At 40.1% G+C, this 70,756-nt stretch overlaps 7 protein-coding genes across 7 annotated transcripts in view; 3 read left to right on the plus strand and 4 right to left on the minus strand.

The window, feature by feature from the left end:
- Positions 1–547: 547 nt before the first annotated feature.
- LOC109398005 (E3 ubiquitin-protein ligase listerin) lies at positions 548–34,187 on the plus strand. The gene is made up of 13 exons (XM_062852504.1): positions 548–803; positions 1,189–1,781; positions 1,977–3,351; positions 20,596–21,690; positions 21,871–22,140; positions 26,284–26,510; positions 26,580–26,763; positions 26,827–27,010; positions 27,082–27,164; positions 27,339–27,797; positions 27,863–27,977; positions 31,514–31,917; positions 33,768–34,187. Exons 1-13 carry the CDS (start codon positions 771–773, stop codon positions 33,993–33,995), a joined length of 5,250 nt encoding a protein of 1,749 aa, XP_062708488.1. The 5' UTR covers positions 548–770; the 3' UTR covers positions 33,996–34,187.
- On the minus strand, positions 28,028–31,504 carry LOC115267593 (uncharacterized). The gene is made up of 2 exons (XM_029874686.2): positions 31,110–31,504; positions 28,028–28,983 (listed from the first exon to the last, which is right to left on the minus strand). Exons 1-2 carry the CDS (start codon positions 31,449–31,451, stop codon positions 28,045–28,047), a joined length of 1,281 nt encoding a protein of 426 aa, XP_029730546.2. The 5' UTR covers positions 31,452–31,504; the 3' UTR covers positions 28,028–28,044.
- Positions 34,188–38,198: 4,011 nt separating the features above from the next.
- Positions 38,199–42,931, plus strand: LOC134286705 (uncharacterized protein K02A2.6-like). The gene is made up of 2 exons (XM_062848361.1): positions 38,199–39,506; positions 41,225–42,931. Exons 1-2 carry the CDS (start codon positions 38,199–38,201, stop codon positions 42,053–42,055), a joined length of 2,139 nt encoding a protein of 712 aa, XP_062704345.1. The 3' UTR covers positions 42,056–42,931.
- A 1,666-nt stretch (positions 42,932–44,597) lies between these two features.
- Positions 44,598–45,959, minus strand: LOC109397955 (chymotrypsin-1-like). The gene is made up of 4 exons (XM_062852518.1): positions 45,644–45,959; positions 45,400–45,574; positions 44,917–45,138; positions 44,598–44,855 (listed from the first exon to the last, which is right to left on the minus strand). The coding sequence occupies exons 1-4, from the start codon at positions 45,868–45,870 to the stop codon at positions 44,703–44,705; spliced, it is 777 nt and encodes a 258-aa protein (XP_062708502.1). The 5' UTR covers positions 45,871–45,959; the 3' UTR covers positions 44,598–44,702.
- Positions 45,960–53,129: 7,170 nt separating this feature from the next.
- On the plus strand, positions 53,130–54,214 carry LOC109398113 (chymotrypsin-2). Its single transcript, XM_019670474.3, has 3 exons — positions 53,130–53,285; positions 53,348–53,919; positions 53,984–54,214. The coding sequence occupies exons 1-3, from the start codon at positions 53,240–53,242 to the stop codon at positions 54,131–54,133; spliced, it is 768 nt and encodes a 255-aa protein (XP_019526019.2). The 5' UTR covers positions 53,130–53,239; the 3' UTR covers positions 54,134–54,214.
- Positions 54,215–60,753: 6,539 nt separating this feature from the next.
- On the minus strand, positions 60,754–67,793 carry LOC115267594 (transmembrane protein 177). The gene is made up of 3 exons (XM_029874687.2): positions 67,548–67,793; positions 61,194–61,650; positions 60,754–61,131 (listed from the first exon to the last, which is right to left on the minus strand). The coding sequence occupies exons 1-3, from the start codon at positions 67,703–67,705 to the stop codon at positions 60,805–60,807; spliced, it is 942 nt and encodes a 313-aa protein (XP_029730547.2). The 5' UTR covers positions 67,706–67,793; the 3' UTR covers positions 60,754–60,804.
- An 18-nt stretch (positions 67,794–67,811) lies between these two features.
- LOC109397940 (putative gustatory receptor 28b) overlaps positions 67,812–70,756 on the minus strand; it is a 6,405-nt gene continuing 3,460 nt past the window's right edge. Inside the window, exons 1-4 of the mRNA XM_019670281.3 lie at positions 70,093–70,756; positions 69,972–70,037; positions 69,817–69,906; positions 67,812–69,754 (exon numbers count right to left, since the gene is read on the minus strand). The exon at positions 70,093–70,756 is cut by the window's right edge and continues 3,460 nt beyond it. Coding sequence (XP_019525826.3) covers positions 69,683–69,754; positions 69,817–69,906; positions 69,972–70,037; positions 70,093–70,756 — 892 coding nt within the window. The 3' untranslated portion in view covers positions 67,812–69,682. The remainder of the gene's footprint in view (positions 69,755–69,816; positions 69,907–69,971; positions 70,038–70,092) is intronic.

Here is a 70,756-nt window from a genome sequence, read left to right on the forward strand (position 1 = left end):
TTCCTTTGCATCAAAAAAGTCACAAACATCAACAAAACAAAGCACGGAAAAAATCTTAAACTGAATAAATCTGGTGTTCGATTTGAATAGGTCAAATCTGCATAGGAATCACAGCAAACATACGATCTATTCAAATCGAACACCAGAAATAATTAAAAATTCACGGAAAAATAATGTTTCGGAAAAGTGAATGGTTCAAATGTAAGAAAAACAGTATAATATATTGTTACATAAAAATCCAATGTAAATGTATAGTATAGCGAACCATTTCATTACAATACACTTTATTGTAGCTGGTACACTGTATGGTGCAGGAATGGTTTTCACCATACACCCTATGGTTAGTTTTTATCCGGGCAGCTCACACAGAGTGCACGGTGCACTACTTTCAATCTAGTACTTCACTGATTGCGTCCTATTGATCCATATTGGAAAAGTTTTGCGACTTTCCCGGGAACGCACCCCGTTTGTTCTCCATTTTGCCCATTTTGCCCGCCTCTGTTTTTCTCGTTTTTAGCTTCTGCTTCAGCTTCTTTTCATCACACGCACTCTCCGTCAGTCTCGCAGTCAGTTGCATTTTGACGTTTTTTACGGGCAGGTGGCCAAATCGCGAAAAAGGTGCTCCCGCGTTCGTCGCGTTTTGCGTGTGCATTTTGAAAATCAAGTTATTTCACAATAAAATTGCGTGATTTGTCCTTATTCACTGGTTTGCTTCGAATATATCTTCGCTACATCAGATACCGACCCGTTCGAAACAAAACTACGGAACTATGGGCGGAAAACGGACTAAAAATAATACCAAGGTAAGAACGATGGAAACAAAGCTTTTTGCATATATTTCGCTAATCTTTCGATTATCTAAACTGCTTTTGATGTGAAATCGATAATTGTTCACTGGTGTGTCCATATTTATGGTAAAATTGGAACGAAACATGGTTTTAATGCCATCATTTCATGTTGTAGTTTTTGCGGACTGCTCGTAAAAGTTGTTGACGTATGTTATTTTGTTGCCACCCTCTGCCGCAATGGCGTTATCGATTTCACAATAGGCATCACCTATGAGGAAATTTGCCCATCAGGACAAAAATCAATTCGATGTGTCCTCAATCTAGTTTTGATTGTTGGATCATTACCCAGTCCTTGGAATTCTCTCACAGCATGTTCTTCTCTTATGCTTTTATATTGCAGCCATCCAGCAGTGGACGCAGTGCGGAAATGCTGGGTAGTACCATGCCAACGCTGTTCGGATTCACCACTCTGGATAGCAGTAAGATGCCGGTGGTGCCGAGTTTTGTGCAGATCGAATCCCACGGCGAGGATATCGATCCCAACCTGGACGACACGTTTCAGATAGTGTTGAAGAAGATGCTCAAAAAAGATCCCATCACGAAAACAAAAGCCCTCCAGGAGTTTACTGAGCTCGTTGGCAAGTCCGACCTGGAAGTCGTCAAATCCGTGCTTCCGTTCTGGCCACGTCTTTATAGTAACCTATCTACGGATGTGGAGCATCGTGTGCGTGAAACGGCCCAGCAAGCACAAGCCGCCGTGGTGACTAAAGCTGGGAAGAATGTTGCCCCCTATCTGAAACAGCTGGCTCCGGCATGGATTTCCGCTCAGTACGATACCTATGCGCCGGCTGCCAGTCTGGCGGGGCAATCATTTAGCAGTGCGTTTCCCTCTAGCAAGCTGCGTGAAGTGTTTGTGTTTTGTGAAAGTGAAATTCTCGATTACTACACGAAGAATTTAACGGTGCACACGGCGATCACACTGAGTAATCCCAAGTAAGTAAAAATTTGAATTAAGGGTTTGTTTTTATTCCTTCAACTTTTGTTTTACCAATTGGTTTATTTAATGGCTCCTTCGTATTCCTTCAACTAACAGACCTGGTAGAAAGTTACTATGACATTCACAAGACAGGGTCAAAACATTGTCGTACCACAACTTTACATATGTTTATTTTCCACTTTCCCTAACAGATCTCACACCCCGGAGGAATGCGAGAACAAGTACCAGCGCGTCTTGATTGCAAGTCTCCGAGGATACGCCTTGTACCTTAGCAAAATGCCGGAGGACCAGCTGCAGAAATCGGCCGACAAGAATGGCCTTCTCCTGGACAATCCTAAGTTTTGGTCCTATCACAAGCACAAAACACCAGCCATTCGGTCCGCTTGGTTCGAGGTGATTTCCGCTCTGCTTCAGTATGGAACATTCCTGGCGGAAAAACATCAGCAGCACATCACCACCAATGTTTTCCAGTTCATGGACGAAACGGATCCCACGGTTGTCACGCACATTTGGAGCTCAATCGTTCTCGTACAGGCCAAAATTCCTAATTGGCATACGTACCTGAACTTCGATAAGGCAGTGTTTCCCAAGTTGTCAAAAGTGTTGCGTACCGGAGCCACAGGGAATGCGGCCTGCGTGTTTCCGCATATGTTACCACTGGTTTCGAAGTTTACTCGGGAAGTTCTGGGAGATAAAATGACCAAGTTCCAAACTTTGTTCTTCGATGGAATTAACGAGGGGCTCAAGTCGGTCCATTCAAGTCGAACGGACATTACAGCTATCTCGCAGGCTTACTATGAAGTGTTCCAGTACGTGGTGATCCAAACGGTGAAAGACGATCAATTGAAAGCTGAAGAAATTGAAAATTTCTGTGAAACAATGCTTGAAGATCATCTTGTGAACGTTATTGAATGGTGCATTACGACGGAATCTTCCAGTGGGCGATATATTTTCGGTAACATAGCATCGCTGCTGGATTACTGGTGTCAACACAGTGCTAACGTTAAAATCTACCAGCAACTTTTGGCCAAATTCTGGAATCGGCTGTTTGAAGTGGTTGAACAGAGCGTGCGAAACAACAGAGTGGAACATGTCGAACAAGTGTCGCAGTCGCACGTAGAGTTGGTCCAAAATCTGAAGAGAACCTCCCACAAACGGGTCAAGTTCAACAGCGGTTCGGCCGAACGGCAAACGACCTCTTCCGAACAGGAAACCGTCCGTCAGGCCGAAGAACATGCCCATCGTTTCGAAGATCAACTGAAAACTTTGGTGTACAAAATTTGCCGGCTGTATATTGATCGAATCTCCGCTACGCGAAGCCAAGCCCTTGTCCTGCAGTTGGAAAACCTCGTCCGACAGTTCCAGTGCCCTCAGCTGTTTCAATTTATGGCTGGCGGCGGTCTTGGTGAGGAGGAAATCAAACTGGACGGCTTGTTCGAAACGTTTGCGGGCAATTGGTTGGCTGACGAACGGCTCCAGTCAGAGTACATTGTCGAATTGGTATTGATTTTGTATAAATACCTACCGGAGCAGGAACGAGTGCCAATGTTAAACAAATGGATAAAGGTAAGTCAAATTTGGACACTGTGTTAAAATGTTAGTTTTATTTTAGTTAAGGTATATGCTAGGATGGGGCTAGTAGGTACATAAAGCATTACAAAGTTCTCTCTCTCTAGGGTGAGAATAGTTGGTAAGAAGTCTATCCAGAGGCGTCGCGTGCCTTCTTCAGCCTCCTTAATGTGTACTTGTAGATTTTTCATGAAACAAGTATACTTATAGTATAAGTATTATATCTATTATACTCTCCATAGACCAGACTTTGGGTATCTCAAACCACCCTCCCATAAAAAAATGAATATACAGGAAGATTTCTAAATGAATGCTGTTTATTGAGGTATTTTTCATGTTAAGGAAAATAAACATAGGATGGGGCGGGGCAAGATGGGTCGCGGGGCAAGATGGGTCAGTGCCATTTTTGGGCGCATTACTCATGTTTTGATTATGTTGATAATTTTGTTAGATGACCAGCACAAATATACAAAAGTTTGGGGCATTGATTGAAAAATTATTCACTCTCATTGGAAATAAAAAATAAAATGGTTTTTAGCCATTTTCCTTATGCGATACATTCCATATAATCTCCATATAAACGGCCGAGGGGCAAGATGGGTCACCTTCAATTTTGAACGTATTTTTGGAGCAATTAAAAGTTATTTATTTTTTATTACAAGACTATCTCATAAATGACTTCAATCATGCGAAATGTACGCTCAAAATTATAACATAAAATTATGATATTTTTTTAGTGAAAACATCGATTTTCAAGTCGCCGCAGGACCACTCAAATCGTGAAGTTTTTTTATATTCCAAATAAATTTATAAAATGTTTACTAGTAGCTCTTGTTTACTCAGTATGGATATGGAGCATATATGAATGCGGAACAAATCTTATATTTTGACGTTTTTCGTTGAGAAAATGTGAATTACTTAAAAGGTGACCCATCTTGCCCCGCACTTTTTTCACGGCGTAAAATCGATCACTTTTCAAAACTGCTTGTTTAACATCATATTTTGTATTTATTGAACTTTTTATTGACTTTTATTTTTTATTTATTTTAAACAATTATTTCATACATTAAATACAGAGTAGAGATACACAGAATTGATTTACAGCTACGAAATGAACAACAACTTTAAAGTAACATAAACACAGTTTTTTTAGACTAAAGACGTATTCTTGGAAAAAGCGAGAAAAAACCAAGTAAGTAAAGTAATTATAATATCACAGTAGTTTGTTTAGGTGGCTAAAATGCCTTCGATCAACGGATTGACGGACAGTTGGCAGCTAAGCAGGAACTTCCCACCAATGCGGTTGACGAACTCATCAAAGGTTTCCATGTTTGCAATGTCGTGAAGCTCGTCAGTGGGATACCAAGGGTTAAGGTTAAGCATCATTTTAAGCAATTTATTTTGCTTTATCTGCAAACGCCTCCTATGTGACATCGCACAATTCATCCAAGCTGGGCAGCCATAAGTGAGAACAGCTCGGAAGACACCTTTGTACAACAAAAGCTTATTGTGAAGTTGTAGGGACGATCGACGTTTCACTAGAGGATAAAGTGAGCGGGTAAGTCTGTTGCATTTCACGAGAGACTGATTGATATGCTTATCGAACTTCAGTTTAGAATCTAAAGTCAGCCCTAGGTATTTTGCCTCGGAGGACCAAGGTACTCGATGCCCGTTCGCTCTGATCTCGGTGGCTGGAAGCAACCGAGGAGAGCGATTACGTGTGAAGTACACTGCCTGCGTCTTTGTTGCATTAATCTTTATTCTCCATTTACGGTGAAACCTTTCGATGTTGTCTTGTGCTTCTTGCAGCTTTTGCGTGATGACATGCGGGTCCCGGTGAGTCACAAAATATCCTGTATCATCCGCAAAGAATGCATACTTGACCCCGTCAACCATAATTACGTCCGCGGTGAATAGGTTATACAGTGTGGGGCTCAGAACCGACCCCTGTGGAACTCCGAATGGTATTGGATGGGGCCTAGAAAGCTCTCCGCTCACTGACACTTGAAAGCTTCTGTTTTTCAGGAAGGAGAGCACCAACCTTGCTAGATAGTTTGGGAAAATATTGACTTTTAGCATAGCTAACTAGTGTATTAAAGAGTAGCGGGCGAATACAAACCAATACGATTTGTATTTATGAAGTTATGGTGATCCATCCTTAGGTGACCCATCTTGCCCCACCCCACCCTATACTAGCTGACCCCGGCAAACATTGTCTGCCGTACGCATATTGCATGAAAAAAAAAAGATTTATTAAAACTCTTAATTTCTTCATGTTTTGCCTCATAAACCTTCCTTGGGTGAAAACTAACAGAACAAAACCATAGGGAAAAAAATTGTCTTCTCCGGACGTTAATTACACAAGTTTACAAAATAAAATGAAAGTCGTGAACTTCTGTCAACGACCAAAATTTTTGAAGCACAATTTAGTGCTGATTTCGAAACCGACTTTCAAAAAATTTAAAGTAGAACAGTTTTTGAGTTTTAGCTCAATATCGAGTTTTACAACTTTTCGAAATATGTAATTTACTAAAATTCAAATATATTGCGTTTTGTTCAACCAATTTTAAATCTTTTTCCATAAATTGAAAGCTGAATACAATACCATTCGATCATCTGAATACAGGTTTTGCGTCAGATTGATGAAATTCAAGATATTGACGATTTTTAGGGACGATCTTCTTAAATTTTAGCAAAATTCCCAAAAATTTTTGAAGAAATGTATTTTTTTTTAATAAGAAAAAACCAACTTAAAAATTCTTTCTCGACGTTTATTTGACACATCATATGTAGGCAAGTTACAGTAAAAATTTCAGCTCAATCGGAGCATTGGTTACGGAGAATGATATGTTTGAAGTGAGCGACTTTGCTTAAAAATAGAACAAAAATCGATTTCAAATCATCAACCTTGTATGGAAAGTCGAAAAAATTTCCGCTCTACTGTATTTTTTTTCTTTCGCGTTTTCGAACTCAGGGCATGATTCTACACCAAAAATGATCATCAGTTTACCGAGTTCAAAAATGCTGTAAACTAGTGTTACAGCATCACCTTTGACACAATTCAAAGCCACACCGACATCAAACAATTTCACTCCAAGTACCTAGTATTTTACAATTTTTAAACAATTATAAGTACACAAACTGACACACGAACACTTTTAAAGCCATCAGATGCACTAAAAACTACACATTTTTTTTCTCTGGAAAGCATAGCACTGCCAGCGAAATCAAATTTTCTCCAGCCAAAGTGAGAAAAAAAATCACGGGCCGTTTAATTTTATAAACTATCCACCAGAATCAGTTCTTCAAGTAATAATTTGCTTCTCTAGGCCAAATGACGTATCGCATTAAACTTTTTTTGTTCACCGTTTGAATCGATGATAAATGCGGAAACGAACATGTGACGGATGATGGGAAATGCAGCCTTTCCCGCCACACTTTTCAAAAGAAGGCCACCAAAATTTGAACAGTTAGCAACACGACGAACAGAGAAATATTGCATGAAAACTGACTGCGTCGTCCTCTCATGAAGCTCTGCACTACTTTTCCCAGTTTTATTCACACGCGAAATTAATAACAGTTGTTCAAAAATTCTCTTTTTTCTTCTATTCACAAAATTCTTATCGCTTTGCAAGCGCTTCCGGATCTCTTTAAATTTGAGCTAAATTTCCAAAAAATAATGAAGAATATTTTTATGTAAAACTAGCTGTACCGGCAAACTTTGTCTTGCCAAGCTGTGGTGGTTTGACAACTGTTGCGGTCATAACAACAATCAATACGAAGCTGGCGAATTTTTTGTGACGCCAGTCGTTCCCCCAGTAAAATCGCCCAATTCTGGTGTTTCTGACGCCACGCTTTTAATGTCAGTTTGCTTCGCCCTTTTTCATCGAAGCAAGACTGAGTCCGCCAATTAAGTTACCATGACCGTTCGCAATGCTGTTTTATTTTGTATGGCGAGTTTTAAAATTTTTAAAACTCGCCATACAAAATAAAACAGCATTGCGAACGGCCTAACAACGAGAAAAAAACGATTGTTTATTTGCATATGGATTACTGCACGAATTTATACTGGCCTGCTTACTCTCACACGAAATTTGACGTTTGAGCGGTGTCCGGCACTGCTCAAACGTCAAATTTGCTGTGAGAGTAAGCAGGCCGGCATAAATTCGTGCAGTGGACCATTACGACGAAAAAAATCCATCGTTCATCTTTTTTCGAGTTTTAGGAAATTGACTGCCGCGGGCTTCGATTTTTTTAGTGGGCGTAACGTCTATGGTCATATACGTCACCGCACTCTAGATTGGTTTCATTTTCATTTCATTTCATATTTTTTTTCATTTCATTTTTATTTATTCAATATTAATTCTGTTTAGTGTACAATTTGTTTCCATAAGCTGAGATGGCTTTCCTTTCAACAGCTATATAATTCTAGTAAGGCAATCTATACAAATTAGAGAACTAGTTCATTCAGTTAATTTAAAGATAAAGGAAAAAGCGCAAAAAAACCTTTGAAATAGCATAAAGGGTTGTTGGGATAGTTAGAGGAAAAGTTAACTTAAACCTAATATCACAGTCTCTGCGGTAAACGTTGCAGCAGCGGATTTGCTGATGTGGCGCATCCCATCCAAAACTTTGGAAGCACACGTTTGAACCACTCGTTGATTTGCTCCATCCTAGCAGTGAAATGGACATCTTCAGTGGGGTGGAATGGATCTAAATTCATTATCATTTTCAGAATCCGATTTTGCTTCACCTGAAGCTTTTTCCTGTGGGTAGCTGCACAGTGAAACCACGCGGGAAAACCGTATGTCATCACTGGTTTGAATACGGTCTTGTACAGCAAAAGTTTCGAATTTGTGTCCAAGTGCGACCGTCGATTGATCAGCGGATACAGCATTCTCGTAAGCTTGTCGCACTTACTTAAAGTGTTTTTAATGTGGACAGCAAATGTTAACTTCCGGTCCAAGGTTAAGCCCAGATATCCTACGTCGTCCGACCATGGTAGTTGGCGTCCCCAAACAGAGATCTCACTTTGCGGTAGTTTTTGTGGACTTCGTTTCCGAGCGAAGAAAATCGCCTGGGATTTGTCCGCATTAGTCTTTAGCTTCCATTTTCTTTGGTACCTCTCGATGGCGTTTTGGGCAGCTTGTAGCTTAGTTACCACAATAACCGGATCAGAGTCTGATGCAATAAAGCCAGTATCGTCAGCGAAGAAATAGTACTGGACATCATCTAGCATCACCAGGTCAGCGGTGAAGATGTTGTAGAGCGTGGGGCTCAGCACAGCACCTTAAGGGACACCGTAGGGTACTTCGTGGCGATCAGATGAATGCCCATTGACAGACACTTGGTAGGAGCGGTTTAACAAAAAGGAGCGGATAATCTTCAATATGTACATTGGAAAATTTCCAAGTAGCATCTTGTGCAGAATTGCCTCCTGCCAAACAGAATCGTATGCCTTCTCGACATCTAGAAGTACCATCCCAGAGGACTTACCTCGTGTGAAGCTGGTTTTTACGTCCCTGACTAGCCGAGCCAGCTGGTGATTGGTGGAATGGCCTCTTTTGAACCCGAACTGCTCATCGGGAACAATCCGTGTACCTTCCAAATGTTGTTCAACACGATTTAGGATCACACGCTCCAGTAGCTTACTGAACGAGGACAGCAAACTGATTGGCCTATAGTTCGACGGAATCGAGGAGTACTTATTCGGTTTCGGGATGGCGATGACCACGGCGTGCTTCCAGCTGGTCGGGAAGTATCCTAAACTGTTGGGAGGACCACCCTATCCCACTACGAACGCAGCCGAAACATCCTTCGGGGCTCTTCCGCTGACAGCCGTCAGCTTGTGACAGATGTCATCGAGTTTCGGTGTGCATCGTTCTTCGTTGACCGTCATCATATAATTGCGATCGCCGGCTCGCGTGCATACACGTTTTAATAGTACATGTTTGTTTTATTTAATAAAGTAATGTTTTAATTCGTACCCGTGAGTCGCGTCCATAACTATATCACGTATCGCAACAGTGGCGACGAGGCGGTAGTAAATTCGTGCTAAAAATCGCGCGTTCATCCCGAGAAAAGGCGTTCTTCGTGGATCGGTAGTAGGAGAAAATTGTGCGATGGCGACGAACAATGGCGGCAGTGCACCAGGTTCGGGAGGTCAACAACAGTCGGGCAATATCACCGACACCATTGTGCAGATCCTCCGTAATCAGCAAGCACTCATGGGGCAAATGTCGCAGCAACTGGCAGCCACCCAATCCGCCATCAAAAGTTTGTCCCGCGATGAAGTGGTACTCGATTCGCTTTCCAGTAACATGGTGGAATTCGTGTATAACAAAGAAAGCGGTAATACCTTCGATGCCTGGTTCTCCCGCTACAGTGATCTGTTTGACCGTGACGCTTCGAAGCTGGATGATGCCGCGAAAGTGCGTCTACTCCTGCGCAAGCTCAGCCCGCCGGATCACGAGCGTTATAATAGCTTTATTCTGCCCAAAACTGCTCGGGAATTCACCTTCGCCGAGACTGTGGAAAAGCTGAAGGCGCTCTTTGGTGCAACCATCTCCATCTTTCGGCGGCGCTATAACTGTCTCCAAACAACCAAGGAGGACAGTGAGGACTACCTCGCGTATTCCTGCAAGGTGAACAAGTCGTGCGTTGATTTTAAGCTGTCTGAGCTGACCGAAGAACAGTTTAAGTGTTTGACGTTTGTGTGTGGGCTTAAGTCGAAGCAAGACGCGGAGATCAGAATGCGCCTCATCAACAAGCTCAATGAAGCTGAAGATCTGACACTCCAACAAGTGGTTGAACAGTGCAACAGCCTAGTGAACCTCAAACAGGACACCGTGCTTGTGGAGAACCCGTCATCAGTGAATTTCGTGGCACACAACAAGCGGAACAAACCTTATCGGTCGAACAGCAACAGTCCTTCTCGAGATCAACCAAGAACACCCTGCTGGTCCTGCGGCGGGATGCATTTCAACAAGGATTGCCGGTTTCGCGACCACAAGTGCCGTGATTGCGGGAAGCAGGGTCACAAAGAGGGGTACTGCTCCTGTTTCTCTTCGAAGTCATCGTCTGGCGCGTCAAGTTCAAAGAAGCCAGCACCGAAGAACAAGAAGAAGAAGCGAAACCAGTCAACGAAAACAGTGACAGTGCAGAACATCAGTCAAGGCCGGAAGTTCATCGACGTCAAGCTCAATGGTGTTCCTCTCCGGCTGCAACTGGACACGGGATCGGATGTGTCGATCATTTCGCACCGTTCGTGGATCAAGCTCGGTCGACCAAAAGTGCAAACAGCATCATGTCAAGCAAGAACAGCGTCTGGAGAGCCTCTGGATCTGGTCTCGGAGTTGCACTGTAGCATTACCCTGAACAACGTCACGAAGGAGGGTAAGTGTTACGTCGCCGCTCCTAACGTCCATCTAGACATTTTAGGGATTGATCTCATGGATATGTTTGGATTGTGGAACCAGTCCATCACATCGTTCTGCAATCAAGTGACCACCGAGGAAACCCAAGAAGTCGCTGACCTCCGTGCCCAATTTCCGAACGTTTTCACCACGAAGTTGGGCTTATACAACAAAACTCCAGTTCAGTTGGTGCTGAAGAACAATCCAAAACCGGTGTTTCGACCCAAACGACCGGTAGCTTACAGCATGGAGAGCGCTGTGGAGGAAGAACTTCGACGGTTGGAGAGCCTCGATATCCTGAAGAAGGTCAACTTTTCCGATTGGGCGGCCCCGATCGTTGCCGTCCGAAAGCCGAACGGGACGGTTCGAATATGTGCGGATTTCTCAACAGGCCTGAATTCCGCGTTAGAACCGAACTGTTATCCTCTGCCGTTGCCCGAGGATATCTTTACGAAGATGGCAAATTGTCGATATTTCAGCCACATTGATTTATCGGACGCATACCTCCAGGTTCCTGTCGACGAAGCAAGCCAGCAGCTCCTCACCATTAACACCCACAAAGGCCTATACCAGTTCACCAGGTTATCGCCCGGCGTAAAATCTGCTCCGGGGGCCTTCCAGCAGATAATGGACACCATGCTCGCTGGTCTCACGTTCACCGTTGGTTATTTGGATGACGTTCTGGTCGGAGGACGTACGAAGGCCGAGCATCAACGAAATTTGCAGAAAGTTCTCGCTCGCTTGCAGGAATTCGGCTTCACGGTGCGCATCGAAAAATGTAGCCTTCAGCATGCGTCAAGTGAAGTACCTGGGCCAAATACTGGACGGAGACGGTATTAGACCAGACCCGGATAAGGTGGCGGCCATTGTCAACATGCCACCCCCACACGACGTACCCACTCTTCGGTCGTATCTGGGTGCCATAAATTACTATGGGAAGTATGTGAAGGAGATGCGCACTCTTCGGCAGCCGATGGACGAGCTGCTAAAGGCGGAAAACAAGTTCAACTGGTCATCCGCCTGCCAGAAGTCATTCGATCGTTTTCGAGAAATTCTTCAATCACCGCTGCTGCTCACACACTATAACCCATCAATGGACATCGTTGTGTCAGCGGATGCGTCATCGGTCGGGCTGGGAGCCCGCATTGCACATAAGTTCCCCGACGGATCGGTGAAAGCCATCTACCACGTGTCTCGAAGCTTGACTGCAGCGGAAACAAATTACAGCCAAGTGGAAAAAGAAGGCCTGGCCCTTGTGTTTGCCGTGACTCGGTTCCACCGGATGTTGTTCGGTAGAAAATTCACCCTAGAAACCGATCACAAACCGTTGTTGCAGATTTTTGGCTCTAAAAAGGGCATTCCCACCTACACTGCAAACAGGCTTCAAAGGTGGGCCCTGACACTTCTACTCTACGACTTCGAAATCTGCTACATCTCCACCGACAGCTTCGGGCATGCGGACGTATTATCAAGGCTAATCAACAGTCACGTGCGTCCCGAAGAAGAATATGTCATCGCCTCCCTAGAGCTGGAACACAGCATACGAACAACCATCAACGACTCGTTACAAGCTTTCCCGCTCTCGTTCAAGGTCATCCAGGGGGCAACTAAAAGTGACGACTGCTTACTGCGAACCATCCGTTTCGTCAATGAAGGTTGGCCGTCGAACAAAGGAACTATCAGCGACCCCGCAATCCAACAGTTCTATCTTCGTCGTGAACATCTCTCCATCGTTGCTGGATGCCTCATGTATGGTGAAAGGTTGGTCATTCCGTCAACCTGTCGGAAGAAAGTGCTGCAGCAGCTGCACAAGGGGCACCCTGGTGTGGAGCGTATGCGCTCCATAGCTCGTCAGTATGTTTATTGGCCAAATATCGACGATGATGTGTCCCGACTAGTCCGTTCCTGCAACGAGTGCGCCAGTGTAGCCAAGACAGACCGGAAAACGAATCTGGAGTCCTGGCCCAAACCAGCGAAGTAGTTCGGACGAACAACATCACTACAGCGACAACCTTGCGAATACTCCGTGGCATCTTCGCAAGATACGGACAACCGGAAACATTGGTCACCGACAACGGAACTCAACTAACCAGTGACAAGTTCGAAGCATACTGCTCAGCAAACGGGATCGTCCACCTGAAAACTGCTCCATATCATCCGCAGTCCAACGGACTTGCGGAGCGGTTCGTGGATACATTCAAGCGAACCCTCAAGAAAATCACCGCAGGGGGGGAAACCCTCGACGAAGCCATCGATAGTTTTCTGCTGTGCTATAGATCAACACCGTGTCGAAGCGCTCCAGATGGAAAGTCGCCTGGGGAGCTAATGTACGGAAGGCCGATTCGGACATCCCTGGAACTCCTTCGGCCACCCACACCGTACAATGAACCATCCAAGGACCAAGCGAAGCAGTTCAACCGGAAACACGGAACAAAAGCTCGAGAATACCATCCCCAAGATCTCGTTTGGACCAAAGTCTACTCTGCAAACACTTGGACCTGGACACCTGGAAAAGTGATCGAACGTATCGGTAGTGTGATGTATAACATTTGGCTACCATCGAAGCAAAACCTGGTTCGGTCCCACTGTAACCAAATGCGGAAACGTTACGAGTCCGAAGACAACACCCAACTTAGCAGTACACCGATGCACGCTCAAGTTCCGCTAGCGATTCTCCTGGACAGCTGGGGCCTACGCAACACCATACCTGAACCGGAAGTAGAAAGTAGTCAGCCAGTATCTCCTTTGCCAGCTGCGCTACTCGAGGACCTGCAGCCGGTTCCACAACGTCGTCAACGAACTCCCCAAACCAATCTACAGCAACAATCGATTCCTACTCGCCAGTCTTCAAGAGTCCGAAGGCTGCCTGTGAGGTACGAGCCGTACAGCCTTTATTAACAGGGGGAGGTGTTGGGAGGACCACCCTATCCCACTACGAACGCAGCCGAAACATCCTTCGGGGCTCTTCCGCTGACAGCCGTCAGCTTGTGACAGATGTCATCGAGTTTCGGTGTGCATCGTTCTTCGTTGACCGTCATCATATAATTGCGATCGCCGGCTCGCGTGCATACACGTTTTAATAGTACATGTTTGTTTTATTTAATAAAGTAATGTTTTAATTCGTACCCGTGAGTCGCGTCCATAACTATATCACGTATCGCAACATAAACGAATGCAGGCAGAGAAGATTTTGGCGAGAAAAATGTGGGCCTTTCTCGGAAGTTTTTTGATCACACAGTTCCGTATTTTATCTCCCCCAGGAGACCTTTTGGATTTGAGCCTTCTAATGCACATAATTACTTCCTTTGGACGAATCAGCCACGGGTGATCTCCAGTTAGATGCGTCTGATCGATGAGGACAATCGACTCGTTCACCGCTGCAGCAGTGTCTGGATCGTCTGGCATCTGGTTCATATGTGCACGAGCAAAGCTTCTTGCCAGTAGTTGAGCCTTTTCTAGAGGAGAAGCGATCATTTTGTCATCGTGACGCAACGGGGGGCTACACTTTGACGATTTTCGTAACGCCTTATGTCGTTTTCGTTTTTGATTCAGTTCCAACCTGGGTTGGAACTGGATCAGATCACAGTTTCAACCCCAACCCGACTTCGGTTTCGCTTGTACTAAACTTTGTTTGACGTTGTTTGTTTACACATTTTCCGCCGATCCAGTTCCAACCCAGGTTCAAAAACGAATTCGACATTAGTGATCTTCCACAATTTTTCGCGATCGCCGTTTAATGTTCGAAGCGTTTCCTTAAATCTGCTGAAATTTGCTTCGTCGCATTCCTCTCGGATCCTGCGGTTCAGCGATAGTACTATATCACGGTAGATTGGATCTCTTCTTCTGTACCATTGCCGGCGGCGTTTATTCCGCAGCGCGATCAATCTTCGAGTACTCTCCGGGATTTCAGCAACTTGATAGGTTCGTTTCCGAACTTCGGGGACCGAGACAGCTTCAGCTTCCATTACAATCGTTGTCAGGAGTTCTATGGCAGCATCAATTTCAGCTTCGTTGTTGAGGGTTGTGACCAAGGTTGTGACAGCCGGATCCAACAGGTCTAATTTGGAATTTACTACACGTTGGAAGCGAGGCCAGTCTGCCCGCGAATAGCACCGGACCTTTGGTATTATGTTTGCGATTGGGGCAGAGAGACTGACGTCGAACATTACTGGGAGATGGTCTGATGACAGTTCGTTGAGCGTGACCGGTTTGGTCATGTCCAGCAAGTGGATGGGCGGCCACGACCTGACGGTAGGAACGTAAAGGAATCTGGGAAGTGGACGAAGAAATTGCGGCTAGCTGCCTCTTGATACAGCAACGTGCCTGCTTTGTTAGCCTTAGAACAGTTCCAGTGGCGATGCCGTGCATTCAGGTCTCCGGCTATGAAGAATGGGTCAGCTCGTCTTGTGAGCTCGGCGATGTCTCGACGGAATTGAGTCCAAACAGAACGTCTCCTCGCACCCGGAAAGTAGGCGGCAATCACTAGTAGATTTCCGTTTGACGTTGTGATCGAAATTCCCACACTTTCGATGACCTTCGTCGAAATGTTGAGCTCGATAAACCTAATGCCTTTACGGATCACAATCATCACGCCTCCTCCTCTTTCTGCGTCGTTGGAATTGCGGTCGAAACGGATACACGAAAATCTCGGATGAAAAAAAGCATGCTTTTGCTGCAACCAGGTTTCGGAAACGATTCCCACGTCCACGTTGTGTCTCTCCAAGAAGTCGAAAAGTTCCATTTTCTTACCGTGAACGGAACGACCGTTCCAGTTAGCCAGACGCAAGTAGTTTAGATTAGGCATCGTAAACATACTTGGTCGTAAGCTCGAAAAGAGCTAAAAGTTGCTGCTGTTTTGTTTGACATTTCGCCAGCCGGTCAAACATTTCTCTCGCCAGAGCAAGAAATTCGGACATCGTGAAAAGATCCTTATTGGTTCCTTGGGTTTTCAGCACTTCGGCGTACGAATTTGTTGGGCCACTTGGACGGCCTTGCGAAGAGCGCGGGGGTGGAGGTGGAGGGGCTGGATTCCGCCGCTCAGCTCTCATTTTCGCCAACCTCTCGAGATAGTTTTTGCGGGTGGGACACCCACGAAAATTTGCAGTATGCTGGCCACTGCAATTTGCACATTTGATGGATCCACGAGTTTCGTTCCCATCACTGTGCTCCAGGTCCGCCTTCTTGGGGAGTTTACACACGGCAGAAAAATGTTTTTCGCCACACTTTACACACAGAGGAACAAGGTTACAGTTCCGCATTCCATGTCCGAATTGTTGGCAACGGTGACACTGGACAGCATCTGTCGATTTCCGTTCAAAGTAGCGCCATTGCACTATGGTGCTGAAGAGTGCCTTCACTTTCTGCAATTCCGAGAGCTTCGCAGATCCCTTAACCCTTATGTGGCCGGCAGGGTACCTGGGTACCCAGCACTCATTTAAAATACACGGTGTGGAAAAAAGCAAAAAGTTTGCCGGCCACATAACGGTTAATAAAGTGCAGTAGGTACAGTGCACTTTCCTCCAGGCCAACAACCTTCTTGGAAAACAGTTTAATCTCTGTTGGTACGACGCCAACAGAAGCAAGCTCTACCTCAAGCTCGGAGATGTCATAAACCGATAATCCCGAAAGAACTATTTTCACTGGTTTTTCGGCAGCTGGGGTGAAGGTGTGGAACTGGATGTTCGATGTTTTCAGTGCACTCATTGCACTACGAAAGCTTTTCTCTCCCATACACAGCAGCTTAACACCCGCCTTGGTCGCCTTCATATGATATTCGGTTTGCGCAATATCATTTTTAGACATCACATCCCGCAGGTGTTTGGTGGTTAGGTTCACTACCGTAATAGGGGGAAGGCGAACATTTTTCACTTTAGGTGGTGGAGCTGTTGCAGTCACGACGGGAGTTAGCATCGGCATTTCTTCGTGATCGTCATCACACTCTTCGTTTGGCAGTATTTCATATGCAGTGCTTACCGCAATGTTTACTTCTTGCTGCAGGGAGCTGCTACCGCTGCTACAACTGGGAGGTTGGCCGACCAGTTCTTGAGAAGAGGACCACGATTTGGTACCGACAATCGACGACCCCGAGGATAGTTCGTTCATGTACGGGCTCTTCGCGCGCGGAGGATGCATATTGTGTTCATTGGTGTTTTGATCCACCTCTAGGCCTCGCTTGTTTCGGGAGTAACTTTGGCTCCGGAGTAATCTGTGCGGCGTATTCACGGCCGCATTGTGCCCGGGAGGGTCCGGGGGAACCTTATGCGACTTCAGGATGCCGATTCGCGGATATTACTTCGACTAGAACGGAAAAAATACTCGAAAAAACGGAGCGCGAAAAAACGTTTGTTTACGTGGCACACAGGGCTGGTACCGAATGATTGGTTTCATTTCAATCGTGTTGATTTCCTTCCCAGCTCACGAAAATCAGTACTTTATCAATTTTCTTACTTTTCTAGTTGATTTTCGTAACTTTTTGTGCATATAAACACAGCCAACACGAATACGAACCGAACCGTGCAAGAGTCAAGCTGATCGGTTCATCCGTTCTTGAATTTTGTTGCCTCAAAGGGACTTCAAACTCATTTTTATATACAGGGGATGGCCAAATTGTTTGGTATAGGCAACTTTTTTTCTCTCAAAAAAAAAGTTCAACATGCTATAACTTTTCATAGAGTGCATCAAAAACATCCCAAATTTTGACTGTTTGTCAACCTATTATATGTGCATCATTGGTACAAATTTGGGCTCGATTGATTAATCTTTCGCAAAGTTAGAACCGTACGGGTAAAACACAATTTTTTAGACAACTCATTTTTGAGCTGTCATATCTCGGAAACCAGAGAACCGAATTGAATGAAATTTTGAACGTACACTAACAATATACAAATGCTTCACAAACTATTAAAACATATATATCTATAGATACTTTTTGAACGTTGAAAAAAGTTATCATAGATTGACACTTTTTGGATTTTTCTCGAAAAAACGTGATTTTTTTACGTCATTGTCAATAAATTTTAGTGTGGATGTCTAAAGATTTTCCACTTCTGTTCTCAAGTTATCTTTAATCAGATATATTAGAGCCTATTTAGTTCAAAGGAAGAACACATTTTGTAATTTTTGTGTGGTATTGTAAATTTGGCTTATTTTCCTCTATACGGCTAAAAATTTCAACCTGGTATGACTTAATTCGCCGTAAGAAAATATTACATTTTATAATTTTGTATCAAGTATCAATATATTGTTGATAAACGTTAAAAAATTCATTCAATTCGGTTCACTGATTTCCGAGATATGACAGCTCAAAAATGAGTTGTCTAAAAAATAGTGTTTTACCCGAACGGTTCTAACTTCGCGAAAAATTATTCAATCGAGCCCAAATTTGTACCAATGATGCACATATAACAGGTTGATAAACAGTCAAAATTTGAGATTTTTTTGATGCACTCTATGAAAAATTATAGCATGTTGAATTTTTTTGTGGGTGAAAAAAAGTTGCCTATCCCAAACATTTTGGCCACCCCCTGTATATAGATCTGCCACAATTGGTATAAGAACCTTCACAAATTCTTCAAATACATTCACACAATTGATTTACATGAAAAGTTCTTCCATTAAAACATATTTTTTGCATACTCAGCGGTTGAAGGACGTGGATCCCATAGTGATAAACTTCACCTCGCTGATCAACTACCCCCCCGATTATGAGACCTGATATTCACGGCATTTCTGGAGGATTTTCAATACGGTGAAGATCTGGTCCGGTTGGGGTCTCCAGTTAGCCTAGTGGTTAAGGCTATGGATCGCCAATCCGGAGACGGCGGGTTCGAGTCCCGTTCCAGTCGGGAAAATTTTTTCGACTGCCTGGGCATAGAGTATCATTGTACTTGCCTCACAATATACCAATTCATGCAATGGCAGGCAAAGAAAGCCTTTCAATTAATAACTGTGAAAGTGCTCAAAGAACACTAGGTTGAAGCGAGGTAGGCCAAGCCCCAGTGCGGAGGTAGAGCCATACAGAAGAAGAAGATCTGGTCCGTTATCGACCGGCCGTTCATGAAGCTGGCTTGATAACGTTCCACGAACTCATTTGTTTTAAGCGAAAGACGACGGAAGATGAACTGGATAGTACTTTTTAGGCGGCGTACAAAATGATGATTGATCAGAAGTCGCCTTTCTTGTGAATTAGGCAGTCTACCCCTTCCTTTAACTCTTCCGGTAGTTGATCGGTTTCCTATAGATCCCAACCATCAACCGGTGCAACCTGGTAGTCAACTTAGTTCTGCTCATCTTGATGAGTTGTATTTCAGCTTGCGATTAGACCATTTGCATCCTCTATGGTGCACTGACGTAAAACATAATTCTTTTGGGTTTGTTGTAGGGTAAGAAATCAAACTTTGAACTAGTTAAATTGTAATCTTAATTTGAACCATTTCGAAATTCATTAAAACGACGTACTTTTTAGGCAAATATTGTCCTGAAAAAGATGTCAAACAGCTTTCCGTAATGTAACCTGATAACATGGCCTTTAAAAGCATTGAAAAAAGCGTTTTTGTCATGGAAAACAGGCAATTGAAAAATCACTGTTTTATCACCCATTTCCCCCCACAGAAAGCACATTTTCGGTGCGCTCGTACAGCTCATGCATTGTATCACACGCAATATGTGAACACGCCAAATGAAATCTTATATATCGTAGAATCGACCAACCGAATAATATTCCGCATTATTTGACATAAAATTATCAAATTTAAGTAATTCTTACTTGGAGAATGTTATCTTAAGTTGAACCATTTGTAATCTAAATTTGAACTAGTAAACGGGGGCGAGCTTCCAGTATTGTCCTGCAGAATGCGCTAGTGGTTGTTTTGTTTACTCTTGGGGGATGAAAAATTCCAAATTTAGTTTCCAAGTTCCTGAAAAGTTTAGAACATTCTTAGTTGAAATTCCACTGCCTAATGAAAAATAGTTATGGGAAATAGAAGATCCATGTGTTTTTCTATTGTTCAGCACGAAATTGGCTGCTGTGGGAGATGCTCGAGCTGCTGCCGTCAGTAGTTCAAATTAAGATTAAAATTGGTTCAAATTATGATTAAAATCATTATTGACGAATATTCGAATGTTTCAATGAGATTCGGTGCAAGTACAAACTTTTTACCACTTAACAGAAAGCTTATACCCGTGGCTTTCACGTACATAAAATTTTGCCGTAGTAAATTATTTCCATGTGGGAGAAAAAATCACTCAAAATTTGCGCTACTTCGGAAAGCCGCAATTTGGTTCAACTTTTGATTACCTACCCTAATACATCTGCAATCTGCAACATCTGTAATACAATCTGTAATATGTTAAATATTGAGTTTTTTTCTATTGCAAAATCACATAAGTTCCGCATAATCTACATATGTGATTGTTATCTTGTGCACCACACCGAGTTGATTAGAATAAACTCTTTGTTATGTCGTTTTCGTTTTTGATTCAGTTCCAACCTGGGTTGGAACTGGATCAGATCACAGTTTCAACCCCAACCCGACTTCGGATTCGCTTGTACTAAAGTTTGTTTGACGTTGTTTGTTTACACATTTTCCGCCGATCCAGTTCCAACCCAGGTTCAAAAACGAATTCGACATTAGTACGGTGCAATGGTGCAATTATAGAATTATTTATTATGGCCGTTGCTAATGGTTACGCTCAGCCCTTTGTTGGATATTCGTACTGCAATTATCGAGCAGGTGGTAATGCACTTTTTCTTTGCTGCCCAGAATCAATGTTGATATCGTTTTAAAAGTTTATTCACCTTTTATCCCTCTTCACTTACATTCCACAGCTTGCCAACAAAACCGTTCAACAGTGGTTGATACTGCGCGCTCTGAGCCACCCTCTCTGCCAGGATAGGAACATAACAGAATTTCTCACCCAGTCGGAGGTGAGCCAGAACCTGATCCGCTGTGCCCGGGCAGTGACGCAAGGCGACACCAAGGAAAACATGATTTTGCTGCACAAGTGTTTCCTCATATCGGACAGCGGCGAGGTGCTGATCGATCCGGCCACCTGTGCCAAAATTGTCGAAACGATTGCCACTCCGCTGAAGAACGACGGGGAAATCGAATTGAAAGACACGTGTGCCAGCTTTTTGGCGCAAATTATGCCGGTGGTTTGTGGCGATGGTCGACAGGCGGAGTTGCAGCGACGAATGTTCACAATGCTGTTCGATTTCAGCGCGGAAAACAGCGTCAGCGATTATTTGTCCGAGGACACGCTGTGGGAAGTGACGACGGCATGGCAAGATGCTCTGTCCAGCGAGGATTTGACGCTCGATCAGGAACTGATCGAACAGTGCGCTGGAATTGTGAACAAGGAATTGAAAATATTTACTGACACGGAAAGCTTCCATTTAGAGCGATTTGAGAAGTTGGCGGAAATTTGTACAAAGTTGATGATGTGTTCGACGGAATCGACTAAAAGAGATGAAGCGGAGCGTTGCAAGCAGATTGATGTGATATTTGACAGTATGCTGAAGAGCGGGTCCAACGAACAATCGCTATCGAAGGATCTGCTGGAAAAGTTAGCAATATATGTGGAGTTGCTAAATGGGGGTTTGATGGCCAAAACGGGCGAATATCGCTCGGACCTATCCACGGAGGCATTCACCAATAACATGCGCTATTTGTTGATACGGGAATTGTTTTGCGTCAATGTCGTGTTCAAGTTGAGCTGCAATCCCAAGCGAAGGCACACTGGTAACAGCGAAAGTCGAATGGATCACGACGGGGAGCTAGATAACGATTATGATGAAGATGATGCTCACATGGACGATGAGGAAAATTTGATCCACCGCTGGTCGGAATTGATGTACGAAAAGGTTCTATCTGTGATATACTCTGTCGCGATCGGCGATACGCTTTTGTACAGCACCAACGATGTAAGTATGCAATTACGCTTAATTCAGCAGGAAAAAAAATCAGAGCTTTGCGCAAAAATGGACTCTATTTTTTCCCGGCAAACACTAAGATACCAATGTCCATTATACTTCATCTGTTTCAAGATATGACTGATTTGCGATTCATGGTAGTGTATTTTCTAACGTGGATTTTTATCACAGCTTGACAGCACGGTTGAAACGCTTATCATAAGTCTGCAGGAACGTCTGGCGTTGATGATGAAAAATGTACCATCCGATACGGTGGAGACACTCAAACAACGGTTGTTCCGTTTGGCCAACGACTCCGGATTACTTTGGGCCAAATCGGTCGCATCCCTATTGGAAACGAATCAGTACTCCGACGGCGAAAGCGGAGCAGTCCTTTTGTACGAAGATGCTTCAACGGTTGCACACAGTGATGATTTAATCACTTATATTAACATTCTACAGGTAAGATATGGCGCGGGATTATATCAAAAGGTTGGAACATAAAATGTTGTACTGTTACGTCTGCTCGAGTTTTTTACGAAACCTTTTTATTTTATAACAATATGATGTTCATTTTAATCAACCTGTTCAACTTATTTTACATCGAAATCTTAAAGCTCCTACGCTACAGATCAACTGGACATGTTCAGCTTTTGGTGATTTCTGCCTTAGGGGAGGAAGGGGTAACCCCGTCACCTTAAGCATTTGGATTTTTCAAAATAAATGTAGGGCGAAAATTGATATTTTCAGTACGCAGATTATTTGATTCATTAGTTTTCTATAAGACTTGTGCATTGGAATTGTCAAATTATGTTAATTCTGGCGAACAATGCACATAACACAACCATAATAAATATTCATGTTTTTAATTCAGTGCGGGTAAGACCGTCACCCCTATGGGGTAAGTCCGTCATATATATTTTTATATTAATACTTTTGAAGATTTCAATTTTAAAATATTTTCAATACATTTTTGAAGTGCAGTGATGGTTTACCAATCATTCTACAATCGATACTCTTGTAAAATCACTGGTCGGGGGGCGCAATTGGAATTCGCCTAATAGGAGACTAAGCTTATGGGATTTGGGCTTATGGGGGTGTGGCCAATTATCCCGGGTGTGTTAACAGAGAGCGCAATACTTTCTTCGGCAAAGTTTTAGAGTTTGAAAAGATCTACCATTTCCCTGCCCTTCGATTCAGAAAGGGGTATGGGCGCGTTCTGCCAACTTGGTCGAGGCAGATTTCTTGTGTGAACAAGTTCCATACGGACATTCAAAAGTGCCTGAACGAAATATGTCGCTTGTTAGGATCACTTGAAGATCGGATGGAAGATCATTCTCTTTTTTAGAATATTCGCGTTCGTTCATTTGTTGTTTTTCTTTCGCGTTCGTGTATTTCAAGTTTATCTACCACTGAGTTTGATGATCGCTGTTAAGACAGCAGGAATGATCTTCTCATCTGCATCCGTTGAACCATTCTGAATGGCCGTAGTGAAAGTATCACCAAACCACTAATAATATTTTTTCTATCTTTTCATGTACATCAAATCCCACGTCCGAGTATTGAGTCGGACACCAGGACATCGAATTAATCAAAGCTAAGTATATTTGATTTCCTTTTTCATCATATATGGAAGGGTTATGAAAGCTATATAGATGTTTTTAGACTTGGGACTATTTATTTTTCTAAACTATTCGGTTGATATAGACAAACACTATTAGTTTCATTTGAAAAATATGCAATAATTGATACCGTTAGTTTTTCACACACACAAAAACACACACACACACACACACAGTTCTTGAAACTTAGTAACATTTCCATTCTTAGTATTAAATACTACAAATTTTGTAGGAGATCGTTTTGTGGGTGGCTCCTAGTATGTTTGAGTGCCTACAGTGATACTTGGTTGCAAATTTCATAATGTTTACATTTATTTGAATTGTCAGGGTCAACTGAGATTGGGAAGGAGGGTGTAGCATACAATGGTGCTGGGTTGCAAAGCTGACGTGTGATCGATACTTGGACGCATTTTACCAACGCAGCTTGACATGACGAAAATTGATTAATTTTACTAGCTGGACAACGTTATTTATGATTACAAAGTAGAAGACATCTTTACAAAGCCAACGTGTGATCAATACTCAATACTTAAATTGCATTATTGGTGTTAATGCCTTGTATATGACATTTTGGACAAATATTTATTATTTGTCACCAGCTAAACAACGTTTCCTTGTATAATAACTAGGTAGACATTTCTAGGGCACGTGGAAGAGAATGACATGGTGATGTAGAACCGATAGGACAGCTGAATGATTTGACTGTATATTAGAATAGATAGCTAGGTTTTGTATGTCGTATCATGGGAAGCCCATGACATATTAAAAATCATTTTCTATAGTCTATCATTGGGGATAGCGCCAGTGCTGTAGGTGGCTACCAACATAGGTGTTATCGCAGCAAGGGTTGTTGTCTTCATTTGGTATTTGACCGTCATAGATTCGATTAAACATTTAACATAATGTTTCTTGGTGGTAACATTAGTATAGTTGTCGACATAGACAGCATGTTGTACTTTATGTTATTTCCAAGAATTAATTTGCTTTTGGATATGACCGTTCATGGTGCTTCAGATTCCGTAGGTAAACATTTTTTTTTTTTTCAAAATAACTTCAAAGACTTGACATGACTGAGGGCTGACATGATAGGAGAGAAAATGCAAAAATTTGATTAAAACTACATAGACACAATGTAAAAAACTAGTGTTAAATTGGGCAACATAGCCTATTCCGTCTAAGCATTGGTCTTTGTAGAGATGAAATGTGAATAACGGGTTCAGCCTTGACAAATAAGCTGTCACGCAGCTCCAACTGAAAACCCATAAAAAAAAAAAAAAAAAAAAAGATCTACCATTTAGAACTAAGGTTCATATGATTAGTTGGTAACTTGGCCGCTAGAGGCGCCACCAACAGTTTGATGGTTAATTGCACTACAGGAACCATTAGGTTGTCAAGCAAACGTTACGGTGTGCGACAGCTCAAGCAAGGTTGCGACCATTCATTTTCAAAGATTTACATTCATTTGCTATTATCTCAGTTCCGAAGCATGCTATCGAAAAACAATGTATGGGTGAATTTACCCTTGTAGTTTTATCTGAAAGTTTGCCGAATAGAGTAGGGGTCGCACACGCATACCAAAGTCGTGAGCGAGCTGTGAAGGCAACTTTCCACAGCGTGAATGTAATTTACATTCATCGCGAGGAGAGTTGTCTTCACAGCTCGCTCACGACTTTGGTATACGTTTGCGACGCCAACGTTATTCGGCAAACTTTCAGATAAAATTACAAGGTTAAATTCATTGTTTTTCGATAGCATGCTTCTGAACTGAGATAAGAGCAAATGAATGTAAATCTTTGCAAATGAATGGTCGCAACCTTGAGCTCAAGACCCTGATAATTAGAAATAGTGTCTTCGGAAAAAATATTGGATACGCTAATAACTTACAGATGATGAGTTACAAAGTTCTAAATTCCTCCACTGGGCGGCGCTAGTGGGCATGTAAATTTTACAAACCCCATATCTCAGAATCCAATGGTGTCTTCGGCAAAGTTGATCAGTATGACATAGACTTACATAAAACGGGACACGTGGTTCAGAATTCTGCCCCTAGGCGGCGCTAGTGAATTTGCAATCGCTGAAAAAAAAATCCACAAATTATTCCCTTAGAAGGTCCAGAAAGGAACAGGAAGAGTCCAAGCAGGAACTCCTGGAGAAATCCTAGTAGATTTAGTTGGACAAATCGTAGGAAATACTGAAAGAAACCTTAGAAAAAAAAAACCCCGCAAGAATTCTAGAAGAAACCCATATGGGGTCGTCCATAAATGACGTAGCATTTTTTTGGCGATTTTTGACACCCCTTTTCACCCCTCGTAGTCTACTTTCCAATACGTAATACATAGCTAGTAGCATAATTTGAGACTCCAACTCATCCCCCCCATAAAATGCTACGTCATTTATGGGCGACCCCTATAGAAATTTCCCTGGTTGATCATCAGTTTGTAGTTGCGTGGCATCTAATAGAAATGCCTAGCCAGTTCAACAAACATCCGGTCATCCAAAGAGCATGACGGTGTTACCCCCGCCGATGAGTGACGGGCTTACCCGGAAAGGCCGCTTTTCTTAAATTACACCGTAATTTCTGAATAATTGTTGAAACTGACCATTCAATGAATCTTGACACTAAAGAATAGTACAGATGAGAATACATGATTGATGAAAGTTATTTGTTGCACTTCTTTTGTATTTCAGAAGCTAAATTCTACCGACGAAATATTACATCCGCCGTTGGTACAATGACGCGTGCGTTTGTTTTGTATATTTTCTTCGTGTTTGACAGGTCAATTTTGGTATCATTTGTCTCGAAAGAGTAAAAATGGTAAAAACAAATGAGGCGTGTGGCCAAAACGCTACTAAATCACTGTTTTCTGGTAAAATCATTGGGGTGACGGGCTTACCCACCCTGACGGTGTTACCCGCTTTTCCCCTACATTTGATTTCACCTTCAAACATTTTGTCAACTACTGATTTGCTTTCATTTTATAAGGTTCTATCAAGAAAAATGGCTCCTAAATGCTTACCAATCCGGCCGAATCTGTTTGAAAACTATTTTGACATCCTGGTGAAGCTGGCCGCTACCCGCAGTCTCATCGAAAATCATTTCGCTTCGAATTACAACGAAGTTGGCGACAGGCAGATCATCGGAAACACTTTGATTGTTCTACACGAGATCATTAGCAAACACAATGCTGCTAAATGTTTACTGTACAATTGGTAAGTTGCACAGATCGATGTGACATCATTTTTATATTAGGAATTGATTATATTATCAAACTTTTCCAGTGATCTTTCACAAGTCGATGCTGGAAAAATCTACCTGGACACCGAACTGGCAAATGTGCTAGCAGCTGTGATGCAAAACTTTGCATCCGAGCTCGACATTGGCAAGTGGGACTTTGTAAGGATTGCCCTTAGCTCGTGGATTCTGACCGTTTCTAAAAACCATCAAAACTTCCGGACGAATAATGTTTGTTATGCTCGGAAATACCTACATGGAACGCAAAATTTCAAATGGTTTGTCCTGTTTCAGATTTCTATCTTCATCGCTGCTATCTTCCGGTTGTTCAGTGCCGTGACAAAGTTCTTTGAAGAAGAGAAGATCAGAAGTTCTACCGAGCTTTTGACGAACGTTATTGAAGAATGGGATAACGTGTTTGCCAAAGACGTAAATCTGGTTCTGCTAAAAACGTTTATTAATATCGTTAAGGATGTTGGTATGTTGTATTTGTTGTTTCGCAAATACTCTATACATTCATTTGTTTAATGGTACATTACAAATTTTCAGATCGAACAAGAAAGTCTGACGAATACCTTTTAGATGCTATCAGCCCCCATATTGATTCTATAGACTTCGGCTACGTCCTTAAGGTAAAAGTTGGTTTCTTCAACAACAATTTGCTATTTTTTTTAACAGTTTCGGAAAATATGATCAACTATTTCAATTGATTCATTAAACTATCTATTCAAGGAAAACTAACACGACACATATATAATTAATTTCAATAATTTTCGCAATACTTACCTTTATCTGGCTTCGATCAGGCAAACAAGGTGGACTCAAAAATCACTCTCAACGATCTGATAACGTTCGCGCTGGACAATGTCAGTCATTGGAACGTTCGGGTGCGCATTTCATCGGCTGCAATTCTTCGAAAACTATCACCCGGTCTCATTCAGCGGGATCTGGAGCAATTGCAGCGCCGTCACGAAACGGCCGAACAGCAGCAAAAGACTTCCGAAGAAGTGGACGACAGTTGGCACCTGCTGCAGCGCTTCAAGACTAAAGTGGACGAATTCCAGCCAGCGCTGTCGGACTTTGTAGCGGAGTTCAATTACAAGATAAGCGAAACCGATGATGTCCCAGCAGTTGAGCAACTAGGAAGAGAGCGGACTACGGCGTGTCTGCTGCTGTGGGATTGCATTTTGGAAATCTGTGCCAAATCACCATCCGAACTGCGATCAATTTATGCTTCCTGGATTACTAGGAACCATTACGAACAGGTGCGCTATTATACAAAACTCAAAAATTGCTTCTAACAGCATTATATCAAAATTGCCTTTTTCAGGTATTACTTCCAACGTTTTTCAAGCTGATGCCAAACGAAATTTTAAAGAATCCGGACTCTGGTGCAATATATGGACAAACTATGTTTGCTAAACTTGAGTGGAATCAAATCAAAAGTAAGTAAAAAGTTTATAATAATTATTTTTCAACTACTACAAGAAATGTTAAGTTTTATCGAAGCATTTATTCGTCTTTCAATCCCTCATTTACCTTATCATTTTCTACTGCAATCGACGAAGTTCGTGGCATGAGTGGCATGAAATTAACTTTGGATCCCTTTTCTCGCTCAGTTTTTGTAGTCTCCTCACTAGGGGCAGCTCTTATTGCTGTTTGGGACACACTAAGTGTAGCAAAACCATTTTCTTCTGTGCCATTGTTATTTTCCATATAATAAAAAGCTCTATCTATGCTGACTTCCAACATGTCCATCACTATGCCTCGTGTTGAGTCATCAACTTCAAATTCTTCATCAGCTTCTGTTTCCTCCTTAATATTTTCCTGATCCATTTTGGTAGGATCCTCGAAAAGGCTTGAGGCTGCCGATAGTCGTTTGACAACATCTTCAGGGCGTTCGAAAGTCACTCCAGATGATTGCATGATCTTCCACATCCACATGGCTGCCTTATCGCCCAGCTGGCAGTAATATTTATCCAACACATTCGCTCCATCCCGTAGCGGGACGTCAACACTAATAAGGTCGCAAAGCCTTGTTAGTATCACTTCGGAGGCAATCGCTAGCTCTCCTTCCAGTGTAAGTTCTTCGTCGCCTAAGAAGTAGTTTCTGGTTCGCCGATACACCTTCTCCATAATGTCGCGAAGGTAGTCAAGCTCCAAACGCACTATTTTCTTCTTCAGGATACGCTCTTGATGCTTCCGGTGACGTAACCAACGCAGTTCATCCTTTTTCTGTTGGCGGGCAAACTGGCGTGACTCGGCTATGGTGAGGTAATCTCGCGCGTTCAGTCGTTCGTTCATCCTTTCGATCTGCTGTGGTTTGAGGTGTTTTGAATGTAGATTTATTGTATCCTTTACGTAGTTTGCTTTAGGTTGTGCAAGAGTTTTTATGTGGTTGGTAGGTGGTGGTAATACTTTCTGAACAAAGCGTACGTACTGTGGTTTTTGCTGAAAAGATTAAAATGTGTTTTCAATTACTGTCGGCTGTCTAAGTTACATATGAAAGGAAGAAATCATACAAAAACAGAATACAGAATACGTTAGGCTGAACAACGATATACTGTAAGTAGTTTAATAAACATTGACTAGGCCAAGTCTACAAATAGTTTGGCACAATCATACGTCGGTCATCTTAAAACCAACAGATTTACACTAATTTGATAACCTAATTCATGATAATCCCATTCTAGTACCGTATACCCTCGTTGGTTTAAACGACACCTCATGTAAACCAATGGGGTTCATTTTTAATTGAAACTTCTAGTAACCCTGTGGGCAACGAAAAACACTGTAACCCTTTCTGCTGTTTTATTTTGATTCTGCATTCCGTTTCACTCCATTCCATGAGCAGAATGACCATTTTAGTTTGAACGATGTGCCGATTTACCCAAGGTCTCCACTAGACAGAAATGTCTTGCCTTTTTTCCATCTGTCCGGACATGACAGAAATGTTCTCTCGCTGATTGCAAGGAGAGCAGCGGTTGTGTACATTTCTGGAGCGTTAACTCTTGCTGGCAGCAAAATGGCAAGACATTTCTGTCTAGTGGAGACGTGGATTAAAGGGGTCACATTAAAAAGTGTTCAGATTAGATGCGGGGTTAGACCACAGACAAACAGCCGTAACACTGGCAAAATTTCCATCGACCACACTTTTAACGATCATTTTAATTCTTCATAGTTGTGGCTTCTACAACCAGAGACGCGCGCATCGTTTTTCTTTGCGTTTGACGTTTTACACTAGCGCCTTCTGTTGACGATATTGCAGAACGCAGTGTTTCGTGAAACATTTCCACCAGATGATGGTAGTGTGATTTGGGCGATGGATTTCCACTAAAATTATTCTAGGTATTACGTCTCTTTATCTGTGGGTAGACGGTATAGAGATCCAATTCAATTTGTTCAATAGAGCTAATAAACTATAGAGGAAGAATGTCGCTGGCGTCGCCATTGCAATATCTCTTGCTGGCGGAGATAGGGAGGGATATAAGTGTCAAAGCGAAAAAGTATGCAGTTTGACAGATAGATACCCGGCATGTTTGCGAACGAGAACAAAGGGAACAGCAGCGACATTCGTCCTCTATAGTTTATTAACTCTATTATTTGTTCAGGTATCCGTAGGTCGGCTCCAAAAGCACGTTGTCCTTCATTTAGGAAATTGCTGCCCTTACTTGTCGGAAACCCCCATTTTCTGCGCGCACGCGGAAATTATCGTCTTTGCCTCTAAATCCTTCTGTAACGCGGCCGAGATTCCACTTCAATGGGGGAAGCCGCTAACTTCTAACTTCTTTTGCTTCAATTGCTTTTTTGCTGCTTGATCCAGATTCCAGCTGTTGTTCCCCGGGTTCCTGATCGAAAGTCCAAGTCCTTTGGAATCAGTATGATCAAAATAGTATTTAAACCATGCAAAGCAAAACAGTTAAAGCAACATACATGCCTCAATTCTGCAGAAACTGTCCCTTGGAGTATCTCGACGGAGTGAAATGATACGGGAGGGTGATGATTTAGTGGTAACCTTAGTGGTGACGATTCCAGGAAGAGATGCAAGAAGAGATGCAGCAGATGCAATATTTATACAAATGGTCGGGAAACGTTGCAGAAGAGGAGGGAAATGAGCTCGGTTTTGTCTTAGAACTAAAGAACTATGAGAATTGTATCTAGCATCACTCCAATCAACATGAAAACATCCAGAAAAACTTGAAAGCTTCCATTATCTACTGAACAACAGCATGCGCATGACATAAAAAAATTATCGCGTTCCTGAACATTCACTGATTGATCATGACCGACTTGAGTCTGTTTGGGTCGATAACAATTTTGATTGATACAAACGTCATGTACTGAAAACGCTGTGACAGCACTGACAAACTTCTTTACAACTTGTACGGTTTATATAGGTATATAGAGCCTATTTTAGTGCTTACTGTTAACAGTGCCTATAAGCATTAGGAATGCTTATTAAGGGCTTTTAAGCACTGAAAAGCTGTTCAATGACCGTTATAATGCTCAGAAAAGTGCTTAGTGGTTACCAGGAAGGGTTATTCAATATAGAATAGATGTATCTATTAAACACTCACCTTAACTCGAGGCGTCGCCAAAAGTCGAAGATGCTCGTTGGGTCGCAGAATCTCTCGGTCGATGATAATGGTGTCATTGTGTCGGCACCCAAGAAATCTTTCAGGCGCAGGAAAGATGATTTTGGTCACCTTTGGGGCATCCTTATTCGCTGCCTTCTTCGCCTTCCGTTTGTCCTTCGACACTTGTTGCCGTTTTTTCTTGAGCTCCTTTAATCCACGTTTGATTTCGGCTTCCAACGATGGCGGTTCATCGGGGAACAAATCCGGATAGACCACCACTTCTGTTGATTTATCCTCGAACAACTCGGGTTCACTGAAATTTTGAGTGGATGCGTCCATCATGGCTGGCAAATTGAATGTCAACTTTCACTCAAGGCTAACTTTGATATTCTTCTTTTCTGCAGGTGCAACCTTGAGACCAGAACGGTACGCATGTCATCTCTACACGCAGTGTTTGCGCTTCCTGCCGGCTGTTGTGCGTCGTTGGTGGAACGGTCTGAATCACCGGCATGCAGCGATTGTCGGTAAAGTCACCAGCAATTGCGTGTCCAGTTTGCTCTGTCAGGATGAGTTCCAATCGTTGATTGAGAAAAAGGACAAACAGGACAACATGCAGATCAAGGTTCATGCCGCCGCACGACAGGTGATGGCCGTTTACTCCATCGACGAAGCGAAAGTGGAACTGCACATCACCTTGCCGAACAACTTTCCGCTGGGCGCAGTTACCGTGGAAGGGGGCAAGCAGATTGGTGGCCGGTTGCAGTCCCGCCAAGTGGTTATGCAGCTCTCCATATTTTTGACGCATCAGGTAAGTTTTACTAGAAAAAAAACAAGATGGCAGATAAAAGATCAAGATGGGGTAACTATTTCGGTGACGTTTTAACCCTCTTCCCATGGTTGCTCTACACGATTTTCGACGAACTCGAGACAAATGGAATTAGATGAACATGATGCAATATATGATTGTAAACCCATTAGGTAAACCCAACTACCAACTATTTACTTGTTTCAATAGTGGAACTATTGATAAACAATCAATTGGTCTACAACTAAAAACTTTTTCGCTGATTTCCAAAAATTTGGCAAATGTGGAACAACTTTTGTTTTTACCACTTTTTTCGCAAACGCTTTCTTGGTATAGAAATAGTTGTTCAAAGTCGTGGGAAGGAAAGGTAGCTCTAAAGCCACGCAATATGGGTATAAGGTATCCCGAGCAAAGTCTGATAGCAAATTGAAAACTAATTTTGATGCTGTGATATTGCAATTTTTGATAACTCAGGTTGTTGTCGTTTTGGTCGTTTTAACGGTTAAAACATCAAAAATGAGAGCAGAAAAATGTTCCTGTGACAGCAAATTGAAAACCATTCCTGCTATCGATGATAGCAAATTGTTAACTGTTTTTGTTATCAGCGCAAGAAAAATGAAAAATCGTTAAATGTAAAGTTTTTCGGTTGATATCAAATCCTAAATGCAATAATACAATTGTACTAATGATATATCCCTAGAATTACTTCACATAGTTTAATAAAAGATTTAAAAACTATTGTAACACTAAATATTTACATTAATTCAAAATGACAGCAAACCGAAAGCAAAATTTGAAATCAAATTAAGTAAAGATAAAATGATATCAAAATGTGATATCAATTTGTTGCTGAATACAAATCATGTTTTCGATTTGCTGTAATTTTGTTGTTGGACTTTGCTCGGGATGGGTAACAAGTCGAAAGTCCAGACGACCTACAAACTCAAGACAATGGACAACATTCAAGATTGAAGCTTTTTATGGAGTTTTTGTTTAACTTGTGATCCAAGATGGCATTAACATAATCCAAAATATCGGCTGCTGTATGGAGTGTTGGGCTATAAAAAAAAACATGTGATATGGTATGGGGATGGTGTCCGGCGTCTGGTGGGCAAAAATTCAAGATACTTGTCTGGGGAAGTTGAAGTCCGGAGTTGAAAAACGGTTATCAGAAAATCCAAGATGGTTGCTCAAAACCCATGATTGTGGCTTGGCTGTTTTAGGGTACGGATTATTTTTCCAAAAGTTGTTAAAAATTGATATTTGTGTGATGTTTCAGATTTAAATCACAATATCTTAGACGTTGACCAAATAAATAATTTAAAAAAAATAATAAAAGAAAACCCTCCAAGCTTCTTATATTATGCGATTTATATGTGGAACGTGGAAGTATGTAACAGCTCGTACATTCAGTAAAGGAAAATCGGGAAAAAGGAAGGTCCGTGAAAAGGGAGTTGTAAATTTCAAAGTTTTACGTGACATAATTTCTAGGCACACTGAACGTGCACTACGCCATCGTGGTGCGAAAAAACTAACATTTTAGGAGGGTTAAGGAATGTTCTCTAAGTGGATCCAGGTTTACCGATTTCTACTTGTACTCTAGGTAAACATAGAATACAAATATGGTTGCTACAATTATTAACAAATGTGCTAAATTTGGTTAACCTATCTGCTTTTTTTGCCAGTGAGCAAAGCCAGGATAAACAAATGTTGCGTGGTTTGATGCTTTGTTCATCAGATTTGTGCCTCAAAAGTTTGTATGCGAAATCGAAATTGGATTTCTTGATATTTCATCTTAAGCTCTACAGTCAAAAACTAATCTAAAAGCTCATGGAATTCATTATTTTTTTCAGAACGGTTCCGTCTGGGACGGTTTATCGCTGTGGAAGCGTAATCTGGATCGCAAATTTGAAGGAGTCGAGGAATGCTACGTGTGCTACAGCGTTATTCACCAAGACACATGCCAGCTACCCAAGCTTTCCTGTAAGACGTGCAAGAAGAAATTCCATGGGCCCTGTTTGTACAGGTGGTTCAGCACTAGTAACAAATCCACCTGTCCGATTTGTAGGAACATTTTCTAGACCTAGAGTATTTATTTTGTGGCGACACCTACTTCTCAATGTAGTCATACAGGAATGTACTTGTACACAAATAGCTCAGTAAGCTACGTCTTTCGCATAGTTTAGAATTGATTATCTTGTATGATGCCAACTCAGTAATCGCAGCAAACATTCAATTGAAAGAGTACAGACGAATAAATTATTCAAAATTAATCGCTGTGGATTGCAGTTTATTGAAAGAAACTCCTAAAAAAATAACTCAAAAGAATTCACACGTAATTGTCCCCTTTCAAATTTGACACACAAGATACTGTCGCATGTCCTGTACTACAATTTGCGACCTCTTGAGGAGTTCGTCGATGAATACCAGGCTGGTTTTCTCAGGGTCGATCAGCGACGGATGAGATGTTTACCCGAGCAGGGAATGAGAACTAATTGAAAACAAATTGAGTTATTTTGATAACACGAATTTTGATAACAAAGTGAGTTTTCATTTTGTATGACTTAAGTGTTAACATAACAAAAACGATAACAAAATAATGTACTGGAATATCTTATTGAAATCACAATGAGTTCTCTTTGATAACAAATTGATATCTCATTTTGTTATCTACATTTTACGACTTGATATCATACGCAGTTCTCAGGGAGTTATCAAATCTAAAGGGTAATAACTAAAAATTAATAACAAATTTAGTATTCATTTTGATATTTTATTAGGCATTAATTTACATGAAAGTAAAAATTTAACCCTTAAAGGCGCACGACAATAAAAAACTGATTTAAAAAATAAATTAATAATTAATAATAAAAGTGAAGGTCAATTATTTTGGAGCGTTTTTAGGTATGTTGTTTTAAAACAACATTGCGCATTTAAGGGTTAAATTAAATTTTATTTTAAATTTAGAAGAATCTCGTGATTGTAAACTTGTTTTGTTTGATACGATATCATCAGAATATGACACCTATTAATGCCGTAGTATTATCGATTGTAACAATAACATTTCATCAACAGTCATTTCATTTCTAACTTGGAGTCTATACGAAGAAAAGTTGTATGTAAATCGGATATGATATCCTCATACACTGCCGGTGGACGCATAAATGTCCCATGTGCAAAAACAGACAATCGAGAAAATCGCGTCCAAAGTTCGAAAAAAGTAAATTGTCTCAACTATGAAGTATAAGTGCTGAATCGTGTTCTAACATCAACCAATTTTTAATTTGAGCACTATTTTTTGTTTTAAAGAGATTTTATAGTTTCATAGGATTTCCAATGAAACGTTACGCTTATGCGTCCACTTTTAAGAATGTTACAAATCGGCCATGCATTTTTTCAACAATTTTCGGAACAAACTACCTATTTTTATTTCCGTATATGATAGTACCCCAGGATACATGGTCATGGGCTGCAAAATCTCAATATTGCCAAAAATGCACATGGGACAATTATGCTTCCACCGGCAGTACAGGGGATACTCAAAATAACTGGGACAGGTATACATTTTACTTTTCAAAAAATATTCAACTCGCTGTAACTTTTCGAAAAGGGCATCGAATATTCTCAAATTTTTACTGTAAGTTGATCAACTAGTTGTATATTAGTGGTCCAATTTTGAAAAAGATCGGGCTATTGCACACGAAGTAAGAAAGATTCTAGAAAAGGGTGTAATTATCCGATAGCCAACTTTGAGCTGTTATATCTCCGGATTCAATGAACCGAATGCAATAAAATTTTGATCATTTATGACTAATATAATGAACTTTGAAAAACAGTTGACTTAATTTAAAATTATAAATAAGAAAAAAAGTTATGGCGATCTCATTTATTCCATGTTTTTTCAGTAAATTTATCTATTTTACATATGCATCCCATTATTTTTTCAATTTAATGAAGGCTATTTGGTGGCCTGCCTTTGAAACATAAATATATTCAATTCAATTAGAGGGAATTTAAATGAACTATAATTACTATCTCGAATTTTGAAACAATGATAAAGTTTTGGATAAATTTGTGTTATATTAGAAAAAGAATCTAATCGAAACAATTTTCTTCCGTGTGAAGAATTTTAAGTTTAGTCAAATGTTTTTAATAGCTCATTATATTAGTCATAAATGATCAAAATTTCATTGCATTCGGATCATTGAATCCGGAGATATAATAGCTCAAAATTGGCTATCGGAAAATTATACCTTTTTCTAGAACCTTTTTAACTTTGTGTAGAATGGCCCGATCTTTTCCAAATTTTGACCACTGATACACAACTAGTCGATGAACTTACAGTAAAAATTCGAGAACATTTGATGCCCTTTTCCAAAGTTACAGTGATTTGAACATTTTTTGAAAAGTGAAAATTTTACCTGTCCCAGTTATTTTGAGTATCCCCTGTAGATATGCAGCATAACTATACCATGATTCAACTAAAAGATTAATGATATACATTGAAGTGACAAAGAAAAGTAAATTTGGAGTCAAAGGACAACTCCCAAGGAACAATTCAAAGTCATAAATAAGCATGCATGTTGAACTATTGCTGGTTTATAACATTCGTAGCTGAACAAAACCAAATGCTGAATAATAAGCTGAAATAATGCTATTTACATTGTAAATAAGCCAAAATGCAACATTTGGCACGTATGTGAACAGCAATTTAATTATAAGCTTAACAAACGTCAGCAATTTTTGTTTGTTCGATTTGCTTTTACTAGCTTTAATATAAGCTGAAGAAGAACTTTCTTCTACGCGTTAAAAAGCTTATGTTTCACAGTTTTCGATAGCTGATTATTGTGGTCTACATAAGTTTAACAAATGCTTTTGATGTTTAATACTTCAGCTATTGTGGGAACGTTCAATAATGGTTCAACAGTAATGGTTCAACAGTGACAAATAAACATGATTGGACCATAATTGCACCTCGCACTTCAATTTGTTTTTGTTTTTGCAGCAGGTTATTGTAGCTGAATACAAGTTTAATATGAGGCTGATATAACACAGATTACTTCCGACTGTAAATCCTGTATCGCGCTTGCAGAAAAGATTGCTGAATAACTTCTCCACTTTTGTTTGAACAACGCCTGATTACAAGCTGTGATGAAATAATGTTAAACTGTAATTCAATCAAATGTGGAATAAAAATGTCATTGCAATGTTGGTTAAATGAATGATTGTTCCTTGGGCTGCCCTTAACCTTCCGTCACTCGCGTGGTTGACTACCTGCGTCAGCACCACGCTAATGCTGAGTACAAAAAGCAAGATTTTTTGATCGTGTTGTACAAAATACAACAGCGCGATCGCTCGAGGGTTAATATTTTTGTATAGGTAATTATATTTCAGCTTTTCCTTCTGATTATATGCACTGCAGCAATACAAATGTGGGATGTTATAGAGGAATGGCCTGAAGCCATGATCAAAGAAGCCTATGTTAATTAAGTTGTTTGACCAGCTATCAGCGCTTCCGGTGACAGAATCAACATCGTTGGCGAGTTCAAGGCCCAGCTTACCATCAAGAATTCAACAAACGAAGGTATTGTCTACGTGTCATCAAACCCAGATTTGAATGTCCTTGGAATAGACACAATCGAACTGTTCGATCTGTGGTCTGTACCCTTCAATTCGCTGGTGAACGCTGTCCATCAAAAGCCGCAAGACACCGTTGAGAAGCTCCGTTTGAAATTCCCCGAAGTGTTCCAGAGCTCACTTGGTAGGTGCACAAAAGCAAAAGTGAAACTATACCTGAAACCAGATGCCCGTCCAGTGTACTGTCCAAAACGACCAGTCGCATATGCAGCACTTCCAAAGGTTGATGCCGAACTTCAACGCCTTCAAGACAAGGGAATAATCTCTCCAGTGAAGTTTTCCGACTGGGCCACACCGATAGTCGTGGTCCGGAAATCAGACAACGTGTCCGTTCGAATTTGTGGCGATTACTCTACCGGACTGAACAATGCGCTAGAATCAGATGGACATCCACTTCCACACCCAGATGATATTTTCGCTGATCTTGCAGGCTGCCGATATTTTTCCCAACTCGACCTTTCGGATGCGTACCTACAAGTCGAGGTTGAGGAGGAATCGCAAAAGTACCTGACCATCAACACTCATCGAGGACTGTTCAAATACACCGCTTGCCACCAGGAATCAAGTCCGCCCCCGGTGCATTTCAACGAATCATCGATAGCATGGTCGCCGGCATTCCAGGAGTTAAACCATATCTGGATGACATCATGATTGCCGGTAGGACTAAGGAGGAACATGACCAACGTCTTAATGAAGTTCTGGAAAGGATCAAGGCATACGGATTTCATTTGAGGATGGATAAATGCCGCTTTGGCCTCTCACAAATCAAGTTCCTAGGACACATCATCGATCAAGACGGCTTACGACCAGATCCAGCGAAGACAAGTGCTATTTCGCAGATGCCAGCTCCCAAGAACGTGTCGCAGCTTCGATCATACCTTGGAGCCATCAATTATTATGGACGTTTCGTCAAGCAAATGAAGGATTTACGAGCACCCATGGACTACTTGCTGAAGAAGAACGTTAAGTGGGAATGGACGGATAGCTGCCAGAAATCGTTCGAGAAATTCAAAACGCTGCTGAAATCAGACCTGTTGCTGGCCCATTTTGACCCAAACAAGGACATTATTGTCGCAGGAGATGCATCAAAAGATGGCGTAGGCGCAGTTATTATGCATCGTTTTCCGAACGGATCAGTGAAGGCTATTTCGCATGTTTCAAGATCTCTCACCGCTGCAGAACAGAATTATGGACAAATTGAGAAAGAAGCCCTGGCTCTAGTGTTTGCTGTAACCCGCTTCCATAAGATGCTATTCGGTCGGAAGTTTATTTTGCAAACGGATCACAAACCGCTACTCAAGGTGTTTGGAAGCAAGAAAGGCATTCCTGTATACACTGCCAACCGACTTCAACGTTGGGCTCTAACACTGATGCTGTACAACTTCGACATCCAATTTGTGAAAACTGAGGAATTCGGACATGCTGACTTGCTTTCAAGATTGATGAAGTGCCATGAACGAGTCGACGAGGAGTATGTCATTGCTTCTATACAAATGGAAGCCTATGTTCAAGCCGTTCTCAGTGATTCCACATCAAGTCTACCAGTTACGTCTCAAATGATCGCTGCTGAAAGCTCGAAGGATTCCGCTCTGAAATCAGTTATGCTTCACATAAACGAAGGTTGGCCCGAACATTCCAAGGAGATTAGTGACCCAGCCGTCCAGCAGTTTTTCACTCGCCGGGACAGTCTTCAAATCGTTCAAGGATGCATCATGTTCGGAGATCGAGTTGTTGTTCCTGTTCGTTTTCGGAAACGCATTCTTCAGCAGCTACATAGAGGTCACCCTGGAATGGACCGGATGAAGTCGCTTGCAAGAAGTTTCGTCTACTGGCCCAAGATCGATGATGACATCGAAGGACTTGTCCGGTGCTGCAGATCATGTGCTGAAGCTGCCAAGTCACCTCGCAAAACGGATTTGGAATCGTGGCCTGTTCCATCGAAGCCGTGGGAGAGAGTGCACATCGATTATGCTGGCCCGATTGACGGTTTCTACCACGGGGCTGATCACTTACATAATAATATTTAATATTTCTATTAACTATGATAAATATACTTAATTTTATCACCGACGAACCGACGTGACAGTGGTGATTCAAAAGTGTCCCCCCCAAATTTAACGGTCGACCACCAAAGCGAGCGATCGCTTCTGTCAAATCAGCGCAGACGCGAACCGTTTCCTATATGAACACACGGGGGTTCGGTGTCGAGCTATCAAATCATCGCGAGCCGTTATAGAGGTGGCGATAGTGTTCGGCTATTTTTCATCATGGCGTCGCGGACAACAAATTTGAATTTATTTGTTCTAGCTGTCACGTCGGTTCGTCGGTGATTTTATGGCAACAATGTTATGCTATAAAATAAATCCTTGAACTGAAAATTGGATCTCAGCAATCTTGATCCTTAAGGACAAGGTATTTGGAGTACATAGCTCAAAATTTCTAGAGCACCGTTTTTTAGAACCGTTGAACGGATTTGGATGAAAATGCATCACGCTAATTGTTCAGTGGTTGTCAACAGCGTGATGCATTTTAATCCAAATCCGTTCAACGGTTCCAAAAAACGGTGCTCTAGAAATTTTGAGCAATGTACTCCAAATACCTTGTCCTTAACATCAACAAAACTATTTATTTGGCTGTCATAGGGCAGTGCATGAAATTATCTCCTTCTCTTTCACTCTTACAGAAATTTTGTAAACAACAAGGCCACGAAACGTCAAAATCCCATACAAAATCAAAACAGTGCAGTGCCCTATACAAGTTTTTTCTTCTGTAACTAGTTGTAAATCATCCGAAACGAATGAAATGTGATGCGAACACGGGATTAAAATACGGTCCTCTCTATAATCGTAAAAGATCTTTGTTGGGGAATGGTCTTTGGCCGGGCAACCTTCGACAGCCGAGTAGTGGGAAAGTGGTCCCAAATAAGAATTCATCCAAAGAAGGTGGAGGGTATCTCGTTGACACCACCAGGGTTATTATTAGCTTTATTAGGGAGATTTTCAGCCCGAGGCTGGTTCATTTCCAAAACCACCAGGGTTAACAGATTGATAAATCCACGGGTAAATCCCACAGTAAATCCAGTGCTGAGAGAGCTCAGTATGACGATTATTGTGCGTTTACGTTCAAGAGCTGTTGAACCTTGCAGGCTCCTTGCCCAACCGGTTGTATGCTCTCTAGAACTGACTAAAACAATACATTTTAGATGGTCAACCACAGTGAGAGTTGGAAATACAGACGTTTAAAATAGTAGTTCTAACCATCCAGCAACTCAATCCCTATCACCCTAATTCTTGTTTACGGACGTATCCACTTTCGAACGATTTGATTCGTTCGAATCCGTATCGCATTTAATTTTGCTGACTCAAACGGGAATGCGAACGATTTACGTTCGAAAGTGGATTCGATCGAAAACAAGAATGAGTGTGTATATCAATTACATCCAGTACCACGCAGAAAGCTTCGCAGATTCGTCCCTTAGACTAGTTTCATCCACGGTTTCTACTATTTTCTGGTAATCGACGCTTTCTCAAAATGGCCGGAAATTTTTCGTACACGAAGCACTACCACATCAGCGACGCTGGACATACTTCAGGAAATCTTTGCAAGATTTGGTAATCCAAGGACACTCGTTTCGGACAACGGAACGCAATTTGTTAGCGCCCGCTTCTAGCAGTTTTGTGATGAAAATGGAATAACGCACTTGACAATTGCACCATACCATCCGCAGTCTAATGGACAGGCTGAGCGCTTCGTAGACACCCTTAAGAGAGGACTCAAGAAGCTTCGAGAAGGAGGAAAAACCACGACGTTTCAGCATCTTCAAACTTTCCTGTCCGTCTACCGGTCGACCCCGAATCGAAGCGCACCTAATGGCAAGTCTCCTGCAGAGCTTTTCCTTGGAAGAACTGTCTCTACACCGTTAGATTTGCTGAAGCCCAGGAGAACTACCTCCGTAGCCGTGAACGACAAGCAAAACGAACAGTTCAATCGACGTCATGGGACCGTGAAAAGAGAGTTTTCTGCTGACGATCTGGTGTATGCGCAGATTCACCATCGAAATGTGACTACTTGGGTTCCTGGCAAGATCATTGAGAGGAAAGGTTCTGTGAACTACAATGTACTTCTGGACAATGGTCGTCTTATCCGCTCTCACACCAACCAATTGAGAGGACGTCATCTGGACACTCATCTGGAAACTTCCTTCGAAGATGTCGATGCAGATCATCAGCTACCATGGACCATGCTGCTTGAAGAATTCAATATTCCTATTCCATGTTCAATCCGCAATGATCCAATCGATGAACTTCCGCAGAATCCGGTGGAGGTTCATCAACCAACCGAAGAACTGCCACCTGAAGATATACAACCTGGGGAAATGCTACCTCCGCTAATTGAAGAAGATGTTCCTGCAGACAATGTTGAAGATAATGAACCCCAACCTACTAACAACCCGATACGGAACCGAAGGCTTCCTTCGTGGCTCTCACCATATGATCTTTTCTGAAGGGGGAGATGTTATAGGGCTCTGCGTGAAATCATCTCCTTCTCCTTCACTCTTACAGAAATTTTGTAAACAACAAGGCCAAGAAACGTCAAAATCCCATACAAAATCAAAACAATGCAGTGCCCTATAGAGGAATGGCCTGAAGCCATGATCAAAGAAACCTATGTTAATTAAGTTGTTTGACATTATACTTTTCTACGATTATTACTGTTCCAACCTCCGAAGTAAATAGACCTAAACTACAACTAGTCTTTAATTCATTGGAGTTGTGACATGGGAGATGTTCACGACATCCCAGAGCCACAGGCAACGGGACTCAAATTGAATGACATCGAGCAACGAATTGAGTCGCATTCGGCTTCTCAGTTTTTTCCCTCGTTACCCGGGGAAAATGATGACATTGAAAAAATAAGGCATCCGATAGGAAAAATATTTTACTACAATAATTCTATCGGGTATGGCATAATGTCGTTTGGCATAGTCTTTTGGCATAATCTGGCATAATAGTCGATTGGTAAATGGCCGTTTGGCATAACAATAAGTGAAATGGCATTCATCATTTTCGTGTATGATAAATATCTGTGTTATTTTCAAAACTTCAAACATCACGAGATTCATCATTTTAGTACGGAGCTACAATGAATCCACAATCCTTTTTCGCGCGAGAATTCTTTATAAGGGTAAAATATGTGACCTTCAACAGTAGAATGACCGTGAATTACTTCGGTAGGCCATATCTAACTTCATTTGCCTTTAATATAGAATTTAAAAATTTAAAAATATTTGGCAATATGTTTAGATAGAAATAACTGATATCTGGGAACTTTTGTATTCTGGGTAGTTTTGTTCTCTTCGTCATGGAAGGCTTTTTGAAACCTGTTGAATTCAAAGTTGGCCGATAAATACCCCCAACTTGGTCAGGCAACTTGGCCGATAAATACCCCCTCATAACGAAGAGAACAAACCTGTCGATAATATTCAGTCACCCTAAAAAGACTTACTAAAGCTCAAGCCATTTAAATCAATAGCATGACCATTACCCAGAATCAGCAAATTATAAATTTTGTGTCAATATGTAAGTAAAATACTCTGGTAGATTTAACAAATAGTTTGTGAATATAATTAATATTAATAAAGCATATTAAACCTTTTTTGGATTTTTGAAATCAAATCTTGTTTTCATTGAGTTTTTGAAATGATAACAAAATGATATCTTAATTTGATATTAAATAAAAACAATTCGGAAAGAAAACTTATTTTGATTTCATTTTGTTATCAATAACAAAATGAGTTATCAATTTGTTATAGGTTTGTTCTCATTCCCTGCTCGGGTATCTTGTAGATGATCCTAATGATACATTTCGGAAGTCTGACCATTATTTTTGAAGCAGCGTACGATTCTGTAAAAAGAAATTAGATTCGGCAAATAATGTCAGAACATGGCTTTCCGGCGAAAGCTTATGCTCTTCTAAAGAGGGAGCCAGCGAGGATTGGCTTGAAGAAAAACTCGATTAAGACGAATCACATAATAGGACACAATCAGCGAAATACAAGATTTGATTGAGATTTGAGATTGAGATTTGATTTGATGACAAAGTCTCCATTTTTGCAATGAAATGGTGCAAAAAGCGTGGGTGTTACATGTATGATTCGTTACCTAATTTTATGCAGCTGTAGAAGAAAAACTTTGGGCAGCTGTGTTGTTGCATTCTGCATTTCAACTGCATTGCAACTTCAACAATACAGTTACCCAAAGTTTTGCTTAAACAGTATCAAATAATGCAAGAAATCATAGCACCAATGCTGTATCTACTTCAACGACGTGCATCTGGTTTTCCAAGATCCCCGGCTGTCATTCGTGGACGACCTGAAGTTATTCCTGCGCATCCATTCAACTACAGACTGCCGTTTACTTCAGGAGCAGGTCAACTGTTTTTGCAGAGTTTCTTTTTACAGCTTCTAGCTGTAATAATATCGCATTACGACCTTCAAAGCGCTGCTGATATGTGGATTTGTGAACGAAATGTACTGCATAGTGGTAGCTTTTTTTGTTAGTGGGGACTCCTATTCGATTTTTTCAAGTTTTCACATCCTCCGGGAAATCGGCCGGAGTTGAAATAGAGTGCAGTAAAGGCAGCTCCAGTGATAAGTGATTGATTGTCGAAAACCGAGTTTGGTAGCTGTATGGTGCTTGTTTTGCAGCCGTGTATTAGCTTATGATTTATATTTGACTAGCTTCCCTTTTATTCAGCGTTGATTGCTTTATTTCGATGTTTACACAACTGAAAGCAAATGACTAAAGCTTATAGCACTGAAAATATTAGTTGGGTAGATTGTGAATCTATACTAGGTACACCAAGTGAACATCAATGTTCAACCACGTTTTCTGCGGAATAGCTCGATACTGAGGCTTTCTCTTCTTCGTAGCAATTAGTGGATACGAAGAAATGTGATGTTGATGAAATAAATGTGGTCTATCGTTGCAAACAGCAATTTTTGTCACCGATCTTTTAGCAAAACAAATAAGAACGCGCAAAACAAATAAGTTAATAATACGCAATTTTCCATTTGCTCTTTCAATGCAACTTTATTAATGAGACATTCTTCTTTGAAAATGTTTTCCGTTTTAGTGTATGGATATAGTCGGTTACGCTGAATTCTCAGCAAGAGTAGTTCGAACCCACTCGTGGAAATATGATACACGTGCATAGGCGTCCGGATATCCAAATGCGCAGGGCACGCCAAAGTTCACCAATCCTACTAGCTTTCCATCAAGAGTTAGTGGTCCACCAGAATCTCCCTGAAATGATTAAAGTTTTGTAGTACCTCGCTGCTGAACATAAAATGATTAGTCAACTAACGTTGCACGCTCCTTCGCCGCTTCTGGTAAGAGTGCAAATATGGCCAATATCAACGTTACTGCCACCACTTGCGGATTTCTGCTTGCACTCTTCGTTGCTGATCGTTTTGAGGTCCAGTGTCTGCAACTTCGTCGGAACGGGTCCTCCAGCCGAAGTTCTACCCCATCCCGTCAGAGTTACCGTCCGGTTGGCACCTACTTCCTTCTCCCAGTACACAATAGCCTTAACGACGCGTAGTGCGTCATCAGCATCATTGAAATCTCGCTCGAAATTTCAAAGTGATAAAACTCAGTTACCAAAGCGCAAATTTGGATGAAAATGTATCATCCCATATGCTCACTCGTGGTGAGTGTGATGATACTTTTTCTACTGCGTGACTGCAGAATTGCCCGTTTTTTATCACTTCAAAAACGCGAGGCAAACAATCATTGAAAATTAAAAAGTCAATGATTCCTATGAAAATTCTGTGATGCACCAAGTCACCTTAACCTTGGCGGAGAATTGTAGCTTGGATTTCAGGCGAACCAATGCCACGTCGTTGTGAAATTGCGGTTTGTCGTAATACTTGTGCTGGAAGAATTTGTCCGTTTCGTAGAGATCTCCGCCTTCCTTTAGACTGTTGGTTCCGACCAGTACGTTCAGCTGCCCGGGTTTTTGACTATTAGATAATAAATGGATTAAAACGTTTGAAAATATGTATGATGATAATAATTGTTCATTATCTTACCCATTAACACAGTGGGCAGCCGTCAGAACCCACCGTTCGGCTATTATGGAACCACCACAGAGGTGTCCAAAGCCCTGCAACTGCAATGATACTTGATGGGGCACGGATCCATCGGCAGCCTCATGGCCACCGACCACTCGATTCACGTAGTTATCGTCCAACTGAAGCATTTCTGCAGATATGATGGTAACCATTAAGGCTAACGAAATAACTACTGCGTTTGCCATGTCGATAATTTTTTACTAGATAGGTTTTTGATTTGAAAGATACTATATTCTCAGCGTCTGACTGTGTAATGTAGATCTGAACGAACTTCATCCTGTTTTATACTTATGTGAATAAGGGAAGCACTTGAAACTACTCAGAGTGATAGCCTTCGACAAAGATTTGATTATTTCATTTGAGGTAAACCTTAAATCGAACCTCTTTAAAATAAGGAAGACACACGAACTTAGAAATCCGCGTACTTGAATGGGATGATCTGTAAGTGGTTGTAAATATTGCCCTACATTTTGTAATCTAGAAGTGCGGGGTTGTAAACAAAACGAAAGGAAATCATCACATTTAAAAATGAAAGTCAAAGTTTAAGTAGCAGAGCTTTTTCAACTTAAGGTACACCGGGGCAAGTTGAAACGGGTAGGGCAAGATGAAACACGAAGTTTTGAAATAGTTTTCAATACAATTTGGATTTTTTTTTCTTTCGCCGAAAGATTGTTTGAATAAAAACTGTGTGTTTTGGCGTTCAAACTGTTTACCATCATTGGATAACATCATGTTAACCCGCTGTTTCATCTTGCCCCACCCGTTTCAATTTGTCCCGGTGTACCTTATGTGAATCTGGTGCATTTACTTCTCAAGTAGGTATATTACGATTCTAGTTTGTAAAATGTAAATGTGTAGTAAAATGAAACAGCGCATTAACATAATGTTATCCAATCATGATAAACAATTTGAATGTCATACCACATAGTTTTTTGCCGGGCCCTAGTGGGCAAAAAAGCTGTAAAATAGGGTCAAGTGGTCAAGAATAAAAAACACATAGTTTTTTAATCAAATAATCTTTTAGTTTTCAAACTTTTCGTTTCAACTTGCTCCGGTGTAGCTTAAGGTATGCACACAGCAAAATCTAGCCACCGTATTTTGGATAGAAATTTCTCTATTTTCAACGAATCGTGGCAATCTCTGGCGCAAATGAAAGCTTATTGTGTAAGGAATCGAAAAATATTTACTTCGGGATATATTCTGACATTGTGTTTAAAATAGAGTCAAGGGAACAAGAAGTCCTCGAAAAGTTTTTGCACAAACGTGCTGAAAATCTGACAATGTACATTAAAGCGACCGTCCCTGCAGACCTAAGTTAGCTTTCAAGTATTCGGTTCTATACATCATTACAACCTGGAAAGGTTGCAGATCAACTTAAGAGCAAGAAAAAATCGAAGTTTGGCAAGAAATACATAGTTTGGTCAACAATATGAATTTGTGGTTTGAAAAACCGAACTTTTAGAAATACATGTACAGCAAATCATCTTTTTCACTACGGGAAATGTCGGGAAAAATGGCTGGCACCTCTTATTCAAAAGCTTAGACATTGTGTATTGATTTGAATTAATTTTTGTCCCCTATTTTTGGCGGAGAATGCTTGCGTTTGTATGCAGAAAACTATGTAGAAATTTTACTGGATTTTTCCAAAAAACGTAAAATCTCATACACTTCAAAACTTAACCCAATTGAAAAATATTGAGTAACCGTGAATTGGAACCTTCAAAAAATGTCAAGAACGACAGCTTTCATCGAAAAATAAGATTGATTTTGACACAAAGGTGGTAAAAATTTCTTGGCATGCCGTCGAAGGTACTGTGCAAAACTTTACGGAAGGACTCAAGCTTAAAACTCGAGATGACGGATATAACAAGTCAAATCAGCAATGTCTTGATGTTGATTTAAAGTAAATTAATGCTTTTATACGATGAATAGCTTTTGGTTTGGGAACAAGTTGGAATCAATTATTACTGCTTGATTTTCTTTGGCCAGATTTTGCTGTGCGCATACCTTATGCTTATGGAAAAGGATATATGAATTAAACAATATTTTGCACAATTTTGGAGATTAGTACACGCTAATCATCGCTCGGCGAACCAAATGATTAGCGGAAGTGTCAAACTTAAAAGCAATAAATCTAGTATTGAAAGAAACTACTGGACATCGTGCACAGCAGTGAACCTGAAGGAATTTAACATGGTGGCTCCAGAGAGGATCCACCCTCGACTTCATACAAATTCATGGATGAAAGGATGTTGCGATGAGGATCACCATCGTGGCATCAGTATACTTAATTCTGTTTTTTTACACGACTTTTTTTACGCGATATTTTATGCACGACCTCTTTTTACGCAACTTTTTTTACACGATTTTAATTTGCGGAGGGCAAATCGTATTAAAAATTTCCCTTGGATTTTTTTGCGCGATTTTTTGAACTTTTTTTACACGAACTTTTTTTACGCGGACGCATCCATCGCATAAAACAGAATTGACTGTATCAGGCGCCGCAAACTACTATGTGAGCACTTATTATGACCCGATAATGACAAGATAACAACAGAACGGGAAATACATTGGGGACTTCGAAGGTGTTGATTTTGTTTGCGGTTTTCTGTGAGAAAGTGAAGGAGGGCAGATTTTTTGCTTTTTTTCACTCATACTCCCATAAGAAACACCGTAGGAAGAAAGAGTGTTTCCCAGCTCATCAACCTTCGTAGTCGCGAATAGAGTCTAGACTGAGATAACAAGATCGATATTCTGAAGCATAGCTTTTTCGACTCGTAATGGATAGTAGGTATGCAGAGCGCAAGTAAATTTCTGGCGTATCTGGAAGCATGGAAATTTTGGCGAGGAACCGCTCAAGCAACAAACAAGCTTTGCATTTTTCCGGCCGACGCCAGATGTTATCCTATTTATCAGTCTTAGCAATGCGTAGCTCACCTTATCTAACCGGTCGGACTAAGGCCTGAGTGTCCTATGCTGTACGTAGTAGTCGTCTCCATTCTACACGGTTCATCGCTGCGCGTCTCCAGTTCTGCATTCTGCGCAAATCGTCCACTTGATCGACCCACCTAGCTCGCTGGGCACCACGTCTTCTTGTACCGGTGGGATGGCTCTCGAGATCCATTTAAATCGGGTTGCTATGCGACATTCTGATGACGTGACCCGCCCATCATAGCCTCCTAGTTTCAGCTGATGCTGCTCGTGATTCATTTGTCTTCTTCGGTGATAGACGACGGCATAACATTCGAGAGAGTATCTTGTAGGCAGCGCTCAGTAGTGTGATCGCGCGGTAGTTCCCGCAATCCAACTTGTCGCCCTTTTTGTAGATGGGACACACGATACCTTCCATCCATTCCTTCGGTAATACTTCCTCCTCCCAAATCTTGGTATTGACCCAGTGTAGCCGGGGCCCGTAGCGTAGTGGCTACACGTTCACTTCATAAGTGGATGGTCATGGGCTCGATCCCAGCCCTGACACTTGCAATTATTCATCCGGAAGACTGAGTTCTGCCTGTTCCTCGCCTGTCTATAACGTGCCTCATTCGCCCTCGAGCAACATTCTCGCCCATGCTGCATTCTTCTCGTTTTTCAGCTGTTCACATTCGCCGTCGTACCAGTCGTTTCTGTGATTCGGAGTTGCGTAGCCTAGTGCTATAGCCGAGGTATTACCTAAGGTGGATCGGATGTCCCTCCAGTCATCTTCAAGTGTAGCTGCGCCAAGCTGCTCTTCTGCTGCTCGATGTTGAGCCACGGCGTTCGACTTCGACGCGTGGTTTGTCGAAAGTTTTAAGCGCATGCATACAGCGACTAAGTAGTAGTCCGAATCTAAATGCGCACTGCGGTATGTGCGAACATTGGTTATATCCGATAAGAATTTACCGTCGATTAGAACGTGGTCGATTTGGTTTTCTGTTTGATGGTCGGGTGATCTCCAGGTGGCTTTGTGGATATCTTTGCGGGGGAAGAAGGTGCTTCGGACTACCATACCACGGGAGGCTGCAAAGTTTACGCATCGCTGGCCGTTGTCATTCGATACGGCGTGAGTGAAGGCTGTTGCGCCAGATTACCGGTCTGTACATTCCCTCTCTTTTTACCTGCGCGTTCATGTCGCCGACAACGATTTTCACGTCACGCGGCGAGCAACCACCGCATCGTATATTTGCTCTAACTGCGCGTAGAACGCATCTTTCTCGTCATCAGGTCTCCCTTCATGTGTACAGTGGACGTTGATGATGCTGTAGTTGAAGAAACGGCCATTAACTCTCAACATGCACATCCTTGCGTTGATCGGCTGCCAGTCTTTGTCATCGCTTGACCCGTGCACGGAACTACAAATCAACCCAAATTTAAGTTGTTTTGACGCAATCCCGGTCTTCCGTGGAATTACTCAAATTTGCGTTAAACAGCGAAAAAGATGAGTGAGTAGTTCTCGTTTGAGAGCGGCAAAAAAAATTAACCCAGTGGTAAGTTATTTTCACCCAACGGAGGCCTCAAATGACGCAAATTTGGGTTAACTTAAGAAAACCCAAATTTGGCTTCTTCCACGGAAGAGCAGCGGATGCGTCGGTGCTTCTCTCTTTGTTTTCGACAACATTGCGGTGGGGCGAGGGAGAAAACAACCCAACTTTGAGTTAAATCTTTAAGCAGTTTAGCCAAATTTGAGTTTTTAAAACTTATTCTTTGGGTTATAATATTTTTCCGTGTGGAAGCATGAGATAGGAACTTGTGGGGACAACGTGGGGACCAGCTCACAGTTCTGCACACTGACACGACTGACGGATTTACATCCTTGCTAAATTAATAGGAAATTAATTAATGGGGATCTACACACTGTTCAACGTACGGAATTTCTGTATTTCGAACATTTTCGGATGTTTCACCGTTCAAGAGAGAGAATACTAGGGTAAATCGCCAATTATTGCACACCTTAAAAACTCGCCAATTGTTGCACACTTCATGCTCTTCTTGGTTCGAATTTCGAGATGAACTTGAGTTTATATTAGTCACTACATCTTCGAGTCTACTTGTGGTGTAGTTGGCAAAGCGCCTGTCTAGTGAGTAGGAGTCGAGGGTTTGAGTCTTACCGGTAGGACGATTTTTTTTTTCGCAAATTTCATTTCAGTTTGTCCATTTCTCACTCACACCAGTATTTGTAAAGTATAGCTTTTGGATGTGTTTACGTTTTGCACACTACCTTTATATTTCTGTTGGAATCGGAGAAAACAAAAATATACTACAATACATTCTATTGCCAGCAATTCATTATATTGTTATTGTATGGTTTGGTTATACAACAATATACCTTCTATACAAAAAGTTCAAACAATATCTTATTGTTTTGTATGGTTTGCGTTTCAGATTTGCTCCAGAAATTTGTTTTTGTGTTTTTACAATATTTAACAACCTGTACATTGTATTGTAAAATGTTACAATACATTTTATGGTGCATATCCATACGTTATATTGGGGTAACTCTCACAGAGACCGGCCCACTATTTACACCTTGTCTTCAAAAATGTTTAAGGTGCCGATTTTCGGAAAGTCCTTGCTAAAAAGTAAGGAAAATGCATTTGGTTGCCCACATTGATGGACCCCCCGTTAGTTAGAGCCACAACAATTTTTGCAGACCCCTCGATTTTGGTCAAATGGTGGTTTGTTTAAACCGTTATAACTTGAATTTTTCTCCAAAACCACCTCATAACGAATTGTTGTTTAAAAGAGGAAATATAGAGCTACTATTTACAATAGTAAAAATTTGGATCGGCCATATTAATTTTGGCTGCCATCTTGGATTTTTATACCAAAATATTTTTTTTTCACCATGATGTCAACCATCGATTTTCAAAATTTTTTGCATCAATTGAAAGCTGAAACATTTATACATAACATATCAAAAAAAAAAAAAATAGAGATGTCTTTTTTTCCTATCAAAAGTTATCTGCCGTTTTGTAAATTAACCCACGTTTTCTCCATACATTTCCATGCACACCGGCAACGACAGGCAACAGCTTCCGAGTTTACGCATGCATGTATACACAAAGGCACTTGCCGCAAAATTAGGGCAAATCGGAGGTTCGTTTCCATTTTTGACTGTTTTTCAATGATGCGGGCATTGCTTTTATAACTTTTTTAGTGTTTTGAAGAGCTTCAGCTTTCCATTAGTAGGTTCAGATTTTAAATTCGTGTTCGTAAACACTGCGAAATAACACAGCATTTATGTAAACGGCCGGCACCGGGCCCAGTGCGCAAAAGTGGCATGGTTTACAAAACTTCAGATAACTTTTCAAAGAAGAAAAAGACATCTAATTTTTTTTGATATGTTATGTATAAATGTCTCAGCTTTAAATTGATGCAAAATGTTTGAAAATCTGTGGTTGCCATCATAGTGAACAAATGTTTTGGTATAAAAATCCAAGATGGAGGGCAAAATCAAGATGGCCGACTCAACTTTTTAGTATTGTAAATAGTAGCACTATCTTTATCTTTTCCCGTTTCAACAACAATTCGTTTTGAGGTGGTTTTTGGAGAAACTTTCGAGTTATAACGGTTTAAATGAGCAACCATTTGACCAAAATCGAGGGGTCAGCGAAAATTGTTGTGCCTCCAACTAACGGGGGGTCCATCAATTTGAGTAACCAAATGCATTTTCCTTACTTTTTTAGCAAGGACTTTTAGAAAATCGGAACTTTAAACATTTTTGAAGACAAGGTGTAAATAGTGGGCCGGTCTCAGCGAGAATTATCCATTGTTTTTATATTGTCTTCTGTATGGTATCTACAATAAAATGTATTGCGAATGTATTGTAATGTATACATTGTATTTGTATTGTATTTGTATTGTATATTTTTACAAGGGGAAATCATAGAACACCTTAATTAATTGATAAGCATCTAAGTCATAATGTTTAAATGAAAATAAAAATAAACGAAGTTGCATGAAAACAGAAGATTCTTAATCATCGAGTCATTGTCACTTACACGTGACATAATTGTACACTACAGGCACTCATCTTCTAATCCAAACCATGTCGCAAACACAACGGGCACTTCAAATTTGCTCCAGAATTTATTGGCGCTATTATAGACCTGTGTCTACTACGGTGGGCGTTCGTACTTGAAGAACTTCCGATATGTACAGCTTTATCAGCATAGACTTTGTTGAATTGGTTTTTTAACCGTTATGTGTCCGACAAACTTTTTGCTTTTTTCTATACCGTGTATTTTAAATGGGTGCTGGGTACCCGGGTACCCTGTCGGCCACATAAGGGTTAATCTCCAAAAGAGCGGGCGAATTCAAACGTCATCGACGCGATTGCTTTCACCAACTGTCTAGCCGATTGGTTGAAAAATAAATCGTTAAACTAAAACCGAAGATTATCCGTTCGGCGATATAGTTTGCACTCGGTGTAGATTTTGAACCGATGATTGGCGATATGTGGACAAGGGTTATCAGTAGTTGGCACACTTTACGGGAAACTATATAAAGCTGAATCCAGCGATCAGGTAATCATTCTTCGAGTTAATTTGCAATAGTTAAGATATCCAATCGATCAAAATGGGATTGAAGTTATTTTTCGTTTCGTGTGTTGTATTGGCTTCTGGTGAGTTTTGCTTCGAAACTTTTTTAAAAAGGAAGCATATTCCCAATTACATTTTTCAACAGCAATGGCAGCCCAGCTTCCGTTGGATGACAACTACGTAAACCGAGTGGTGGGAGGTCACGAAGCAGAACCTGGGTCGGCTCCTCATCAGGTTTCCTTGCAAGGGTTGTTTGGTCATTCTTGTGGCGGATCTATAATCGGTGATGAATGGGTTCTAACGGCTGCACACTGCGTTGTGGGAGCGAGTTTGTCCCAGCTACGGGTCCTAGTTGGAACCAACAGTTTGAAGGAAGGCGGTCAAAAATATAAGGCAACCAAATTTGTCGTTCACAGCCGGTACAACAAACCTCAGTTCCACAACGATATTGCGTTGGTCAAACTGGAAACGAAACTTGAGTTCAGCGATGTGGTGAAAAGTGTTGAATACTCCGAAAAGGTTGTTCCAGAAAATGCCACTCTCGTGCTAACTGGTTGGGGTAGGACCTCTACCAATGGACCGATTCCGACTAAGTTGCAAACAATCGATCTGAAGTACGTACCGTATGAGGAGTGCAAACGACTGCACGGAGGTGGTTCCGAAGTCGACATTGGACATGTGTGTACGTTGACGAAAACTGGCGAAGGTGCCTGCAATGTGAGTTGAATGGATGATGCAAATGGGCGGGTGTGTTCATATATTTTTTTAAAATTACTTCTAGGGTGACTCCGGTGGGCCTTTGACATATAATGGAAAGCTGGTCGGTGTGGTCAACTTCGGCGTCCCCTGTGGTAAGGGATATCCGGATGCTTATGCTAGGGTGTCGTACTACCATGACTGGATTCGTACAAATGTGAAAAACAACTCATGAGCGACTAGATTTAGTGGCACAATACTGGCTTTCTAACTGTGGAAATTGAATAAAGTTACTGGATATTATATTTTCTACATAGTTCAAACTAGTTGTTCATGTCTTAACTTGTTTATTAGGATTTTGTTTGCATCAGCGCAAGGCGTGTCATAAAAACTCCATATATTTGATTATATTTGACAATATGCTCTATATATTCCGTATATTTTTTAAAGATGCCTTCCTTCCTCTCCTAGACAGTATGTTCGTTCGTGATCTGCTATAACGTCACCAATACCTGTTTGGCTCATTTTTGAATATTTGCGTTTCGTTAGCTACGATCATTGCATTAGGTGACCTGTCCATTAACGCTAAATAACAAAGTTATTGATTCATAAATGTCTGACCTACACTTGAGTTTTTTAAAGTTTACTAGCATCAGGCCAAATTTATTCAAATTTTTTAACCTTCCGTAACTCGCGCGCTGTGCGCCACCACCATCAGCACCGCGCTAAAGCTGAGTACAAAAAGCAAGACTATTTCAACGTGTTGTACAACATACAACAGCGCGATCGCTCGAGAGTTAAGGACAAACGTCTTGAAATCTTATCTTGTGGATATACGCCAATAGCCTAAAAAATAGGTTTCTAGAGCAATTAGTTATTTTTTGATAAATCATCGAAAAAGGCCTGAAAACAAGGTCAATTTTCATAATAGAGTTTATAAACTGTAGAGGACGAATGTCGCTGGTGTACCCTTGTTCTCGTTCGCAAACATGCCGGGCATCTATCTGTCAAACTGCATACTTTTTCGCTTTGACACTTATATCAATAGAGGTAATAAACTATAGAGGAAGAATGTCGCTGGCGTCGCTGCCAAAACATCTCTTGCAGGCGGAGATAGGCCGGGCTATAAGTGTCAAAGCGAAAAAGTATGCAGTTTGACAGATAGATACCCGACATGTTTGCAAGCGAGAACAAAGGGAACAGCAGCGACATTCGTCCTCTATACTTTATTAACTCTATTCTTATATCCCTCCCTATCTCCTTCATCATGAAATGTTGCGGCGGCGACGCCAGCGACATTCTTTCTCTACCGTCGAGCGGGGCTACTTTCGACACTTTTGAATATGGATTTTTTGAATTCAAAATATGGTTCAAATCTGTTTGATGTCTTTGTGACCGTTATGAAGCAATATTGTAGATTTAGCACTAAATTGGTGTCGGAAGTGACTTCATTGACTTCCGCTGCCTTTCCTATGCGTTAAACATAACGTCGGAAGTAGTGCGCTGTATAGACTATCAGATCTACTATACAGCGCACTACTTCCGACGTTATGTATAACGCATAGGAAAGGCAGCGGAAGTCAATGAAGTTACTTCCGATACCAATTTGGTGCTAAATCCACAATATTTTCTCCTTCATTTGGTAGAAATTGTTTTTATTTAAAGTGTCTATTGCTTGTCATTGCATTGTTTCTACAGTTCATAAATTTCAAAGGACTGATAAATTAATTTAAGATGTATCAACGTATTGTCGTGCTTATCTTTTATTAGAGTTCGGCGGCGGTCGTACGCTCGCAAGGCATAGGAGAGACTGGGGGGACTTGATCCCTTTTTCTTAATTTGGCTGTAACAGTAAGAAAAAACACAAAACTAGATCAATTTTTGTACAGAATGGCAGGTAAACATCTATTGCAAGTTTATACACAACAGAAGGACTTCAAATTATTGTTAAAGTTTTCAAAACTGTGTTTTTATGGAGGCATGTCTTATGATGTATTTTTCAAAAATGGGTCACAATTGATCCCCTTTTGAGCACATGTTTAATTTAACCCTTTGGAGCCGGAGGGGTCATATATGACCCCGGCGATGAAACCGAGCATAACAAACGTGTTCGACACCAGCGAGGATGCGTCGACAGCGGCGAAACAAATCGGCTCCAAAAGGTTAAAGAGAAAATAACTCCAGAAGCTTCCTGTTCATTTTCTTTTCAATTTTTCTTACATTTTTGATGAATATGGTGTAATTGAAATTATAAGATTTCCTTAAATTGTTAAGGATATGCCGTATTTTGAAAATGGGGAGACTTGATCCCCCTTTTAATGGTGTGTAATAAAATAATAATTATCTGACACGTTTTATCATTGAATATACTAGAATTCCGAATAAATAGAGGCTTCCAAATAGAATTTTATTTTTCACATGTATAATGTGTGTATAATCCTCGAGGGATCAAGTCTCCCCATGTCACTGTTGTATACACTAAGCAACATTAATTGAAATATTTATATAACAGCCTTATTTGGATAAATACGTTTGATAGTATTTTATTTATACTCTGTGCTTCAATTTTTACAAAGTTATTGAGATTTTTCGGAATCGCCTAAAAGATTTCTGAAGGACTGAAAACAAACCATCAGCCATTAAAAAATAATGGAATGCACAATTAAAATCAATTGTAGCCAAAACATTGTCGTCTGTCCAGATGCTGTTTTGGAAAAAAATATGCTAGAAGAAAACTGTTTTTGATTCCGAGAAAATATGGGGGGAACAAGTCTCCCCAGGGATCAAGTCTCCTCAGTCTCCCCTACAGTCGCAGTGACACTCGCAAGGCAAAACAAAAGGAAATATGTTCCCGCCAAAACAAACCCGAGCAGAAGGGAATAGCAACAGAATAATAAAATATGTTATTTTGACAAAACAACTGAGTAACGGAAAGAGTTATTTGCATGTTATTAACATAACATATCATGTTATATACATGTCTGTCATAAGCGGCAAAACAACAAAAATCATAACAAAAAAATGTTCCTGGAAGATCAGTTAAGCCTCTAATACCCAATCCCGCCTTTAGACGGGGTATAGTTTGAGCATTTTTGTAATTTTTGTTTCGTGGAAAATCTTTTTTTTTTATATTTTTGGCTGATATTTAGGACTGTTTTGTATATCTCAAAATGGTTTTTGGTGTATTATAAAGCGTATTTACATTTTTTGAAAATCATTGAAAAATTGATGTTTTAGCCACCTTTTAGAAGTCATTGTTTATTTTGTATTGAATCCCTACAATTAACATATTTTCCCAAATCATTCTATCCTTGTTTAATAGTTTAAGGGAAAAGAATACACTCTAAAATTATTTTCCTTAAAATTACGCGGAAAATAAAAGTTTCTGTGAAAAAAATTTAAAATAATAATATTTCAACAATAATCATAAAATTGAGATGAGTGTGCTTGCTGTGAAATCCCATATAATGGGATAGAATTCTACTGGGATCTGGTGATGCTGTTATGGTTAGTAACTGTCGCGCGTATATCAGAAGCCGAACACAGATAATCGCCATATTCTGATTTTTGTCGAGAAGTATAATAGCATATACAATCGAATATTTGTATCGTTATACATTATAAATGGCCATTTTACCTACATAAATGATTGATAGTCCCTTTTTTAAATCTGTCTATGTTACAATATCGCACTGTTCATAATACCTAAGAAAGTACAGAGCCATCTGAAACGCATATATTCATTGTAATTATATGATATAGTATATTACAGTATTGGTACAAAGTTATTATATTATTATTATATTATTATAGAATTTTACACTGTTGTAAAAAAGCATTGGCTGACTTATGAAAATTGAAAATATTTATTATATTATTTGATTTAACAACAATGAATTGATCCAACTATTGAAAATGTATGAGTTAGCTGCTCATTCAATGAGCCATTTTACCAAGTGACAACAATGTTGATGATGATATTGATTTTCACGGGTTATTGGACGCTACCTCCTGTCAAAATTTATTCATAAAATCGGCTCGTAAAATGGACTATTGATATTTTTTATTGGTATTTGGAACACCTTAGAAGTGTCCAAAGTAGCCCCCATCCAGTTCTATAGGAGATGTTTCCGATTGGTGTATGAACAACTTTTTTGTTTGCTGATGAACGGTATAATTTATTACCTCTATTATTTTCATACACTAATAATTTTAAGGAAAATTATAGAACTCCAAACATTTGTCCATGCATCTATTAATTATCAAAGATTCCATTCCACAGTGGTTAGGTTAAAATCGCGAAAAACACGAGGCAATTTTCACACACGGGCATTTTGAGTGTGAAAATGTGAAAATAATATAATGTGATGTTCTGCAAAGTTGTTACATATTTTTAGGAGCCACTTTTAATAAGTTTTGTTATTTGAAAAGTTTACTCAAAAGTTAGATAAAAAATCTATTTTCTAATTAAACCAAGAAAATAAATGGTATCTTCAACAAAGTTCTAGATAATATCATGCAAAAAATGTTGCCGAAGACACTTTCGCTCTATCTTTTGAAATACTCAATATATAATGAATTTAGTCTAAACAATCCCTTCAAACCTTTGAAAACCACTAAATCCTTTATATATTTCTTGGATAAGGTTTTCATGGCTTCTGATGTTCTGAACACTTTTTCAGAATATTACTATCCATCTTCTTTCTAAAGACAGTATTGCTATTGCTTCTACATGATTTTCAATTTTTATAATGCGCTGTTCATAAACTACGTAGACTCAATCTTGGTCACCTCAAAACCACCCCCCCCCCTCCCCCACCGTAGACTTTCGTCCATACAAATTTTTCGAAATTTGTATGGACCGTAGACTTTGGCCAGACTAATGAGATATCTTGCAAAGTTGCAGAAAAGTCAAAGCATAATGTAAAGGTGAATAAAAATGCTATCTTATGCAGGCCAATTGATTAGTTGCTCGTTGTCTCTTCGATACTTAAATAGTGTTTGAAATTAGTCATTTTCTCACTTTTTGAGGTTGAAATAAACACTTAATTCGTTAAATATTTTTTAAGGGATTTTCGTTACTTGTGATGTCTCACATGAACATTTCAGTATCTCAAAGTACATCTTTTGGCTGAAGACAGGGATGACATTTTTCAAGTTTCGTAAAAGTAAAAATCCATTAAGTACATAGGTGGAAAATTATTACTTCCATAAACGCTGCTGCAGTCACATGAACATCCCAAGCAACGAAAACCATTTAAAAAGAGATTTTACTAACTTAGTTTTATTTCAACCTTAAAAAGTGAGAAAATGACAAAACACAATTTAAGCATCGAAGAGACAAGGAGCAACTAATCAGTTGACCTGCATTAGATAGCATTTTTATTCATCTTTACATTATGCTTTGACTTTTTTTGCAACTTTGCGAGATATCTAATTATAAAAAATATTGCGTATTTCAAAAAAATAGAGCAAAAGTGTCTTCGGCAATATTTTTCTGCATGATATTATGTACAACTTTGTCGGTATTCTTGGCTTATTTAGAAAATAGATTTTTTATCTAACTTTTGAGTAAACTTAACAAAAAACAAAAACAAAAAGTTGCTCCTTAAAATATGTAACAGCTTTGCAGATCATCACATTATAATTATTTTCAATATATTCACAATATATTATTTTCACATTTTCACACTCAAATTTCCCACGATCGCGTTTTTCGCTATTTCAACCACTGTGCATTCCAGTGATCAAATGACTTTTTCATGTAGAGAAGCAAAAGTTATTGAACAATGAATGGAAAAGTATGCATTTTTGACCCGGTTCCCTCTGCTGAAGTCATCCCTAACGCGCGTTCCGCGTCGGTAAGTAAGAGAGACAATGAGGTTTTAGTGAGTCGATCCCCACACAACCCGAGGATCTTCTCGGGTATCTGATTAGTAAATATTCTCATTCTATGAAAAATAGTTATGCTGATCGCTCCTACCAGGTTGCTTAATCGCCATTTTGCAGTTTTCGAGAATAAATAAACAAAGAAATGTGCCGTCAATTGACACGTAAGTACAGTAATCCGGGGTAACACTGATCAGAATTTTCGTTCTTTCTTGAATAATTCTATTGTCAAAGCAAACGTTACATGTTTTATATTTTTAAAACAAGTACTAGCTCTCTGAGTATGTGTTAAGCTACTTGAAAAAGTATTGTAAAACTTTTAAACATGTTTAAATAGGCTTTTCCATCTAAAATTTGATTTTGTTGATTTGGAGTAACATTGACCTTTTGTTACTAAATTCTGGGCCGCTGATCTCGAGTATGTTGTTCAAATTCTTACAAGTTATGTACTTTTTAAGTTTTTTTAGGATTTAAATCCTCCAAAGCAGGAAAAGCGCCTAAGGGCAATGGCTTAAGGAATTGAAAGTCCACTTTTAATCAATCGTATATTTCACTAAAAAGAGCATTTTCATAAAAGTTTCGTTTATAAAATCCAACTCTAGGATATCATATTCAAGTAATACAGTGATTTCGAACCTCATATTGTATCTCGTATTCACGCCAAGAATGAATGTTTGATGATGTATCTTATTGCGTTACGAAACACAGTTTTGAAAAAAATCGATTTATTTCAATGTTTATGATATTCAATTTTCATGAAGTGCATATCATGTAATAGCTAAATGATAGAAGATTACGATATATCATTCGATAGCTGAAACTGATTCAATGTAAAATGCTTGTTTGAACTTTTCTTGAGGTCGGTCAAGCTGATCAATGTTACCCCGCTGATCAATGATAACCCCGGTTTACGGTAATACTAAATGTATAGAATAGAACGGACAAAAAGAATAACACTAAAGTGAATTATAAGTTTCAATTTCATTTATTACATTCATTTACACCACTAGAACACAACTAGCTCTTATTCTTCTCTGACACCAACTCTTTGTAACCGGACTCAAAAAATTCCTTCCTCAACGTTATGGGAGCGGCTTTCTGGCGTATCAGGTAGTTGATGTTTCCTTTGGCAGTGTAGTAATCATCATCCGTCAGCTTACGAATAGCCACATTCTTCTTAAGCACTTTATCGTAAAACCGCACTCCAGCATCCACCACATCTGGGCCAAGCTGCGCTAGCCGTTTATCCACATCCGTATCGTAGTAAATTTCCGTCATATCTTGTGAGAAAGAATAGAGACCGTAACCAAATACACCACAGATGGTGTAAAGCATCAACCTCAACTGGAAGGGAAGTAAAAGGGTTAAAAAACTTTCTGTATTTTTCATAGCTTAAAACTTCTTACAGAAAGTGGTCTAGCGTAGAAATTACACCTCTGGTTTATAAGCGATGCAGCACTGTAAGTAAATACCCATGAAACGGTAGGGATGATCGCCTGGACGAGTCGTTTGCTGCTGTTCAGCGTCAATATCTCGCGAGCGATTCCGAAAACTTGTTCGTCTTCCGATAGTACCAGGCATTCGTCCAGCAACTTGGCACCCTCCGAAGCCCAATCCACTTTCCGGTTACCGATCAGCATGTCCTTCTTCTCGATATCGGCTGGGCTGTCATAGTCATAATTGATGGGTATTCCGACGACGCCTCCGTAGCGAGCCTTCATGGATCCCACGTTACAAACATCGAATCCGTACACCATGAACGGAGACACGTATTTCCGTTCAATTTCCGAGAGGTCCAGGAGCTTTAAGGCCCGATTGAAGCGCTGCTGAAGTTTTTCCGACACTTGCCTTTTCTGACCATTCCTATAGATGAGAGAAGAGGTGCATGTGTATTAAATTTTTTTAGGATGACTCATTGGCATATAAAAGTACTCTACAAGCTAGGTACAAATTTTAATTTTACCACTCAACGTTGACCAAGATGTTTTTGCCAATACCGTAATCCGGGGTAACATTAATCAGAATTTTCGATCTTTCTTGAATTATTCTCTTGTTTAAGCAAACGTTACATGTTATATATTTTCAAAACAAGTACTGGCCCTCAGAGAATATGTTATGCTACTTGAAAAAGTATTGCAAAACTTTAAAACATGTTTAAATTGGCTTTTTAATATAATTTTTGGTTTTGTTGATTTGGGGTATTATTGATCATAAGAGATGAACTAGCCATAGGCTGAAAATCTCGATAATAAAGATAAATAATAATTATTGATCATGTCAGTGAACAATGATCGTTTGTGTTAAAAATACCCTTACTTACTAAATTCGTACCACTTCCCTTATTAACCCTCAAGAGGATACCTTAAATGAAGGTCCGTTTTGGGACCCTGGGGTCCATTGGACCCAACATATATTCTCGCGTATCTCGTGATCCTTACTTTTTGAAAGGATGATGTTTTCAGCAAAGATGTTGGGAAAGTCAAGGGCTATCTAGTGATTAACAATATAGTTCGGGAAGTTTCCGCTAGGTGGAACTAGGCATTCAGAAATGCTCCTTATCAATAGGATATAACGTATCTAAACAAGCGGACAAGACGCACCGAAACAATAGTGTAAATCGCACTGCTGTAGACGGGTAGACATATATATCCGGCGGATCAAAGGGGGTCGTTCAAATATAACGTAACACAAGGGAGTGGGAGGAATTTCCCATACATCAGTTGTTATGCGGGGGAGGGAGGAACTCTAAAATTGCCAAATTTTGCATTACGTAATATTTGAATAAACCCAAAGCGGAATCAGAGACAAACAGACGTAACACTATTAAAATTAATGAGATTTAAATCTCAGGATCCTAATTACTTATATAGTATTCGGCAAAGTTGCTTGGTTGATCAAGAACTTACAAATGATGGACCGTTTGATTCGATATTCCACCACTAGGCAGTGCTAGTGAGCATGCAAATTTTATGTATCATATATCTCAGGATCCTGATTTCTTAAAAAAAAAAATGGTGTCTTAGTTGTTTGGTAAGTCAAACATTTGGAGATGATGAGCCATTTGAAACGGTCTCTCCTATTAGGAGGCGCTGGTGCGGGATGCTTATTATTTATAGAGATGGTGTCTACAGATAAGTTATTTGGCAGGACATGGACCTACAGAATATAGACATTAGAGAATCTACAGACTTGCGGAGATACATATAGTTGAATAACGCAATTTTAGAGTGTTTTATAGTGAATTTAGTTTAGACTATTTAATAGAAAATGACGTCACACAACCCACTGTCGTTATCGAAATCGTTCCGTAAATCTCATTTGGCTAAACGAATGGACAGATCGTTTGGTTACAGTTGTCTGCACCTTGGCAGCATATGGAATCTATAGTGTCTATATTACAGAATATGGGATATATACCTCGATCATAATCTACTTATTTTTCCATCGCTTTGTGAAATAACAGGATGGCTTAATTATGATGCTTGCATAGAAGGTTCCATACAAGCACAGAGAACAGACATCCAAGTCGACTTTCAAAACTGTGTAAGGAATTAAACGGTCATTTGAAATGGCAACACAAGTGGCAACATCATGGTGACGCTGCTATCGCAAAGTTCCCACGCTGTTGTTGGTGGTGAATACAAAACTTATCTAGATATGCGTAGGGTAGATCAAGGTTTTAAATTGATGTGCCGTTTGGTTCGGAATTCTAGGAATAGAAATGAATGACATGGTGGTGCTAGTTAGCATTCAAATTGTATGCCTTGGAGGAATCCCGGAAGGTATTTCACGAGGAATTCCGGGAGGAATTCCTGGAGGAATCCCGGGAGGAATTCCTGGAGGAGTCCTGGGAGAAAGTCCTAGAGGAATCTCGGGAGCAACTCCTGGAGGAATTCCGGGAGGAATTTCTGGAGAATCCCGAAAGGAATTCCTGGAAGAATCTCGGAGAAATTCCTGAATGAATCTCGAAAGAAATTTCTGGAGAATCTCGGGAGAAATTCCTGAAGGAATCCCGGGAGGAATTCCTGAAGGAATCCCGGGAGGAATTCCTGGATGAATGCCGGGAAGAATTCTTTGAGGAATCCCGGGAGGAATTCCTGAAGCAATCCCGGGAGGAATTCCTGAAGGAATCCCTGGAGAAATTTCAATTTCTGAAGAAACCCCGGGGCCGATTCGGAGAGGAATTCCTGGAGACATCCTGAGAGGAATTCATGGAGGAATCCCGGGAAGCATTTGTGGAAGAATACTTTTACGAATTTCTAGTTGAATCCCTGGTGGAATTACTGAAGCAGTCTCGGATTTCCGGAGTACTTCTAAGTGGATTTCCCAGATGAACTTCTGGAGGAGCCTCGGGAGGAATTACTGAAAGAATCCCTGTATTAATTTCTGAAAGAATCCTAGGAGGAGTTCCTTCAGAAATTTTGGGAGGAATTCCTGGAGTTATTCGGGTGAGTCAATTCTGAAGTAAATTATCCAATAAATAGGAAGTATTGGTGTTGTGAACAGAATGTTATTATATTGTGTTATTCTCAAAATATTCACTTCAAAAGAAGTGTACAGTCGGAACCCGCTCGTTGAGCCACAACCTCCGCCCAACCAACGAATTCGATTCGCTAGTTGGGTGAAGTGACAGCAGCACAAGGGGCGTGCACATTGTTTTTTTTTAAATCATGTTTAGGTTGGCAGTAAAAAGTAAAATGTTTCAATATGTTTTACATTTAGAGCAAAATTAATACGTTTTGCAAGATACATATATAGCTAATGCGAGAAATAATTATTTTCACCCATTTTTAGTCGGTGAAGTGAAAATATAGATGTTTATGAAACCACCCGGACCAAAATGCAACACAAAACGCTTTCAATGATCGACAAAATAAAGATTGCCGATGTTTTGCATTTGTTTCGAGGTAATTATACATATTGTTTTTTTTTTTTAAGAAATATGAAATAGAATTTCTTCTCGATTATCAGTAAAGTTTAAGAAACCAAAAACTCATTAGCTCGCCCCTCGGAATTACAGATTGGTTGTCATTTTCAGTTTGACATTGAATTATGACATCCAGGTGCTTTTTAGTTGGCTGACCGCTCAACTAACGGAGCCCCAACTAAAAAGCCACCCAACTATTAAGCCCCCAACCAGCGAGTCATGACTGTACTTATTTGAAGACGCTTGTCACTCGGGCATCTAGGTTGCGGGGCATATACAAACTAATTAGCGTCATTTTGCAGGAAAACTTAAAAAAAATTTCATTGCCAAATAGCCCTTGATGTATTGAACACTTTTGCCAAAGACACAAACTTTCTATACATTCACAATCTCAAGATATTCAAGCTAAATTTAACTTTTAATTCATAATTTGAATACACACTAGCGCCATCTACTGGGCTAATTCCAATTCAATTTGTTCGTCATAAGATTACCCTTGGTCTATTGAACAATTTTGTCGAAGACAGCATTATTCTAGAAAGTGACGATCACAAGATACGATCATTCGTGTCGTGGGGTCCAATGGACCCCAGGGGACCGAAATCGCCCGGTTCAACTTTGACATAAAAAATAATCCATAGTACGCTATGAAATATTTGTTATTTTTGCACAAATAACTCATCGCGGTGTGGTTTGAAGGTACTGTGAAAATGGGGCCGATATGTCAATCCAAACTTTTTTGCGGCCACTTCAAAGTGGCTCTGGGGTCCAGGACCTCAGATATCCATTAGAGGGTTAGACCCCAGGTATCCATTAGAGGGTTAGACATGTGTCTCCCATTTTCATCCTACCAAAAACAAAGAACTGAAGCGCTGTATGTTTTGTTTTTTATATTTTTGTCTCTTTTGTTAGAAGTCAGTACGCATAAAAAGCAAAAAGAACGAAATCAATCGGTGCCGTAAGCGCTTGTTTTTCAATAGGATGAATATGGGAGCGTGAGATTACTGTTAGAACTCGTACTAGCCATATCTCAAATGGGAGCAAATAGAATTTCAATCTCGTGGTTGCATGAAAAGATCGTACAGTTACATTGAAGCAGTTATAACTCTGAAAATCGATGAGATACAAATATGGCGTCTTCAACAAAATTATAAGTTTTTGGATGCACTAAAAGTGTCCAATTTTATATGTTGATTATTTCGCACAATCACATAAACACATAAAATTCTATTTAGCCTTCAGGATGCGCGCCGTTGTAAAAAGTACAACACTTCCAAAAATCCTCGCTCGTTGTATTCAGCGCGAGCGCGGTGCAGTTTTAAAGTTAAATCTATGGTTTTACCTGCGTGATGGCGCGCGTCCAGAAAGGTTAAAATAAAACGAAACAATTTTTTTTAACAAATTTAAGTTGCCTTCGTTGGATAGATTAAAGTAGCCGATTCAAAAAGGTCTAAATTTGTTTATATTCTAAATTCTAAATTCTGTCAATTAAGTAAACTTAGAACGTGATTATGAGTTCATTTCCATCAATTTAGATTTTTATCTTTTTTATTCATGGATAAATCGCAGACAAACAGATGTATCACTTGGAACAAAGTGCGATTGAAATCATCATTTCAGGGATCATCCTAACAAAACTCTTTCGAAAAATCATGAAAATTCGAAATTATACGAATTCCACCTTATAAAAAATATGATTTATGATACTTTTGAAAAATAGAACAGTGACTTGTTCCTTTACACTTATGCATTAAAAGTTTAACATAAAAGTCAAGGATTCGGTGTAATCGGGGGTGTCTATTTCGCCCTGGGTATCAATTATGCCCGATCTCCCCTACACTTTAATATTAGCTCGTTATCCCCATTTATTACTTAGTTCACCAAATTTAACTTGGTACGCTCAGTTTTCTCTTTTGCTGAAACTCATTAATGAGTTCAGTAAATGAACTGTCAAAATTGATAGATGACTAGAAAATACCGTTACTGATGAACGGTTAATATAGATTACCGAGTGTACTTACCGAGTTAAATCTGCTGTTGAGAAGTCAGTAAAAAAAGGAAAAAAAACTGAACTAAGCGAAAAATATACTTATTTGGAATATCCGAATCTTAATGTGTAAGTTAGGAATAATAAGAGACAGAATAATGGTTTTTTTTAGCAAACTTGCTCCAAATAAGATGTACTTTTTTGACACGGACACGTTCAATGCTTCCAGTGAGCTTTTCGCTCTTTGAAGGAAGCACGACACTAGACAACGGACTAGCATGCAACGCCCAGTGGCACAGCCGAAAACTTTTCCTGACAGCTGCGGCGGGAATCGAACCCGCGCTCCTCAGCACAATGCGACTAAGAGCTTGGTGACCCTAGCCACACGACCACGGAGCCGCACAATTCATTGAACATTTTGTAAACGTATATGAAATATTTTAAAGCAGATATATTAACTAATGAGACCACTCTAGTTTCATAATGATGAGGAAAAAGATTAAAAAATAAGAAAAAACTTTCCCAAAGACTTATAAAGGTTTAGGCAGAAATATATGACTTCAAAAATCACGATTTGTGATAAGAATGGAACAAAAGCATGCATCTTTCCGTATATCTAAAACATGACTTGATCAGGTGATTTCATTTATTCTAAAACATGACTTGAAACCTGAACATCCAAACATAGAAATGCAAAATGACAGAAATCATAAAAATGATAGTCTACCGCCAATTAAGTAGTGTAAAGCAAAGGAACTAGTGCACTTCTCGTAGTTCCGCATTGATTTTCCCAAATAATATCCATTTTTCAAATCATTAAAGAACCCCAACAACTCCAATACTTACTTGTACGCCTGAAACAGTTCCTTGTAGTATCCGATTCCAATGGTGTGTGGTAGATAGTGGCCAGCAAACAGTCCGATGGTTAGTGCCGTCGAACCATAGAGTACCACTCGACGACCGGCTTCTGTGACGAAATATGGAATCCTACCAGCTCGAACCATGATTGAAGAATTATTGTATTTCAAAAACGCACCGGCGGCAAGGTACAATGTTACTCAATCACAACATCTGGTTTGTTTACATTTGGCGAGTCTGCACACGGAGACATCTGCCAGCACCTACTTGGATGCTGTCAGTTGCACAAGCAAAAACGTTGTATTTTAGACCCCTCGTTCATTGGTGTGATTTCATTTGAAGCGAACGTTATGCGTTTATCTGTGGTTTGACTGTATTTTTGGGTTAATTATGAATGGAGTTATGGGTGAGAAGCCTATATTTTATTAAAGCTGTTGGTATAGGGTCGTCAGCGTGGTGGTTCGCTTAGAAACACAAACAAATTTTCTAGTTTTTTTTTTAAATTCCATCAAACATGTAAAAGACTAAAGTTACACTAGTTTACAGCATTTTTGAGCTCGGTAAGCTGATGATCATTTTTGGTGTAGAATCATGCCTTGAGTTCGAAAACGCGAAGGAAAAACAATACAGTAGAGCGGAAAATTTTTCGACTTTCCATACAAGGTTGATGATTTGAAATCGATTTTTGTTCTATTTTTAACCAACGTCACTCACTTCACACATCTCATTCTCCGTAATCAATGCTCCGATTGAGCTGATTTTTTTAATGTAACTCGCCTACATATGATGTCAAATAAACGTTGAGAAAGAATTTTTATATTGTTTTTTTCTTATTGAAAAAAAAAATACATTTCTTCATATATTTTTGGAAATTTAGCTAAAATTTAAGGAGATCGTCCCTAAAACTCGCCAATATCTTGAATTTCATCAATCTGACGCAAAACCTGCATTCAGGTGATCGAATGGTATTGTATTCAGCTTTTAATTTATGGAAAAATATTTGTGATTGGTTGAACAAAACGCAAGATATTTGAATTTTAGTAAATTCCATATTTTTAAAAGTTGTAAAACCACAAACGAAGATATAAATTCGTCTGTGGTAAAACTTGATATTGAGCTAAAACTCAAAAACCGCTCTACTTAAAATTTTTTGAAGCACGGTTTCGAAATCAGTGCCAAATTGTACTTCAGAAACTTTGGTCGTTGACAGAAGTTCACGACTTTCGTTTTATTTTGTAAACTAGTGTTACATTTCAAGAAAGCTCTGTACGCTTTTCTGTTACCAGATGTTGCAAATGATCTACGCTAGTACCGTCGTGCGGGGCTACTTTTGAAATGCGGGGCTACTTTGGACACTTTTGAATTGGATTTTTTGAATTCGAAATATGGTTCAAATCTGTTTGATGTATTTAGGACTATTATGAAGCAATATTTTCCCCTTCATTTAGTTGAAATTGTTTTTCAAACAGACCCTTTATTGCTTGCCAGGACACAAAAAACATCGGATAAACCAAAAAAATATATACAACGTATCAGAACATTTGCTCTGTATGCATTGTTCCTACACTTCATAAATTTCAAAGGGTTGATCAATTCATTCAAGATGTATCAACGTAGCATATACAATCGAATATTTGTATCGTTATACATTATAAATGACCATTTCACCTAAACAGAGGACTGATGGTACCTTTTTTAAGGCTGTCTATATTACAATATCACGCTGCTTATAATACCAAAGATAGCACAGAATCACCTAAAAACGGATTCATTTATTAAAATAATTTTCGATATAGTATGCTACAGTATTGGTACAATGTAGTTTTCTAAATAACCCTGGAATTTTAAATGCAGTTTTGTTATAGTTAAAAAAGTCCAAAGTAGCCCCCATCCAGGCCTATATGAAATGTGTCCGATTGGTGTATGAACAACTTTTTTTTGTTTATTGATGGATTTAGCTCAAATTTTGCATACATCCTACATACATACACACGATTGTTGTGTGTAAAAATTGAGGAAATGCATTCACTACTCTGGGAGTTATAATGTCATAAAGTTGAAAAACCGTGAAAAAGTGTATAAAGAAGCCCCGCACGACGGTATGTATGATGTCTTTAATATTCCTAAAATCTGGTCCTTGCTGATTGATCGAATTGAATAAGAATCACCAAATAAGTTGCCAAAGCACCAAAAATCTGAAAATATTAGTACTTGCATTATTTGCCGTAATCTTGCGTGAGTCCTGAATTCAACATACATGAACTAAGAGTGTTAAATCCAGTACAAATATACCATTAGCAGTGTATGGACCTTTCTGGAGCAAAATCTGTCGAGAGAACGACGATGTCTAAAAAGGGGAGTTATTTCATCAATATGGCTTGATATTTTTTTCATTTGATATGTAATACAAACCTCATAGGTGAACTCATTATTTTCTATCAGTGGCAGTCCTTGAAGTAACATTCCGGTTAGTTCGCGCTAAAAGTAGTTAAGTTGTTAATGAAATTGTGAAGAGAAAAAAACGCCCACCTACCTCGTTTACCATCAAATGATTTGGAATAAGGACAATCAGTAATTTGCAAACGTACATCAATACCCAAAGAGCCGAATAGATCACATACTGGATGGTGGAAAATGTAATTGCTTTTTGGTGCGTGTATTGATACATTTCCAAGCACGTGATACTGATAGCTACGAGTACTGAGAAAACCGCCAAAATAATCAGCACTCCGAAATCCCGATTCACTTGGAACACCAACCGGTGTAACAGCATGTGCTGTTTCCTCAGAGATCGAATCGTTGGACAGTAGCTTTTATAATTCGACCTCAATGAATATCGTATCGCCAGAAGTATGGAATTGATGGTTCTGCATTTTCGATATGCAAATACGACTACATATGCATACTGCAACAGCGATAGGAATTGCACAGCACTTGGTAGGAAATAGGCCCCCGTTGTACACACGGTAACAATAGCTTTCCAATAGTAGGTCGCATCAACTATAACAATTACCGCAAAGTAAAAGGTACCAATTAGCAGGCACTTACTAAATTGATAACGAAGCCATGCAATGTCCTGTTCTTCGGCAAACTTTCCAAAATCATTCAATATGTCCATCATTTGACTGAGGACAACATTGTAACGCGATCGCTTCCATTGACAACAAATGTAGACAATGGTACAATTGAGCAATCCA

The sequence above is a fragment of the Aedes albopictus genome, chromosome 2, assembly GCF_035046485.1.
Source record: "Aedes albopictus strain Foshan chromosome 2, AalbF5, whole genome shotgun sequence".
In the NCBI taxonomy this organism is placed as follows: domain Eukaryota; kingdom Metazoa; phylum Arthropoda; class Insecta; order Diptera; family Culicidae; genus Aedes; species Aedes albopictus.

Excerpts from the sequence above, each read along its gene's own strand:
- LOC115267594 (XM_029874687.2), bottom strand. The coding sequence starts at position 67,705 with ATGGTTCGAGCTGGTAGGATTCCATATTTCGTCACAGAAGCCGGTCGT. Across the intron at positions 61,651-67,547 it reads GAACTGTTTCAGGCGTACAA|GAATGGTCAGAAAAGGCAAG; the intron begins GTAAGTATTGGA and ends TCTCATCTATAG. Across the intron at positions 61,132-61,193 it reads TCTACGCTAGACCACTTTCT|TTGAGGTTGATGCTTTACAC; the intron begins GTAAGAAGTTTT and ends CTTCCCTTCCAG.
- LOC134286705 (XM_062848361.1), top strand. The coding sequence starts at position 38,199 with ATGATTGCCGGTAGGACTAAGGAGGAACATGACCAACGTCTTAATGAA. Across the intron at positions 39,507-41,224 it reads CATCGAAGCCGTGGGAGAGA|TTTTGTGATGAAAATGGAAT; the intron begins GTGCACATCGAT and ends CGCTTCTAGCAG.
- LOC109398113 (XM_019670474.3), top strand. The coding sequence starts at position 53,240 with ATGGGATTGAAGTTATTTTTCGTTTCGTGTGTTGTATTGGCTTCTG. Across the intron at positions 53,286-53,347 it reads GTGTGTTGTATTGGCTTCTG|CAATGGCAGCCCAGCTTCCG; the intron begins GTGAGTTTTGCT and ends ATTTTTCAACAG. Across the intron at positions 53,920-53,983 it reads CTGGCGAAGGTGCCTGCAAT|GGTGACTCCGGTGGGCCTTT; the intron begins GTGAGTTGAATG and ends AATTACTTCTAG.
- LOC109398005 (XM_062852504.1), top strand. The coding sequence starts at position 771 with ATGGGCGGAAAACGGACTAAAAATAATACCAAG. Across the intron at positions 1,782-1,976 it reads ATCACACTGAGTAATCCCAA|ATCTCACACCCCGGAGGAAT; the intron begins GTAAGTAAAAAT and ends TTTCCCTAACAG. Across the intron at positions 27,165-27,338 it reads ACTTCGGCTACGTCCTTAAG|GCAAACAAGGTGGACTCAAA; the intron begins GTAAAAGTTGGT and ends GGCTTCGATCAG.
- LOC115267593 (XM_029874686.2), bottom strand. The coding sequence starts at position 31,451 with ATGATGGACGCATCCACTCAAAATTTCAGTGAACCCGAGTTGTTCGAG. Across the intron at positions 28,984-31,109 it reads TGGCGACGCCTCGAGTTAAG|CAAAAACCACAGTACGTACG; the intron begins GTGAGTGTTTAA and ends TAATCTTTTCAG.
- LOC109397955 (XM_062852518.1), bottom strand. The coding sequence starts at position 45,870 with ATGGCAAACGCAGTAGTTATTTCGTTAGCCTTAATGGTTACCATCATA. Across the intron at positions 45,575-45,643 it reads GCTGCCCACTGTGTTAATGG|TCAAAAACCCGGGCAGCTGA; the intron begins GTAAGATAATGA and ends ATTATCTAATAG. Across the intron at positions 45,139-45,399 it reads AATTCTCCGCCAAGGTTAAG|GCTATTGTGTACTGGGAGAA; the intron begins GTGACTTGGTGC and ends CGCGTCGTTAAG.